Here is a 72,089-nt window from a genome sequence, read left to right on the forward strand (position 1 = left end):
AAATCTGGCCACCACATCATCGCGTATGGCCCCCCCACATACTGACCTCCGACCAACCTCGGGGGGGCCATCCTCAGGTAAGGCATCCTCTGGCTGCATTGGGACACCACTCCTTATGGCGATGTTGTGAAATATCCCACACAGGACCACAATTTTCGACACCATATCCGGCAAATACATGAGCTCACCACCAGAGCGGTGGAGGCATCTGAATCTGCCTTTTAAAAGGCCGATACAGCGCTCCACCACTTGCCTGGTGGCTGTAAGTGCAGAATTATACGCACTTTGCGGGCCTGGTGTGGGAGCCAAATAAGGAGTGAGCAGCCAGGATATGCAAGGATATCCACTGTCTCCTGTGAAAAAGAATAGACAACATCAGGAACACTGTGTATCAAGCTTAACATTGTTATGTACTAAAGGTCTCCACTTACCCAGAAGCCACGCATCACCAGCTTGTAGGTTGTTTAATTTGTGCCATATCCCTGATTGCCGGATGACGAAGGAGTCATGTGCACTTCCGGGTAATTTAGCATTCAGGGACAGGATCTGGAAGGAGGCATCACATACCACCATTACATTCAGGGAGTGATAGTGTTTCCTGTTTCGAAATATGGCCTCCAGCCGTGCTGGAGGCTGAAGTGGTATGTGAGTACCATCCACAACCCCTATGATGTGTGGGAAGCCAGCTATTTGGTAAAAATTGGCCTTGGCCACACTAAGGGCACCCATATCCAAAGGCATTTGAATAAAATGATGGAGGTGCTTGAAAAGTGCCTCCATCACTGCCCTCAGGATCCGGGAAAAGGAGGATTGGGAGATGCCCGCCACTATTCCCACCGTTGTTTGAAATGATCCTGAGGCACAGAAATGTAACACCGCCATAAATTGCGTAAGTGGTGGTATTGCTGTTGGACTGTCAATTTGCCGCTCAAGATCACTTTCTATTAATGAGAGAGTGTCTATGATGATTTTGGGAGGTAGACGGTAGCGTCTTAAAACCTCATCATCGGGCATTCCAAAAAGGGTGACACATGTTCGAAATATCTGGGGCCTTGCATGCCTACGATGCCTATGCCTGGGACGAGATTGAGGTTGGTCGGCTTCCGGGAGCATGGCCAGAACAATCCGCCCCAGATCTACCTGAAATTCAAAGATTTCAATGTAAGGCTTTTGACCCACCCCAAAAGTAAATTAAAACAACTTAGCTTGATAATACCATCCATTGCTGCTTACATGCCGGGGTATTGTCATGATACGTCCAAACTGAAATTAAACACAAAAATTATTTGACACATTTCACTCTGTGCATTTTTGTTTCTAAATTTTGTGCTACACAAAACTTAAAATATGCGAAACACACATTTTGCAAAACAGCAAAACTACATTTCACACAGTACATCAAAATGGGTTGAAATGTTTGCACAAAAAGCGAAAGGGAAACCTCAAAAAAGATAAAATGATTATTAAGCATTTAAAAATGCGCTAATTAGTTCGCAAATACAAGTCACAAGAGTAAGTAGTAAAAATGCGCTAATTAGTTCGCAAATACAAGTCACAAGAGTAAGTAGTAAAAATGCACTAATTAGTTCGCCAATACAAGTCACAAGAGTAAGTAGTAAAAATGCGCTAATTAGTTCGCAAATACAAGTCACAAGAGTAAGTAGTAAAAATGCGCTAATTAGTTCGCAAACACAAGTCACAAGAGTAAGTAGTAAAAATGCACTAATTAGTTCGCAAATACAAGATAAAAAATGGACTTACCAAGAGCAAATATATAAGAGTCCAAATCAAAAGGTCTTTTGGTTCGAAAATAATCAAAAACTAAAATAGAAGAAATTATGGATCCAAAATTTAAAAAAAAGAAGAAACACAATGAAACAACAATTGATCAAAAGATAGACTTCACAAAACTTACCAAATCAAGAAACGAGGTCCCAAAAATCTAAACCAATAAAGAGAACGGAAAATAAAATCGCAAATCTAACCAACAAAAGAATCTCCAACCGCCAACTCCTTTATACGCAATCAATAAACTCCAGCCAAGGTAACCTCCAACAATCCAAAAACGCCACCTCGACTAGAGACACACCAAGCCATAAATAGTGTTTCGTTTCCCGCACAAATTAAGGAGGGATCATAGGGACGCACAATCAATGATGCGGCCGCAAAATAAGGACGCATGTATAAATACGTCACGAAAACACATTAAAATTCTGGTGTATTTCTTGTTTGGACCTCAGACATGGCGACAGACCAGGGAAACAATGCCCAAGAGTCAGGCGGTAAGTCTTTCATGCATTTTGTATCAATGATTAATTTGAAACATAAGATTGGGCAAGTTGTGATTTTGTGAATTCTGAAAATTTACACAAATAGGTGAGGAGGATGACATGGAAGAGGCTGCTGGGCCCAGTATTCCGGCCAAAGCGGGCAAAAAAAAAGGCAGCCACATTTCACAAGAAAGGAGATGGAGGTTTTGATCCAGAAGTGTGTGGACATCCTGCCACAGGCAGATAGGAATATGAGTCTAAGCCAGAAGTGGAGAATGTGGGAAGAGGTAGCCGTTGCTGTCAATAGGGTGGGTGATTATGTCCGTCTAGCCCGGGATGTCAAACGGCGGTAAGTAAACCCTTGCCCCCCCCTAAAAACAAACACCATTTTAAACCAAAGGACAATGGCTTCCATTTTTTCCCACAGATGGGACGACTTCAAATATCGCCTAAAGCAAAAACTCGCGGACAGGGCTAGGCATGCAAGGGGGACAGGTGGGGGTCCCACCCCTGTGTCATTGGAGTTGACGGATTTAGAAGAGCTGGCACAGGGGTGTGTGCAGCCTGTGGAGGTGTTTGGCGTGTCCAACATGGATACGGACATGCCAGACTTTGCGGCTCCTCATGTTGTCCCAGGTAAATCTTTTGATGTCAGCAACTCAGAAATGTTATTGGGCCAATATGTAGATTTTAATGTGAGGCATTTCTCTTTTTTCCTAACAGAGACACAGGCGGATGAGTCTGCTCCAGAGGGGAGCCTTGGCCGCATAATTTCTGCTGGCTCTGCATGGGAGGAACCAGTACATCCGGCTGAGGACCCTGCAGAAGCCAGTCCAGGGCAATCCCCCTCGCAGGCAGTGGCCCTCCTCACAGAACTCAATTTCAAATCGGATTTCCATACGGAGATTCTGCAGAGGATGGACGCCAGTCTGGTACGGGTGGCTGAGGCTCTGGAGCAAAATGCTGTGGCCAACGTGACCATTGGTCAGGCCCTGGCGGAAAATACCAGGGCCAACATCCGCATCGCCATTGCCCTGGAGCAGCTCGTTCGCCAGCACATGGTGGAGCCGACCTCCCTTCCTGCCGGAACATCAGGATCCTCCACCTCTGGCACAACATCAGCCAATCCTCCAAATGTGCCTAGCCCTGTGCCTAGTCCAGAGGCCACAACATCTGCCTCTGGACAGGCCAGCCCAATGACATCCCGGACCAGGTCTGGCGCCCTCCCTCCCCCATCCAAACGGGTGAAAAAACGGTGACAGCAATGGTGACTTTTCCCACAATCCTTCTGTGCTTGGCTCATATTCCTTTCTGGTCAAAACTTCCCTCTCCTTTCTTGTGAAATGTTATTATTTTTTTGTTGTATGTTTATGGCAACAGTTATGTTGGGCCAATTTGTTTGATTTTGGAACATATCTTTGGCCAAAAAAGATGTCCCCAAAATTTAATTTATTATTTTTTTGTTTGAGCAATAAATTGAAACAAAAAATCTGACATTGGATTGTGAAATTATTGTACAAATGGGTTACATTTAATCCTGGACCAAAAGGCAAAAACTGGGCCAAAACAAACAAAAAAAAAAATGTGCTCTTTAAGGAACGTTTAAAAATTCATATAACGAGGCAAAATCAAGAGGCACAAATAAAATGGTGCGAAAATTAAAACATGATGACATTATTGTTACAATAGGCCCTAAACCACCAAATTGAGGGCAAAATAAACCTCCACAAATGTACGCAAATTGATTGTGTCATCCTGACATTAGCAGCTCTGAGTTCCACCTGCGTACGGTTTTGTGCTATCCCAAAAAAATGAATTCAAAACACATACCAAGCCGGTTCTCAATCCAACACTAATTGTTTTTCTGCCCGCCCGCGATTAATCGCAACAACATCGTGGAGTCCCAGGACGGAGGAGAAGGCCATCGCCAATGTGGTCGAGTAATCCAGACCCTAAGCTGTGCGAGCATTTTGAAGTGAAAGAGGATCATCCAGTGACGTATGAGTCGGTCCGAACACATTTTACGCTCGCATCTGCTAATGTATGTACGCCCCAAAAACGCCTCGCCACGCCTGCGTTTTTCCATCTCCACCCCCGTCAACACCCTAAAACGCCCTGTTCTGTCAATCACATTTGACATGTCACTTCCTGTACGCTATTTTAGGAACGAGACAAAAAAAGCTCGCAATCTGCCGTACGCACATGCGCAGTGTTACACCGACGCATGCGCGGTTAGTCAACATCGGAACGCAACGAGCGTACTGCTGTTAACGAGCGGCTCTGAATGAGGGCCTTAGTCAGCACACATACAATCACACTTAGTCAGCACACACACAGTCACACTTAGCACACACACACACATACAATCACACTTAGTCAGCACACACACACAGTCACACTTAGTCAGCACACACACACATACAATCACACTTAGTCAGCACACACACACAGTCACACTTAGTCAGCACACACACAGTCACACTTAGCACACACACATACAATCACACTTAGTCAGCACACACATACAGTCACACTTAGGCCCTCATTCAGAGCCGGACGCTCTGAGCAGAGCGCACGCTCTGAATGAGGACCGTCCTCCATAATTATGGAGCGTCCTCCTGGACGCTCGTATAGCTGTGGGTCACCACCCACAGCCTATGTGAGCGTGCAGGTTGATGGCCGCGATGGTCTTGACCATCGCGACCATCGCCACTGCGAGCCGGAGCCTGCGGTTGAGTTTTTCAACCGCAAGGCCCGGAGTGATTTTGGCTCTATCAGAGCCAAAATCACTCCCACTGACATCACTAGTGATGTCAGTGGGCCGGCTTCTGACGGTAGGCGTTCCCTTGGGAATGCCCCCGTCTGGGAGGCACGCCCCCGGCACGCCCACCAAAGGGGGCATGCTGTCAATCAACATCGACAGCACGCCTCCTTTGATCAGACACAATGAGCAAAGGAAAGTCCTTCGCTCGTCGCGTCTCGCGCATGCGCACGACGGAGCTCCCTCCGTCGTGCGCATGCTCAGTGCACACCATCAACCCACTTGCGAGCGGACAGCCGCTCACGAGTGGGTCTGAATCAGGCCCTTAGTCAGCACACACACATACAATCACACTTAGCACACACACATACAATCACACTTAGTCAGCACACACACATACAATCACACTTAGTCAGCACACACACATACAATCACACTTAGTCAGCACACACAGTCACACTTAGTCAGCACACACACATACAATCACACTTAGTCAGCACACACACACAGTCACACTTAGTCAGCACACACAGTCACACTTAGCACACACATATTTTAAATAACAAAACAACACAAAGTTTATGCCACTGTGACACCCTTCACTTACCTGGTATGGGTGTAGAAGACAGGAAGCAGGCACTCCTCATCTCTGCCCTCTCTCCTCCATGGGTGTGATAATAAACAGGTCCTCTGTAGGCTCTTCCCACTCCCCCGATAGGCCACGACCCCTTTATCATTCTCCAGCCTATTGGAATTGTGGGTAGGGAATCCTGGCTCCCCATTGGTCGACAGCGGCCATCTTTTTGTAGCCTGATATGGGGGCAGCCATTTTGTGTTAGCCCGTTACTTGAATCGTCTCTCTCTCTCTGGGCAGCAGCACGGGAGCCGTAGCATCGCATCGTCTGCCTGCCGGCCCTGACACACTAGAATTGTACCGGCCTGGGGGGCAGATGGCACCCTGCCCCCCAGCCCAGCCCGCCACTGATGTCCTGTGCCACCCCCCACCATGTCTAGTCATCCCTGTACCCCCAATATGTCCAGCCCTCCCTGTCCCTCACCGCCGAAGTTGCTCCACCCACCTCTGCCCCTTACCCTGGGGGGAGGGGGCCCTGCCTATTTTGTCAGTACTGGGCCCTACGATTTCTGATGGCAGCCCTGCACTTACCTGCACTAGTGCTAAACTAACTTTTGTTCAGTAAGTTGCAGGGGCAAAATGTCTCTGATGTGACAAAATAGTTCTACATGGAGAATGATGAAACTGGATAACAGTGGAAGTGAATAAAACGGTATGCAGTCGGGAAGATGGTGGAGCTAATCCCAACAGCCTGCTTCCCAACTGCTAAATCCCGGCTACTGTTAAATGACAGGCGTCTTAATCTAGACCCCTGTCATTTTACCAACGCCGGGAGACCGGCGCCCGGCATCCCGATTGAAGGGATGCCGGGAAGGATAGCGTGGATAGCCGTGGGGGGGGGAGGGTTAGGTTTAGGGTTCCCCAGGGGGGACTTAGGGTTAGGCACCCCCCTCCTGGGAGGTTAGGTTTAGGCTAGGGGAATGGGGGGTTAGCGTTAGGCACCCCTCCGGGAGACTTAGGTTTAGGCGGCGGGGAAGGGGGGGTTAGGTTTAGGCACTTAGAGGGGGGATTAGGGTTAGGCACTGGGGGGGAGGTTAGGGTTAGGCACCCCTAAGGGAGGGTTAGGGGGTAGAATTAGGTTAGAGAATACTTACCTTGGACGATCGTGATTTCCTCCTCTGCCGGGATGCTGCTGTCGGGATTCCAACTGCCTGGCATGGGTCCGGTGGTAAATCATACCGATTCCGAATAAAACAGTTGAGCATTCAGAATAGATTGTTTAAACAGTTGAACATTAATAACTACTGTTACTTTAAGAGTGGTTCATTTTGGAAATAAAACGTTTTGAACAGTGAACTTTACTGGCAGGAGGTGCTTAATGCTTCTTCAGGGTCAGGGCTGGCATGTCTGTTCACTGTTTGCTGTGCTGGATTCTGAAGTGGCTGCTCAGCTAAATCCTGTTCAAGTACCAGTCAACCTTTGGTGAGCACTGTAGTAATTTTGACATTTCTTGAAAGTTTTTTTGTCAAAAATGTGTATTTCAGTGAGGCAGTGATGTGCTGCTTTTCTGTGAGCAGTCTCTCTGTGAGAGATGTTATAGTTTACACTTGTGGAGTAATACAGCTGTGGCATTGTGATGAGGTTCAGATTACAGTAGGAAGTAGACCAGTCCTGAGGTGTGCGGTCGTTTGTAATATAATGTAAATAATACAATGTCATGTGATCTAGTGTGTCCAATCATGTTGGTGGGAACTGTCTCAATATACCACACCATTATATGTATGTGTGTGTGTATATATATATATATATATATATATATATAAAATGTCATAGAAAAAAACTTGCACACACTCAATCGATAAGGTGCAAGTGCAAGGTTTTTGAAAAAATAAATAAAATTCATGCCATAAACTGTGGAAGGGAAAACAAGCACTCCATTTTACATACAAAAATGTCAATTGAATCTATCATCCACAATATTAAAAATATGCAAGCTGTCTAGGAGCATATGGAAGTCAAATACAGTGATACTTAGCAGCATGAAACATGTTAATATCCATCAGAGACAATCTCCATTTAGCAGCCCATGGTGCAACATGCACCTTTGGTAATTAAAGTTTGAAGAAACCCATTTGATTCTACAATTTTATGTAGAATCAGTGGGTTACTGCGTGGGGACAAGGTTAAATAATTGAATAGCTCCGGACGTTAAAACTGGAGCTTTCCCAGCATGGTAAAACTCGCGCTTAATTGGGATATGCACCTTTGTAGACTAAGTAAAAGGCACCTAGAAAAATGCTATTGTGTAATATACAGGATCATTGTCCTATATAGTAATGGTCAACACAATTACAATACAAACTACAGTACATCAAATGGTTAACTGTTCAAACCATTTTGATGACACATGATAAGAATAATTATACAATATTTTTATATGACAGTTACAGTACATAGTGTATTAACACCAGATTACTTATTAACAAGTGACATTTCTTGCAATTGAAGCACTGAGTGTACTGTAGCTGAGTTCAAGGTATTGTATCTGAAAACAAAAATATATAGTGTGTGTATGTATGTATATATATATATATATATATATATATATATATGTGAGTTAGAATATGCTTTACCATTGTGCTTACATACATACATAAACCTTTTTCTTTGTCACCTTGCACTATATACAATGCCTAAATGTTGAAATTTATATGATGAAAATTACTTTTCTCTCTAGTGAAATACTCAGAAGAAGATTCTAAGGTCAAAGCTGTTTTTAAACAATAGTTTTTAGCATTAACTAAAGGCTTAATAACTAAATAATTTAAATATTTAAAATAATATATATTTACATATAATTAGATATTTTTGTGTCTTCTCTCCTTGCTATGTTGCATTAAATATCAATAATATTATATACTAACTGAATAACCTGGCATTTTTTTTATTCCTATTTTCTTATTTACCTCTTTCAAGCTGGCTGCTTTATGCATTCTTGTCTGGCAGGGGGTGGGGTGGGTGTTGGGGGGAGATGTGATCAGTGTGTGCACTATGATGGGTTGGGGGTCGGGGGAGATGTGTTCAACGTGTGTGTTCACTATGATGGGATAAGGTTGGGTTGTGGGGAGATGTGTTCAGTGTGTGCTCTATGAAGGGGTGGGGGGAGGGTCAGAGGAGATGTGTTCAATGGTGCGTGTGTGCTAACTATGATGGGGCAGGGGGGTCGGGGGAGATGCATTCAGTGTGTGTGCACTATGATGAGGTTGGGGGAGATGCATTCAGTGTGTTTGCACTATGATGAGGTTGGGGGAGATGCATTCAGTGTGTGTGCACTATGATGAGGTTGGGGGAGATGCATTCAGTGTGTGCACTATGATGAGGTTGGGGGAGATGCATTCAGTGTGTTTGCACTATGATGAGGTTGGGGGAGATGCATTCAGTGTGTGTGCACTATGTTGAGATTAGGGGAGATGCATTCAGTGTGTGTGCACTATGATGAGGTTGGGGGGAGATGCATTCAGTGTGTGTGCACTATGTTGAGATTAGGGGAGATGCATTCAGTGTGTGTGCACTATGATGAGGTTGGGGGGAGATGCATTCAGTGTGTGTGCACTATGATGAGGTTGGGGGGAGATGCGTTCAGTGTGTGTGCACTATGATGTGACAAAGGTGGTTGTGGAGAGATGTGTTCAGTGTGTGCTCTATGATGGGGTGGGGGAGGATTTCAGGGGGAGATGTATTCAGTGTCTGAGTGTGTGCGACTATGATGGGGCAGGGGGCACAGTGGAGATGTGTTCATTGTGTGCATGTGTGCACTTTGATGGGGCAGGGGGGGCATGTATTTAGTGTGTGTGTGCACTATGCTGGGGCAGGGAGGTCGGGTGGAGATGTGTACAGTGTGTGTGTGCACTATGATGGGGTGGAGGGGAGTTCGGGTGGAGATGTGCACAGTGTGTGTGTGCACTATGATGGGGCAGGGGGGAAAGGTTGGGGGAAGATGTATTCATTGTGTTTGTGCACTATTATGGGGCTGGGGGATCATGGGTTCAGTGTGAGTGTGCACTATGATGGGGCAGGGGGGTCGGGTGAGATGTGTAAAGTGTGTGTGTGCAATATGATGGGGTGGAGTTAAGTTCGGGTGGAGATGTGTACTATAATGAGGCACGGGGAAAGGTTGGTGGAAGATGCGTTCAGTGTGTTTGTGCACTATGATGGGGTAGGGGGGAAAGGTTGGTGGGAGATGCGTTCAGTGTGTTTGTGCACTATAATGAGGCAGGGGGAAAGGTTGGTGGAAGATGCGTTCAGTGTGTTTGTGCACTATGATGGGGTAGGGGGGAAAGGTTGGTGGGAGATGTGTTCAGTGTGTGTGTGCACTATAATGAGGCAGGGGGAAAGGTTGGTGGGAGATGTGTTCAGTGTGTGTGTGCACTATGAAGGGGTGGTGAGGTGGTGGTTAGAGTGTATTTACAGAAAACTTTATTACTACATTTGTATACATTATGAAATCGTGTCTACATGCTCAATCGCTGTGTGCATTAGGTCTGGAGTGCTCTCTGCCCCTCCCCCACTCCAGTCATCTAGTTATCTCCTTCACATAAACCCCATGCTCTGCCCCCTGTCACTGGTGCGCCACCCACCTCCTGTTGCTCTCTGGCAGGGCAGTAGCTAGGGTAGTGCGGCCGGTGCCATCGCACAGGGCACCACAGGTCAGGGGGCGCTGTTTTTGCCTGTAAAATGTCTGTTTATTATCATTCTCACTTGTAGCTTCCTCTTATTTCATCCCCAGCATCTCCTGGCCTCCCCTATCTCTTCCCTGGACCTTCCCCATGAGGCCATTCCCCTTTTTTGGGTGCATTATGTCCCTTTGAGAAATGAGGGGGGCGCCGATGCTCTTTCTGGCACAGGACACCAAAAAGTCTAGTTTGGCCCTGCTCTCTGGTGATTGGCTGACATGCCTGCCTGTCACAGTAGATCACCGCTTCGTCCCTCTGCTCAGTTGCTAGCTGTCCTGTTAAATCACGACTACATATGTTTGCGCGCCATGCATGTTAGTTCTGGGGTGTGCGTGCACATAAATGTGATGACATAATAAAAATCAGGGTCCAATTTTCTAATAATCGATTATAGAGTTACATAGGTAAACTGTTACTAAGGTTCAAAAAGTTAAATATAAACCTTTTACAAATTCAAATTGTGCAGATTGTGAGAAAGGCAAAATCAAATAATTGTACTAATGTACAATCTCTTGCCAGAAAAGCATACAGTCTAATTTATAAAGTCTGGCCACAATTTGCGGCTGTGCACATACCCTAAACTTGCTGGAGGCCAACATCACACATTTTCTTACACACCTCTATGTGTGCACAAAAAATGTGTAATGTTAGTGTTCTAGCCATTACTCTGGCACCTGAGGCCATTACCTCTAATTGAATTGTCCCCTTGTAATGAATTTAACATCGCCACCTCATGCTGGACATGGTTTTATATAGCCAATAAAATTTTGAAAAACTTATGTTAGCCACACACACACTGAGAAAAAACTTACCACCAGACAGACAGACCAATCATCTGGTGTTGCCATACACTGTCAGATAATTGGTCTTTCTGTCTGAGTACATCCACTGAACACAGAAAAAAAGAGAGATTTGCCCTCCAGCACACTGCAGCAAAAACAATACTTAAATCCTACATTATAATAGAGATTTAGAGGTATTGGTTACACATATTTGCAAATATATGAATAAGCGCCAGGCCAATCGTCAAGGCTCCTCTATACTGGCGTCCCTAATATTAAGGGGCTCACGTCCGAGAAGCAAGGCACCCCAAAAAAATTCCAAACAAGGGCCATCCCCAGGGCATCACACGAAAAAGGGAAAAAGGTGATAGTGAAGTATGTAGAAAAGATGTGTAAAGATAAATCAATAAGTGTTAATGAAATGATAAATAATTAAAATGACATATATAATGTACAAACAAATAGAGAAGTGATAAAAGTATTCTATGTGAATTAAGTGGTGATGCCATGAGAAAGGCCCAGTCAGAACCCCCCCGGGGGCCCCACTCCCAAACGCTCACCCCAAAATAATTATTGCTACATAATGGTAGCACCCACTCTGGGTCATATAATTACAATTGATGTACTGCATGATAACAGTACATATGTAAGCTGAGAGCTAACTTACCTTGGAGGTACCCCAAAAAACCTCCACATGGCACTATAAGCATCAGCACCTCCTCCTAATGCTGACTGCCTTCATGCCTCTCCAAATTTACAAAGAAAAATGGTAGTTGCTCAGATCAGCTTAATTGCATAACACAGGTGCTTGTAAAGGGCGGGGTTTACTCTGAACACAGAAAAAAAGAGAGATTTGCCCTCCAGCACACTGCAGTGTACATCCACTATCAGATCTAAGCACCAATTATTGCATCTGTCAGGCATATTGAAAGATTTCTCATGCCCAACAAAGTTATTTTGGTGCTCTGTCACAACCATTCACTGTGCAATTATGGCAATCAGCTGATAATTGGCTGATCGAGGAGATAATTGCACAGTGTATAGGGTGCCTTTATGCAAAAAAGCATTCTACTGACCTCTAGCAACTACAAAGAGCATTCCAGTGACCTCAAGCAACTGCAAAGAGCATTCCAGTGACATCTAGCAACTGCAAAGAGCATTCTAGTGACCTCTAGCAACTGCAAAGAGCATTCTAGTGACCTCTAGACACTGTTGCATAAAAGGAAGAAAACAGCTGGTACCCCAAATTTGGTACACTAGGTTCAGGAAGTTAGATGTTAAAATGTAACATTGATTTAAATTAAAATATATTTAGCAAAACATTAAAATACATACTGTATATAATATAAATAAAGTGAGATATAACTTGAAAGATTAAATAAATGTATATCCTGTATTGCATATCCTCCATATTGTAATCAATAATGCTTGATTATATATTATTTAGTAAATTATAAGTAGAGAAAAAACGAAGTCTCTAATTAGTGCACTAATATACAGTACTGGAATAACTGATAGGTGTGAATGAAGGATAATAAAATGCATTATTATATCTGTTAAACACTGCACTGTCTGGAACCCTGAGTGACTATGAGTAACTAGGAGCCTATACTTCAATCTCCTGTTACATATATAGCAGTTATGACCGCTAAGCTATATAATATAAACGAAGATACTATATATTTATACTAGGAAACATCCTAATATAAAGAGACACATGATAGTGGGAAACATCTCCAGTGTCCCTGGAAAGGAGAAGTAAAAGGAAATCAGCAACATAATATCATAGATAGTAATTATTATACAACTATTTGATCCTCAGAGAAATACGATAGTGAGATATCTCCAATGTCTCTGAAGGAGGAGATAACACAGTAATTGAGAATAACGTACAGTATAATACTGTTGAGTGATAGATTTTGTTATTCCTAACAAGTGGAATTAAATTGCTTGTGGACACATGAATAGAGGAACTTTTTAGAAGACTAGGGGGTATATTTACTAAAGGTCGATTTTAATCGATTAAAATCGACCTTTAGTAATTATACCCCTAAATATACTGTGTGGAGAGGCAGGTATATGTGCGGAATACTCCCAGCTCAAGTCCTCTTAATACCACAGTAGAAGAAATATCCCCAGTGTCCTGCAATTATATATCCCTACAGTGTGTAGCCAAAAGTAATAGGATTTCCCTGTCAATACGCAATTTGTTGAATACAATAATTTCCTAAGTGTAACAGAGAATCCTAAGAAATCTATTGGCTGAATAACGCAATATTCCACTCCTATTCCTGTTGCAACAATCCTGATCAATTTAACTACTGGAAAATATATGTTAGGGCCTGATTCATCATGGATCACAATTTTAACCGCATACACAGATCAGTCAATATTATGATTATTCATCGCAGTGTGTGTGCGTGAGTTAGCATTGTGATCACCCTGCGATTGCCTATGCAAATACAAAGCCATCGAGAGTGAGTGACAACAGGTCAGCATTTGGGGTGGTGACAGGGGAGTGGTCGGAGAAACACAGGAGTGCCTGTAGGTTTGAACGCCGTTACTTGGGCGTGCATAAATTAGCCACTGCCACGGCATACACAGCTTGAGTACTCACTGCGTGTGACAAGGTAGCAATTTCTGAGTAAGGTCAGACCTGTTGTAATTGTGCTTGAAGGGTCGATGTTACTCGATGTTTCTGATGTATACGCAGGACTGCGAGGTATTACAGATGTGCAAAAGCGGTAGTGGGTGTCTCCAAGCTGGCTTTGGGCGTCTCTATACTAGCTTTACGATTGCAGACATTAGCATATTTTCACAGCAGACCTGCTATCACAATAGCGATCCATAGTGAATCAGTCCTATAGTGTGACAAAGTCGGTATTCATTTTATCCACCACTTTTTCTTTTTCTGCACATACTACTCTACTTTTAACCTATATTTTGCTCTTTGTTCTTAAATTAAAAAGATTTAATTACTTCAATATTTGAAGGAATTCAATAAAAATACATTTTAATTGAATATTAGTGCACCAATTACAGACTTCTTTTTCTCTACTGGAATTGTTCCCTTATCAGTCTGACCCAACACTATAAAACATATAGGGCTGAAATCAGGTTTCACAAATAACCTGAAATAACTTCTGGTGCAATAGATCCTTCTTTCTTATACCACGTTTTTAGTATATTAGTATGTTGTATTATTTTTATTTTTGGCACATACAGCTACAGTATGTGTCTTTCTTAGTGCTTTTGATTGTTTATGTTGATTAAAACATAGCATGTTGTATATATATATCTATCTTTATAGTGGCTTTGAGTTTCAAAGGATACAATTTGAGCTTTAATATTAAGCTTATTTTCTCCTGGTTGAAAATGAATATAAAAATGTGCAGACTGGTTCTTACTCTTCATTGGTGTCCTTCCATTGACCATTTTCTTCCTGTAAATCAGTTATATGAACAAAGCCTACTGATCACACATAACTAAAGTTTATGGCTTAGCGACCCAACATATCTATCAAGTTCAATGAACAGCTCCAAAAAAAAATTGGTCAAAGGTAAATTTCATTCATTTTGTAAAAAAACACTAGCTTTTTAAAAGTCTCTTAGGATTATTCATTGTACATCTTGCCATATTTCAGAGAGAGTGACCAGTCCTGAGTTTTCTATTACGATGAAGTCAGCAGTTGCAATAAACATCAAAGCTGTTTGTTTTACTGATATTCAGATCTTAGATATAGAACTGCTTTTAATTATTACATTGTTTATATATGTAAACAATATACTGGTATATGTATATGATGTTATATTTCTTATTTTTGGTTGTGTCTAGTACTAATTGGTGAAATTAATTTAAATATATTTATTATATAGTTACATCTGGTGATAGAATGCTGCAGTATGTTCTGTTTCTTATTGGCGGTAGAGCAGCTTGCCATCTAATTTGTTCATTTCCTTCTTTTTCATTTTTTCACTGAAACACCAAGAAGAAAACATTCACCAGATAAAATGGAAGAACATAAGTAACAAATGTCCAGTTCCATTTTTACAAAGAAAATAAAGGGAAAATTGTTATTTCGGTCTGTATTTAATAACCAGAGGTCTGTCAAAGCCACTGATCATCAGCTGATGTGACTGGTACAGTAGATTTACAATGGCAATCAAAATAAATGCTAAATCAGACATGATTAACAAATATTAAAATCTGTCGGTAAAAGCCTCTGATGATTGGCGGCTTTTACAGCTGGTTGGTTAGTAAATATACCTTGAATTTAGTGTTTTCAAATTTTATACAGACTCTATATTGTTGCTCTTGATTTGTGCACTCATGAATGTGTCTGAATTTACTCAGTTCACTCCCAAGTACAATGGACCTCATTCAAAGTCGGTCGTAGCGGAAAGGGGCCGTATATGCAAATTAAGCGATCACAAGTTGCGGTCCTAAGATGAGATCATTAGCTGAACGACCGAGGGTAAGAAGCAGCCGTAAGACTAAATAACGCCCCCTTCTCGTTCACCACACACGTCATCTCCTGGGATATAAGGATTAATCGTGAGCATCGGGAACCATCGGAACTGGTTGTAGTGCTTAAGGTTGACCATACCCTCTCTTAAGCACTACGATCAAGTCAGTGTACAAACCACCCATGTCACGTGTGCCATGACACTACTTTGTTAATTATGCACTCCCATTAAACGCTGTTCGCATAATTAGGCACGCCTGCGTTCGGATCTCCACTCCCCCGTTTTCAAGCACCTTCCCCTGTTACCACCCACAAACGCCTCATTCTGTCACTCAAACTACCGACCTGGCTGTGTTCAAGGAGAGAGAAATTTCTGATCATAGCAGCTAGTCTGCACACGCGCATTGCGAACTTTACGCATGCGCAGTTTAGCGAACATCGGTGGCGTACGACCGTGCGGCCGCAACGACCGACTCTGAATGAGGTCCAATGTCTCTATATAAATAAAATGCAATTAAAAGTGCTAAGGTTACTTTATAATTAAATATGTACTTTAGGTTAACTGTCCCTTTTAATGTTTCAGGGACTATGTCTAAGAGAGTGGCTATAATTGGTGCAGGATGCAGTGGACTTACAGCCATCAAATGTTGCCTGGAAGAGGGTCTTGAGCCCACATGTTTTGAAATAAGTAAAGGCATTGGAGGACTCTGGAAATTCTCAGTAAGAATACGTTATATTGAATTTTACATTGAACTGTTTTTATTTATCAGTTGTAAATAGAGGTAATGCAGGACTGGAACTAGAGGTATGTGATCAGTGCTGCCGCAAAAGCGCAGATACCTGTGAGTGGCACCGCCGCTGCTGCACGGTCCCTGCATCTGGCTAATAGGGTGCCTGGAACAGCACCCTGCAATCTCTGCAGCAGTGCTGCCCAGAGCGTCTTTAGGACACAAGATGTGCGCACTGCTACCCTTAAAGCCCCCCTCTGGGCATTGCTGTCATTCCCGGCGATGGTAGCCCCGCCCTCTCTGCCTGATGTCATGCACTCAGGGGGCGTGGCCAGTGCAGGACTCCGGGACTCACAGTTACGGCACTGGTGCCTTATGTTATATATTCTTGCAATCTTCAGTAATAGATTAGGGGCCTCATTTACTAACGAGTTTTATCACCAAAACGAGTGATAAATGTCACTATGTATGATAAATGGTGCTCCAGCCAATCAACTCCCAACTGTCAACTGTTAGAAAAATGACAGTTGGGAGCTGATTGGCTGGAGCACCATTTATCATACACAGTGACATTTATCACTTGTTTTGGTGATAAAACTAGTTAGTAAATGGGAGCCTAGATTTTTTTTCTGGATGTTGCTTACCAGTACGCAGTACAGCACCTTCTTTTTTTGTATCATTCATTCTTATAACTAGTTCCAGAAATAAGGTGAAATCAGTGACAGTATTTCAGAAGTGAATAGCATAAATATCTTAAGACTTGTCCAGATTACAACTATAAAAATCTTGTAACAACTTGTACCTTTAAGTGAGTAGCAACACCATTTTGCTGAGTACCAGGACCCTTTCATAGAAACTGAGCACCAATATGATTACCATAACTAATCAAAATGTAGTCATATATGGCTTGGTTCAGAGGTGCACACAGTCACTGTCACGACTGCATTTTATTACGTAATCACAGCAGCGATAATATGCAAATGAGATTTCCATTATCAGTGCCTGTGAGCACTGCAACTCCACAGGTAGTTCTGAACACTCCACCATTTCTGCAGGTGCAGTATCTCCTTCTGAGCTCCCCCTCCCCAGCGCGCAGCAAATCTTCTTTTTTTTCTGGGAAGGGGGCGTGGCCACACCTCCCTCGATTAGGCCACGCCCCCTATTATCCGGGCCCGCCGCGGCTCTCAGCGGGCCTGACTAGGACCAATGCTACTGCTAAGAAAACTAGGCAGCTGTCTAGCGCACTAACATATTGGAGGTACCTAAAGTGAGTGACATCATGTATCTCACTTATATCCCTTTCAGACATACAGCCTGGGAAATTTCCTGCTCAGACCCGGGAAATTCTCCTGTGCAAATTCCCAGGAATTTGGTCAAGACCCCCCTTTCACACTACAGCATCTACCCGGGAAATTCCCAGGTAGACCCCTTTCAGACATAAGCCGGGTTTTTTACTTTTTAATATTACCTGCCTCTCCTCTGCCCTTCCTAGCCTATCCCCTCTCCGGCTGCCGCTGATAATGTCAGGTAGCCGACCAGGTAGCCGACCAATTCCCGGGTAACACCATTCAGACATAAGCAGGGTAATTTCCCAGGACTTAAGTCCCGGGAAATGCCCCAGTTGGTTGAAGGGTCGGCAACCCGGGAACGTGTTCCCGGGAAGGTACCTTTCAGACATACAGGCCAAATTCCTGGGATTCTCGGTATGTCTGAAAGGGGTATTAGAGTTTATATCTTACCTCCATTCCTCCTGTACTGACCATCATCCAGGAATCTAAATTAAACTACACCATTTAAATTGATTTGCTGTGCACTGTTAGGCATTTCCCTTTCACCTACTGCATTGCCCTGCCACTTCTTACCTAGTGTAAAGGAAGGGGATGTCAATCTTAGTGCTGTTGTCACCAGATGAGGCTGAGGCACCCTAGATGAAGTTTTAGCCCTCCACCCCGTTACACATATCATAACCTAGCGTACATTATATTTTATTTAGGATTAACATGTCTATGGAATGGAATTTAGGCTCTGATTCAGAGCCGCTCGAAAGCGGCCGCTCATTCGCTCCGAGTGATGTTTGCCCAACTGCGCATGCGTACGGATCGTTATACGCATGCGCAAACCAGTCAGTGCGGTCGCAATTCATGTGCTCGCAAAATAGCAAATGCCTGATAATTTGAGTGACAGAAAGAGGCGCATGTGGGTGGTAACAGGGGAAGGTGCTTGAAAACGGGGAGTGGAAATCCGATCGCAGGCGTGCTTAAAGGTCAAAACGCGCGTTTTATGGGTGTGCATAATTAAAACAGCAGCGTCATTGACCACGTCACTGGGTTATTTTATAGCCAGAACTGCTCACAAAATTGTGGTAGCAAAAACCAACCACAAGAATAGCGAGCAGCTCATACCCTGGTCGATGTACTCGATTAATCTAATAAATAGCGGACATGACGTAGGATGCGAGTGGCCAGGGGGCGTAGTTTCCCAAAAAACGACCGCAAGTTTTGTTCGCTCGTTCAGACCTAGAGGCGTGAACAGACCGCAAAGAGCGAATTTTTCATTTGAATAGCCACCCCTATTTTCTGGACGAGCGAGCGCTAATTGCATCCGGCTCTGAATCAGGCCCTTAGTCAGCATGCCAGCGGTCAGAATACAGGTGCAGGAATCCCGACAGCAGTCGGAATCCCAGCTCCAGAATCCTGACCGCTAACATTCCGGTGGTAAGTATTAGGGTAACGGGGAGGGTTAGCTTAGGGGTTAGGGTTAGGCACTAGGAGGAGGATTAGGGTTAGGCACTAGGATAAGGGTTAGGGTTAGGCTGCGGGGGGGGGGTTATTGTTAGGCTTTGGGGGGGATGGTAAGGGTTAGGCTGTAGGAAAGGTGGGTTAGGGGGAAGGTACTTACCTAATCCTGTCAGGATGCTGCTGTCAGTATTCTGACTGCTGGCATTCCGACCACTGAGATCCCGTACCCAACTCCTGTGAAATAATATTGATCTATATATACTGCAGGGGCGGGCTGGCCGGTCGGGCGGCAGAGTAACAGATTCCCTCCGGGCTAGTCCCATTTTTAACACCTTGGGCCGGCTGCTGGTCCCTGCAGTTACAGTGTGGGATGCACTGCACTGTCTATTGCCAGAAGCAGTGCCCGCCCATGAAGTACAGTGCAGAGTGCAGACATGTGGCGCCGCTCCCTCTCTGTCTACTCCCCGGACTGCCTGCTTTCTGAGGCCAATGATAACTCAGCCTTAGTTACCAAATAGCCAAGCACCTGCAGCGATTGAGGATATACCAGCACCGCGGCGCAGCAGGTCCCAGGTCTCTGCTTCTAATCCCTGGATCCCCGCCACCTATTGTCATCGGCTCCCCTCCATCTCTAATACCCAGCACCCTATGTTCTGCTCCTTTTCCTGGCTCCCCTCAACCACTAATCCCCCAACTCCCTATATCTTCCTGTCCCTGGCACCCCACATCCTCCTGCTGTCCTGCTGTCACCAACCCGGCTCCGCCTTCCACACATCAAGGAAGACTTTGAGGAGCCATAATGAACTGCAGCCTGAACACAGCCATTGCCAGCCAGCTCACACAGAGTAAAGTTCAAGCTTCTCAGAAATGCTGGCTGTGCCTCCATGATCAATATTCAACCCTGCTTATAACAGTATACACCCTGTAGCCCCGGTTCATCTGGACAACATGTTGAGAGGTACTGTATGGTGCCATATTAAACATATGCTTTATTCCAAGAATTAAGCATTTTTTTTCCGTTTCTGGTAACATATCTGGAGATGGTGTTATCAGAACTGGGAGTACCACCATGATGGTTGAAAATCAGCTACTCCTAATAGGGTTACTTTAAGGATGAGCTGTCACTCATAGGCCAGTGCTTTGTATATGCCTCCCAGGCTAAAATTTGCCAGCCAGCAACTGATATACTGAGACACTTATTAGGGAGCTATCAGATCATGTCTTTACTCCTGGACCCATTCAGTGCAAGGCACATGAGATAGCTGTTGGTTGGAGTCAGAGGGGATTCTTGAAGAGTTAGTCCCTGAGGTAATAGTAATAACTTGATCTCATAGGGTCCCCTATTAATCATTCGCATGTTACATGCGATTGTAATGAGATGTATTTGGCGGAAATATTGATATTGCATGCATTTATCAAAATGCAGGTATCAGGACAGAGCTGGTGAGAAAGATCTGTTCCAGTGAATGCCTCGAAGCAACTACTTGTAACTGTCACTTTGCTTCTGAATTCAGACCTGATGTTCTTACTGCACATGTACTGCTGTCGGCTAGCGCATGCATCAATGGGGGCCAGTGCATAGGGATCTAGAGGATCCCTCCCCAAAAAGATTTGTGTTACAGTAGCCCATAGAGAACTAGAGCAAATGCCATATGAATATGGTGCTAGCTGCCGGGGCCAGAGCTTGGTAAATCTAACCATTTAGCAGCCCTGTAGACACCTATGGGGCTGCTTTTGTGATTGGAAATAGAGGGACCACAGCAGATATCGGACATAGCTTCCTTTTGTGAATTTTTTTTTTTACTGAAAAGTATGTTTAGTTGCTGTGCTCCTAAGTTGTGAGTAGAAGAAGAGAATAAACTAATTCAAACATCTAAGAAAGATAAATTTTAGTAAGGACGACATTGTAGGAGATTCCATAGAATGGGCCACAATAAAGGAATGTGCTAAGTAGAGCCATCACTATCAAATAAAATGAGAAAAAAAGAACTACCAAAGCTAAATATTTCATGACTAAGAGCTGCAGAGTATTGCTACCACAATCCCATTTCTTACAGAATGTCTCCTCTACCAGAGAAAAGGAATAGAACTACAGTACCTGATCCCAGATATTCATAAAAATGTGAACCAGCAAAACTAAAACACAAAGGAATATGCATCCAGTATAAACTCTAAAGTACGATTCTATTAACAAATGTAAAACATTTTTGTTTTGCAGATAAAGATCAAAAACTTATATTAATATATTTTTTTTAGTGTACAACTTTTTTAATTCTTACATTACACTAGAGGACTAGAAAGTAAGCTAGGAGGGCAATTTCCCTGCTCAATTATTTTTACAGATTAAGATTAGCATTGAGAAAATGATTGCACATATTTAACTCATCAGTGAATGGTCATAGACCACCTTAGCTAAGACAACAAATATTAGAAAATACTTAAGTTATGTTAAACTTTGTATATGTAATTGTGAATTAACAGCAACATTCTCATGCACAACAAATGCTCAAACTGACAGCAGTAAATCTATGACTGTTCTATAGGAATCTGTGGAAGAAGGGAGAGCCAGTATTTACAAATCCGTGTTTACGAATACTTCCAAAGAGATGATGGGCTACAGTGATTTCCCAATGCCCCAGGACTTCCCTGTTTATCTGCATCATTCCAAGATCTTAGAATACCTCCATCTATATGCAGAGCATTTCGATCTCCTGAAATACATTCAGCTTGAGGTAACTAATTGGGCAGTGTTGAAAGCTATTTGAGCAATTCTTAACAGTATTTTTTAAACATTTGTATACGAGGTATGTCTATAAAATAACGAGACTGTGATTCCACCTAGTAAACAAAGCAGTCAGAACCGGTTCTAACTGCATACGTAGTAACCTTGAACTTGTCTGAACCTGCATGACAAGCCGCAACACTCTATGTCGTTCAGTTGATTGTGAGTCGCCATTTAATTTGGTAGTGTTTTCTGTAGAGTGGCGAAAAAATTTTAAGTTTAAAAGTTGAACAACGTGTCAATTTGACATTTTTAGTAAAAAAATTTTTATATCAAGGGTGTAATTTGCAAGAATGGGTTCCAGAAGGCACAATAGTTACCCAGCATTATTATAAGGAAGTTTTGAAAACGCTGAGAGAAAGAGTCAGAAAGAAACGGCCGCAACTGTGGAAAAATGGTTTCATTCTTCACCAGGACAATGCGCCTGCTCACCAGGACAATGCGCCTGCTCACCAGGACAATGCGCCTGCTCACCAGGACAATGCGCCTGCTCACCAGGACAATACGCCTGCTCACCAGGACAATGCGCCTGCTCACCAGGACAATGCGCCTGCTCACCAGGACAATACGCCTGCTCACCAGGACAATGCACCTGCTCACCAGGACAATGCTAGTTACCCAGCATTATTATAAGGAAGTTTTGAAAACGCTGAGAGAAAGAGTCAGAAAGAAACGTCCGAAACTGTGGAAAAATGGTTTCATTCTTCACCAGGCCAATGCACCTGCTCACCAGGACAATGCGCCTGCTCACCAGGACAATGCGCCTGCTCACCAGGACAAATGCACCTGTTCACCAGGACAATGCGCCTGCTCACAAAGCACTTTCTGTGAAGCAGTTTGTGACTGACAATCACATTACTACACTTCAACATCCTCCATATTCGCCCGATTTAGCACCTTGCGACTTTTATCTTTTCCCAAAAGTTAAATCAGTGCTTAAAGGGACACATTTTGAATCAGTTGATGCTGTAAAGAAGAAAACGGCAGATATGTTGAAACAACTAACAGAAATTGAGTTGCTCCATGTCTTCCACCAGTGGAAAACAAGACTACAGCGATGTATTAGTGCAAATGGGGAGTATATTGAAGGGGACAAACATTACATTTGTAATACCAATAAATAAAGATGAGTTATTTAATCAGTCTCGTTATTTAATAGACATACCTCGTATATCTAATACATGTAAATCTTACAAATTCTGAATAGAAATTAGAAACAATTTCATTTTATGAGATGTAGGTTGGAGCCAATGGTATGTGTTTCAGCTAATTGATTTATTTATAATATATCAATATTTAAAAAGTCAACTAATGGAACATTTCTAAGGTATAAAGAAAGTGTTTAAAACAACATCATAAAACACAGTTGTGTTCAGAATCTTTTGTAAATATATTTAATGGCCACAAAACCACTGATATTTTTAGTCATAAAACTTGACATCACACAATCTATATTTACACTCAGTATATCTAAAATTACTAAAAGGATGTGACTAAGAGTTCACTTGTCCCTGAATAGTTTATTTTACTTAAGACAACATGCTAATACTGCAATACAGTATTGCATTCTTTCTTTATTTATATATCCACCCACCAACAGTCTCGGTGACCAATTACAGTGTGTGGATTATATTGATTAGAGTTCAGTCTAAAATATCTCAATTGGGATTGATGATGGTGATAATAATATTACTTAACTAAATTCAATTAAATATTATTTTGTAATATAAACTAACTTGAACTAATATTTTATATTTTTTATCATTTAAACTGAACTCTACTAATATGCATTATTAGCTAATAAACTTGTTGTTAATATTGTTATTAACGAAACTCCATTAACTATTAATATACATTAACTAAACTGTATTGACCATGATTATTATATACATTATGAACAGCTAAACCCCATTAACGAAAGCGTGTATTGTATTTCTTATAAGCTGTGCAGGATATTTTGGCATTATATTTTGCAGCATTTTAAAATGAATGAATTGTTCAGTTATTTGGTCAAACATAAAATATGGAAATAGACATTCTCAGCTATTTTGTCATAACACCTACAGTATTTATTTTTATAGGACAATGTACTTGCTTTTATAGGCTGTACTATCAAGGAAATAAACTTTTTTGCTGGTCTATTAATGAAGCGGTGATGAGACTAATATCCAGTGAAAATGCTGGAGAGAGGCTCTTTCCCTGCTTTACCCAAGTGACTAGCCCCAGAGAAATCAGAGAGTTCTCTGGTGGTAACCTATTTTGCCCACTTACCATGGTCCTCTAAATTTTCACTTTTAAATTGGGCAAATCTTTTTTTTGCATACAGATATAATATACATCAATAAAATAATAAATTTTGGGCCAAATATAATAGGAAGTCTTCACACGCCTTTTAAAAACGGCCAATGTAATAGAATCCTAGAACAAAGCAACAGAGCAACCTTGCATTATTTTCAGACTCAACAAACCCTCGCGATTTAAACTCTCATCCAGGTGGTTTCCCGTTTTGAAGAAAAAACTCGACCAATATGAGAGTTTACTGCTAAACTCTCACATTTTCTAATCTCTCACTCTATTACATTTGGCCCTTTATGCTCTTTGTTATTAGATGAGGCTTCTCCTGGAAATAATTACATGTATTATTACTCTTACAGTTTTTGTTTGAATGACTGTCCAAAATGTATACTTATTCAGCAGATTTTTTCCAAAAATCCTGCTGTGTGTCACTTATACGGTATGTATATTCTTACTCTTATTCCTATGCAGACAAAAGTTTGCAGTGTAAAGCAACGCCAAGATTTTGTCACTACAGGACAATGGGATATTCTCGTAGAACATCATGGGAAGAGGAATTTAACCATTTTTGATGCTGTGATAGTTTGCAATGGCCATTATAATGATCCTTATTTGCCACTAGACTGTTTTCCAGGCGAGTACTGTAATTAATTATATAACAGTGAATGCTGTGTACAAATATTGTTTTTTTTTAGATAAATGACCACTGGAAGCCGCTCCCTGCAAATCATAGCCCAGACCTCCCCCTGGGGCTGCCTGTCCTGTTGCTGACCGGCAGGTGGCGCTTCCAATGGGAAGCCATCTCCAGTCACAGTGTAGCCAGTGCAGTCAGGGACTGCACTGGCTCACTGAAGTGGCAGCTTTACTGGGGGTAAAATCCGCTACTTATTTATAAGGAGTTCGGAAAGTCCCTTTGCAGTGACTCTGTTTTAAGTGTGTGACAGTACAAGGGCCGTATTCAATTAGCGGCGAAAACTGACTTTTTTTGGCCATTGGCGAAAATGGGTGTTTTTCGCCAAAAAACTGGAGATAAGTTTTCTTCATCCCAGACCAGGCGAAAAAAAATGCAAAATCCCTACTTTTAGCTAAAAATGTGGGGATTTCTTTCAGAACCCTTTGGACACCCCCCTTAATAATAAATTATCCCCCCCAAAAATTGTAAGTTGCACACTTTGGTGAAAAACGACTGCGCAATTTTGGGGACAAAAAATAAAAAATCGTTGAAAATGATACAAAGCAATTACTTTTTTTCAGGAAATTACTGTTCCACGTAAATTGAGGGTACATTATAAATAGGTGCAAGTATATTTTCGTGTCTTAAAAATGCATTTTTAAAAACCGTAAAAAAACGCCTGCTGCGACCGCGAACGATGTTTAAAACACTTCATGAATCCATTCTGCCCCTCGAAAAATCAGACCCAATACATTACCATTTGGTCTGGAATGGAGAAAACTTATCTACAGTTTTCGGCGAAAATATCAACGTTTTTTGGCAAAAAAACCCGGCATATTTGCCTCTAATTGAATACGGCCCCAAGATTCAAAAAGGGTAGCCACACCAACTGCCAGTGAGTCCTGGCTGGTGATGTTTAACAGCATTTGGGATGGCAGTTGGTGTGGCTCGTCTATTTGAATTTTGGACTGCACTGCTGCCCCACCACTGAAGCCACCACTGTCTGTCACACACTTAGCACACAGTCACTGAGGAGGAACTTTACAAACTCACTGTAGTATTTGAAATATTTAAATTGTATATTTTGGATTGCAATTACAATATCAGAGAAGAGGGAAAGATCTTGCATAAAATGGGTCTCTAATAATACTTCAAAATTTCATATTGGAAAAATTAAATATATTATTGCAATGAGACCCGCGGGGCAGTGGCCACAGGAACTGGCAGGGGATGCCGGCCAAACCACTAAGACCACAATAGAGGAAATTTTTGATATAAGCTTTTAAAAAGTTAAGTTGTACTGAAATTGGATGCATTAACTCCAAAGTGTTGTTCTGGCAAATAGCAATTCCAAAATTGAAGGTTGCCATGATAAATCCTGGAGTCTAGAATTTGTTGTACTTCAAGTTCTTCGGCATACACTTCAGGAATAACTTTATTTTTCACATGAGGAGACGAATATTGATAGATGATGAGAGGTTTCAATAGGGTAACATGAAATGTATTGGGAACATGAAGAGAAGGATGTAGTTTGTAGAAGCACATCGTCACTTGTTGGCAAAGAATCTCTAATGTGAAGAGATCTTTTGGAGGTTCTTTTTAACTTTTAGCCATAGGTGAGAGATTTTTGTGAGTTCAGTATTTCTTGCTGGGACTTCAGCTGGAGTGAGAGAAGGAAGATAGGGCAAATTAGGATGTTTTTCATACACTGTGAAAAAATTTGATACAGAAGAGCAATGAAAATGGTTAGTATGGGCAAATTCAGCCCACAGCAGTAAGTCCACCCAGTCATGTTAAGATGTAGAAATGAGCTCTGAAGAATAGATTCTAGGGGGTAAATTTACTAAGATGGGAGTTCTATTTAAGAAGTGATGTTGCCCATAGCAACCAATCAGATTCTACTTCTCATTTATCTAGCACCTTCTAGAAAATAATACCTGGAATCTGAATGGTTGCTATGGGCAACATCACTTCTTAATGGAACTCCCATCTTAGTAAATTTACCCCTAGATCTTGTTTGAATATTTATGTAGCCCAGTTGTTTTGGGGTTGTAACACAGAGGAAAAATTAAAGACTTTACATTGAGCTCTCCAAAATCTGGCTATGAATTTAAACCCGCAGTCTTAGATTATTTCCTTGGGTAATAGTAGTTATCCTGCACAAGAAACTAGTAAACGTGAATTAAAGAATCAACTGTCTTAATAAATATAGAGACATAGGTCTCAAATATACGGTAGGTATTGTTGGTGGTGCTCACCTAGGTTAACAGCAATATAACTGAATATTCTTAACAGAACAGAACTTGCAAGAATACCAAAAAAAGGAAGAACCCTTTGCAGGGGCACAACTTAAAAAAATGTACAGAAAATAATAATTAATAAAACATAACTTTTAATATACTTTAGTAAAACTCACAAGGCACATATTCCACAAAAAACTCACAGCCTTAAATCCAGCCATTTATAGGCGATAAAAATATGTTAACAAAATATAATAAAACATCAACATACTGTAGTTTATAAATATCAGCCTGATATCTGGTGAACATGCCCGCAGTCACAGGGTGAAACACGTGTCCAGCAACAACTCCCGTCATCGCTGATGGGAACTCACATTTGTTGGGTGTGGTATAAGAGATAGACAAAAATTAGTTAGACAATGTCTAGATCTACCAGTTGTTAGACAGTCAATAGATCGACAGGTACACAAGGTTGACAGGCACAAAAGGTCGACACACTAAAGGTCGACATGTAAGAAGGTCGACAGGTACAAATGGTTGACAGGGTCAAAAGGTCGACATGGAAAAGGTCGACACAAAAATGACCGACACTTTTTTTTAAATGTTTTTTTGCGTAAATACCATTCGGCCCCTTGCGGGCTCACTTCACTCGCCACGCTGCGGGCACGGTGGCTCGCTTCGCTCGCCACATGGATTTATTCCCCCTCCATGCCCACTTGGATGGTAGGGAATGGCGTTGGATGGTAGGGAATGACGTTGGACACTGCCTCATCTTAAGTGCCTAACCGCTCCCCCCCAAAAAAGTGTTGATCATTTTTGTGTCGACCATTTTCAAGTCGACCTTTTGACCCTGTCGACCATTTGTACCTGCCTACTATTCTTACATGGCGACCTTTAATGTGTCGACCTTTTGTACCTGTCGACCTTCTGTACCTGTCGATCTATTGACTGTCTAACAACTGGGGTTGATCTAGACATTGTCTAACTAATTACTGTCTATCTACAGTCCGGCACCCCATTTGTTGGTATTTGGAGAACCCCACTGATACCACAGATTCTTCAACACATAAGTTCTCTCATGCTCCTCGCTAGTCATCTTGTTGTCCGGTCTGGTGGCGGTAGCCTGCAATACACAGTATCAGGGACCACACTTGTTAACATCTATATGGACAGCAGAGGTGACCTATCTTACTTCAATTTGTAACTGCCGTTTGTTTGACCCCCTCAAACTGCCTGTTCACTGCCTTTGGGCACACAGCCAATTCTGGGGTTTTGGCTATGACCGTACAACTTTTCTATCTTTAATATCAAGACACATTATATTAATATGTGATACAGAGACGTCTGTACTTCATGTAATAACGATGCTAATACATCTGTTCATAAATTATAATATGTGTTTTGTGTTATTGCAATGTAGTTTGCTGGTTTAGCCAAATGTAGAAGCAGAGGGTAGGCTGACCAGGAGAACAAATTTGACGATTTTGGAAAACTGGTCTATTATAACCCAAATTGTATCAAATTTACCATACTTTCGAAGGTCTGTAATAAAATCCATAGCGAGATAGGTCCAGGATTTGGTAGGAATTAGTATAGGGTTTTGTTTTGAGCATTTTGTACAGGCTGCAACATATTGTGAAACATCCTTAGGTAAAGATGGCCGCCAATAATCTTGCTGTATTAACTTCAGAATTTCCCTTTCAACTGCATATCTAGAAAATTTGGAAGAGTGTGACTAAGAAACTAATTTGTCATGAAGTTTAGGGGCAACAAAAGGTTTCACTGGAGGAATTTTAGAAACAGAGGTAGAGGATACAGGGCAGATGCTAGCAGGATCTACGATAAGTTGAGTCGTAGGAGATTTTGGACCCACAGGGAGGAAAACCCTAGATAGGGCATTGGTTTTATGGTTCATAGGGCCTGATTTAGACCCTCTTACTAGGAAGCGTTCACACATGGCCAGCTGATTTTTTCAATCTGTGCATGCATATGCATAAAAGTTTGCTTTCCATGCATAGACAGCCCGGCTGAATCAGTGACAGGAGAAGCCATTTGTGGGTGGTGACAGGGGCTGGCCATTAAAAATGGGGGAGTAGAGGTGCAAACGCAGGCATGCCTGAGCTTCTCAACGGCGTTTGAGAGGCATGCATAATTAAGAGGCAGCATCATAGTACACGTCACTTGGTTGAATATTACACTGAGGTGCTCGCAGTGCTTGCAATAGGGTATGGTCAGCCACAAGTGCTGCATATGGGTCCAATGGTACCCGATGGTACCGATGATTGCATACACTTCCTGGAGATGATGTGCGCAAGTGGACAATCTCTCGCCAAAACATAGTGGGCATGCTAATGCCTTGCCGTGCGATGGCTTGCCTTGCCGAATTTGTATACTCATCGAGCGAGCGAACACATCTAGGGAGCGGGTCTGAATCAAGCCCTTAGTTCCTGAATGTTCCAATCAGATTAAGATTAGAGAAAAAGAGGACCACCATGCTTGGTGCAGGTTTAAACACTGAGCAGACAGGAGGTTTCTGTGATCTGTGAAGATGGGTACCAGAAATTGTCCCCTTCAAGAAGGTACCTACATTCTTCAAAGGCCAGTAATTATTTATCACCTATAGTGTAGTTTCATTCTGCCAGTCAAAATCTTTTTGAAAAGAATCCACAGGGATGCAGTTTGCAATCAGTGGATCGCTGAGATAGTATGGCTCCTACACCCTCAGAAGAGTCTTCTACCTCTATAAAAAAGGAAGGGAGATGTTTGATTGAAGACCTGGAGCTGTAGGAAAGGTGCTTGTAAAGCTGCCACTGCCTTTGGAATCCACTCCTTTGGATTGGATTGTTTGTTAGTCAAAGCGGTGGTTGGTCCTACTATGGTGGAAAATCGTTGAATGTACTCTAGTAATTGGCAAATCCTAAGAAGCATTGAACTGCTTTCAGATATTGGGGTTGTGGCCAATCCAAAGTAGATTGAATCTTTTCAGGGACCATCTACATGCCAGTACCAGACACAATACACTCTAGGAATTGATTTGGGATTTCTTGAAAATATTTTTCCAGTTTACAATACAAATTATGTTTTTTCATAGAAATTCTGAAACTTGAGCACATTGGGCCTTGAAATCTAAAGAGAAAATTAAAATGTCATCCAAGTAGACTACCACAGTCTTGTAGAGTACAATAGATTACAAACACCTCTTTAATGAAATCATGAAAAAACAGTGAGTGTGTTGCATAATCCGAAAGGCATCACCAAATATTTGTAGTGAATATCTCTGGTACTGAATGCCAAGATCCAAGGTTTCCCAGCAGAAAATTTCCCAAATAATTACACTGCTTTCGCCAGTTTGCCTTCTTCCCATAGTGCATCTTGGAGCCATCTCTTCCCCAGGTAAATGATGCACACACACATGGCCATCAAAATGATGTAAAAGAAAGTGATTCATCAGACCAGGTTACCTTCACCCATTGCTTTTGGTAGTAGGAAGGGGTCAGTATAGGCGATCTGACCGATATGTGGCTATACAGCCCAATACGCACAAGCTGCAATTAGGGATATGCAGGCTCGGATAGGTTCGAGTTTGCACGCCAAGTTCGGATTTTTCCCTCCAAAAAACGGGACTCAGAAAGTGGCAAAATGTCATCTTGCATGGACAAACATCATCATTCCTGAACTTTTGTCCAGGAATGATGTTTGTCCATGCAAGATGACGTTTTGCCTCTTTCTGAGTCCCGTTTTTTGGAGGGAAAAATCCGAACTCGGCGTGCAAACTCGAACCTATCCGAGCCTGCACATCCCTAGCTGCAATACACTGTGTGTTCTGACAACTTTCTATCATAGCCAGCATTAACTTTTTTCAGCAGTTTGTACTATAGTAGCTCTTCTGTGGTATCGAATCAGACGGGTTAGTCTTTGCTCCCATTGAGCTCTCATGACTCTCTGGCCTGTTCACTGGTTGTACTTCCTTGGACCACTTTTGGTAGGTACCTACCACTGTTTATTGGGAATGCCCCACAAGACCTGCTGTATTGGAGATGCTCTGACCCAGTCGTCTAGCCATAACAATTTGGCCCTTGTTAAAGTTGCTCAGATCCTTACGCTTGCACATTTTTCTTGCTTCCATTGCAACAACTTCAAGAACTGACTGTTCACTTGCTGCTTAATATATCACATCTGTTGACAGGTGCCACTGTAAGAATCAGGGGTAAATTTATGAAGATTCCAGTTTGGTCGAGATTGCAATCTCGGGTTGAGTTTATGCATTTTTGTAAACTCGCAAATTTACAGCAAACTTTTCTCTCTTTTCACTGAAAAATTCGGGTGAGATTGCAAACTCGAATAAACTCACCATTGGCCAAACTCGGAATTACAGTACTTTTCATGAAAAAGATACTCGGGAATTTACTAACATTAAAGATTACAATCTCGGGTGTAATTGTAGCAAACTTGCAGCTTAACTGAAGTTTCAAATAGACCACCTTCTGAGCTGCGAGTTTGGCAGAAACGTACACAGATAAGTGTGATTTGTGTATATTCTTGCATGTAAACTTTATCTAAAGGGTTAAGATAAAAAAAATGATGTAGGGTCCCCCACAAAAAGCATAACCAGCCCGGAACTGCTCAGCCAGTCCTGGTTCCTAAAATGAAGAGGAAAAAAACGAGTATGGTTCCCCCCTATTTTTAAAACCAGCATCGGACTCAAATCCGGCCAGGGTTTAATGCTGCAGCAGGGGAACCATTTCACCAGGTCTACACGGCCAAAGCATTATCACCCCAAGCCAGTCAGCCCAAGCTGGGGATCTCAGGGGAGGTGTGAACCCCCCAATAAAGGAGTCCCTCTTTTCCTGAGCACCCCAGGCTTAGGCTGAAGCCCGGGGCTGTTCCCTGCACCCCTGGGCTGTGGGTATGGGGATAATAGTAGTGAAAATAGATATAAACTATTGTTTTTTATCGTGGAACTACAGGTTCCAGCGTGCCTGCCATTTGGCACTTGTACATCCGCTGTAAAAAACACAAAACACACAGTAGTAAGTACAATTTTATTACATACACCTACATAACAAACTCACACATACTCACCTGCTGCTAGATGTTCTGTCCACTTCTCCAAGTAGTAATCCAATGGGTGTACCTGTAAAAAAATACTTTACACACGTAAATCCTTACTCTGGTCTCCGTAGCATCCCCAGGTCTTGGGAAAACAAAAAAACTAGTGTACCGTGCCATGTCCGACAAGTATAGGTATATGCGTTGCAGCTTGTGTGACATGGGTGTGATAAATTATTAATCATAGCACGCCTACCTAATCTGTCTAGAAATTATTAAAATCCCCTTTCTAGATCACATGTTCAGTTTTAATTCCCAAATTCTGCCACCACCAGGTTTGATTCAATAGCTAAACTCTTAAGGGAAACTTTGGACACTCTTGGCCTTATAGCCCTACAATAAAATTTTAAGTCAATCTGAGTTATCATTATTTAAATGATCTGTATTACAGCCAGTGGTGGCGTCAGTTGTGGGGCTGCAGGGCAGTCTAAAATTCACATAGGGGAGCCATACCAACTGCCAGTGAGTCCTGGCAAGTGATGTTTGGCAGCATTTGAAAGGGCAGTTGTTGTGGCTCCCCTATTTGAATTTTGGACTGTTCTACAGCCCCACCTATGTAGCATTCATACTATCTGAACTATCTAACACATGAATTTGTTAACAAAACCATTGTTAACTAGAGATGTACAGGCTCGAATCGGTTCAGATATTTCCCGCCAAATTTCAGGTATCAGAAAGAGGCAAAACATCATCTTTTATGGACAAACATCATCTTTCATGGACTTTTGTCTGTGAAAGATGTTGTTTGTCCATAAAAGATAATGTTTTGCCTCTTTCTGAGACCCGAAATGTAAAAAAAATCCGAACTTTGTGGGAAAATCCGAACCGATCCGAGCCTGCACATCTCTAGTTAACAATAGTTTTGTTAACAAATTCATGTGCTAGATAGGTGTTCATGAAAGATAACGTTTTGCCTCTTTCTAAGACCCAAAATTTGGCAGGAAAAATATGAACTTGCCGGGAAAATCCAAACCAATCTGAGCTTGCACATCTCTATTGTTAACAAGAACCGAAAACATGATGTTCTAAAAACAAATAATGTCATGTCTAAAACAAAACAACATTACTCTGACATGTATTAAACAACAGCAATGCATCAGTACTATATGTGAATGTCCAAAATATAATCCATATTTGTACATTTAAATATTGATAAAATCTATTCAGTTCAATAACTCATTCATTCCCTTTCTGTATCTCAGTCTGTGTGTCTATCAGGAAGTGGGTGTATTGTAAAAAAACATTGTAAATTAAATCTATACATTATTTTTCTTCATAGGCATAGAGCATTTCAAAGGCCGCTACATTCACAGTCGTTTCTACAAAACATGTGAGGAGTACCGGGGGAAGACCGTGGTGGTTGTGGGGTCTGGAAATTCAGCTGGAGATATTGCAGTGGAACTCAGTTATATTGCAAAACAGGTTGCTAGTCTTATTTAAATGGTCATTATTGTGTTCCTTATTATGGGACCTAGTTTACTTATTTTTTTCTAAGTTGTGGGAGAATGTTTTCCAATCTATGAGTCTCCAGCATATGCACTACATTCTCTGTCGGAATGCTGGCTTATGTGTCACAGTTGGGAACTCTATAATATTGACCACATATTCTGACACCATTGCCAACTCTAGTTGATCTGCAGGCACAGTAACAATTTTTAAAAGTTTGTCAATTATATCTCTAGGAATGTCCTGCTTTTAACTAACAAATGCTCAGCCACACATACTTAATGTTTCTGAGGAAAATATCATACCTTGCACTTATCTTGTGTGGTATTTATAGACAATGCATTATTTCTGATTGTACTCAAATGTATCGAGTACCGGCGAGTTCGGTATATATGTCCAACATTCACAATGCATATATTCATTATGATGACATGAGAATATTGCCATTCTCATCAGTCATTGCCATAGACTTCATGAAATAGTAGCAATCTCCCTGACTCCCAGAAAAGTCTAACAATCTCCTTTATTGCATCTCACCCCCATTATGAAGCTGCTTTATAAAAGATAAAACAGAAATATGTAGATTCGGAATCGGTATGAGATGCTGGCAGTCGGGACCCCGGCTGTCAGAATCCTGACACCGGCATCCCAACAGGGCTAGCACACCGACACTTGTTGTTTTGTATGCTAACCCTCCCCCTCTCCCTACCCTAACCCTTCCTCTTTGGTGCCTAACCCTAACCTCCCCACCCTAGTGCCTGAACCTAACCTCCCCCTCCCCCTCCCCGCACCCTAAACCTAACCCTCCCGCTTAGTGCCTAACCCTAACCATCCCCCTAGTGCCTAACACTAACCCCGCACATTACTCCCCCTTCCCCCACCCTGCTACTTACCTTCGGTATCCCGGCGGTTGGCATCGGGATTGTGATAGGCGTCTGGATTCCAGCGTCGGTAATATCAGTGACGGCATCATAGCCGCCGGGATATTGGCTGTATCCCATACATTCAAATGGGATCATTAGTATAATTTCCCTGCATCAGTTATAAGGACAATAATCCCTATGGCTACATGCATTCTCTGAGAACTATCAGTATGTTTTCATAAACAAGTAGATTTTACTAACTGTTTTGGGGCTCATTTACAATTGGATGAAAGTCAATTTTTATGACACACCTCCCAGATGTAGCAGTATAGTCCACTTTACCGCCACGCTCATAGTTGGTTTCACAATCTCCCATAACCTACGGAAGCATGGGGAGAATATACAAACTCCACACAGTTAACACCTCAGCAGGGCTGCATAGATGGTGGGGTACTAATTATCTGGGCTTGTTGGAGGAGCCTGGGTCCACCCACCTGTAACACTTCTTTCTTATTGTAATACAACAATTAATGTAGAAAATCTATTATATAATATTAAACAGTGAAATAAGTAGCCAATAATAAAGTTTAATTATAAAACAACAATGTAAGCTAAAAACACAACCAGTAATTAGCAATGGAAACTATTTAAATGCAATGTACTTGTGTGCAACACTTACCAAAAATAAAAAAAATCCCAGTTAGAGAAGCATATTTTCATAAAATAGAGTTTCCTGTGATATAAAATCTGTAGTCAGTGAAAGTGCATATACAGAAAACAGTATAGTTGCAACTCATCAGACTCAATATTCTGAAGATCTATCTATCTATCTATCTATCTATCTATCTATCTATCTATCTATCTATCTATCTATCTATCTATCTATCTATCTATCTATCTATCACCTAGAATGGCAATGTAAAAACAGAAGCTAAATTATATAGTAATTAATGGACTTCAGAACCTGTTGTGAGTTATTTTTCCCATCTATAACTATGAGTATTATTGGCTAATATGTATCCTCTTAATATTATGTTCCCTAGGTTTATCTTAGCACTAGACATGGATCATGGGTGGTCAGTCGAATCGCCAGTGGTGGCTTCCCTATTGACATGACAATGTCTAGACGCCATACCATGTGGATAAGGAACATGTTGCCAAGAATTTTTGCTGCCAAGATAAGTGAGAGGGTTATGCAAAATTGGTTTGACCATGCAAACCTTGGCTTGGAACCCAAATTCAGGTACAAGAATGTAAACTTTATTTTATTATATACATGCTCTAACTGAGATTGTAAAAGGAAAGTGGTTGTTATATAATATTTTATATAATATTGCTAAAAATAGGTTCTCTATGTTAACATGTAGTTAGTTATATGTTAAAACATTGTCCCAGCTGTGTACAGTATGACTCATCTGACTCAATAACATAACATGGATGTGTTATTGACTGATCAGCCACATTAACATCACATGTCTATTGTGCATGACGTGTTACATGTCTGAGTCACCAGCCTTTGGTCAACCCAATTAGGCTGCAGGTGCAAGAGATGTTTACTTGTCTCTATAAAAGGGTCTGCATGTGCCCAAGCCTGTCACAGTGTTTGTTGGAGCCTCACAGTGCTGTACAGTCCAAGAGAGATTACAACCTTATCATATTGACTGCTGTTTATCTTCTATCACCTGTGTCATGTTATCCTCAATAAAACTTACTCTGGTTTGGAATCAACATGTGGACTAACCTCCTTGTTCACATCCGCTATGCACCTACCAACTTGTAGGCACATGCCAATACTCTATACAGTATATTAGATAATTAGATGTTTTTTTTCATAATATAAATGTAGCAGAAAACATCTTTTTTTTTTTTTTTAAATGATTAGGGTAGCCACCTCATATGACTAATAAATGGCATACATAGACAGTACAAATATTGGGGTTGCTCAAACACCCACAGAGCTGGCTCCAATGGTAGAAATCACATAGGAGTTCTAAGTCTATGGAAAGCAAAGGGCCACAGTCTGATTGTTTTAATATATGTCGAATTCTCATTGTGTTCTTGGCATATCACTGCACTGTGCTGCTCTTATGTAAACAGTGTCACCATCTCACTGTGCTTTCTGCAAATAAGAGTGGGGTGCTAATCTATGGGTTCATGTAGAATAAATCCTGGGTTTGGTATAGTGCATTAAGCAAGTATAGTTGTAATGTTGGTGAAATGTCCCTGGTGGTCCGTCAAAGTAAAATTCCTCATGCAACAAAGGCTTTTCCCCATATTTGCGATACAACTGCGTTAGAAGTACCAAAGCACTTTATCTATTTTTCAGTGGGATTTTCCAAGGTCTAAGTCAGACCATGAGCTTTTCCCTCTGTAATATAATGAAGAGATACACTCTAGTGTATCTTATGCTATTAACGTATCTCATAGTCTAAGCATAGTGTACCAATTGTCCAAGTTATGTAATTTGCGTAATTTAGCAAAAAGGTGTATTATAAGTAATATGCTGCATTGTATACAGTATGATGTAAATTATGTATTTTGTATGAATGCAATTTACACCTACAATTTTGGTGTTGTATTCACTGTACATGAAATTTGTAATGCTCGTGACAGTAGATGATAGTAGAGAACAGTATTTGGAATATGCAGTAAGGCCTTCCTGGGTCAACAGGATTATTAAAAATAAATATTAATTTATGAACCAATATGCCATCAACTAGTTTGCCCAGTATATGTAATCCAGCATAATGCCCACAATATGCACCATGTTGACCAAAATATGCAACTTTGCCTCTAAGTGTCCCATCAATATGTTCACTGGGTTCATCGCAGGACCGGTTGATTAATGCCTCTCTTATTCCTCTACTCTAGAGAGACACCTTCTCTCTAAAATGCACAGTTTCTAAAAGAATGTTTTAGAGAAGCTTACCTTCGTTCAGCTTGCTGCTCTCTCTGTCGCCACTTCTTTCTTCCACTAAGACACTCTCACAATCCACATCTTCTTTCTTAAATAATTCCTAATATTTTATCATGGCTAGTATTAAATTTAATTATTGACTATATTTTTTTGTATCTTCTCAAAAGGCTAAAACATCCTATTGTAAATGATTACCTCCCGAGTCAAATATTACAGGGGTCAATCAAGGTGAAGCCGACCATTAAGTCATGCTCTGGAACATCTGTCATCTTTGAAGATGGAACTAAGGATGAAGTGGATGAAATCATTTTTGCTACTGGATACAGCTCAACATATCCCTTTCTTGATAGCAATATAATCAAACTTAAAGACAATGATGTATGTTTGTATAAATATGTCTTTCCAGTTTATTTAGATAAGCAAACACTTGCTTTTCTAGGACTAGTCCAACCCCTAGGGCCTATTATGCCAACAGTTGAACTCCAAGCTCGTTGGGTCACAAGAGTTTTTAAGGGTAAGTGCGCATCATAGATTTTGGAATTATGTAGTTTAAGAGGCATACTATAGTTCATGCTATCTGAGTTTTATATGATTAGTACTGTATGTCTGATAGTGCCAGTATTACTGTATGGGGTAAATTTACTAAGAATCATGTCTGGTCGAGATGTCAATCACGGGTGTGTTTGGCCATTTTTTAACACTCGCAAATTTACTAAAGGCAAACTTGGGTGAGAAATCATTAAACTTTCTGTAAAACACAGGTGAAAACACAAATAGCAATAAATTCACCATCGGCCAAACTAGCAGGTACTTTCCATAGACCGGAATACAATACAGGAATTTACCAAGAATAGTGATTATAATCACGGGTGTAATTTTAGAAAATTTGCTCCCAAATAGAAGTTGTAAATAGACTACCACTGAGCTGCATTTTTAGCAGAAACATACACAGGTCAGTGTGATCCATGTATGTTTCTGCCTCTAATGAATAACATAAAGAGTTAATTAACAAAAAAATTACTTGGGGTTCCCCCAAATATCATATCCAGCCCCTGGCTCCTGAGCCAGTCCTTGTTCTAAAAATAAGGGGGACAAAATGTGTAGGGGTCCTCTGTATTTTATGAAATAGCACTGGGCTCTGTGAGATAGTCCTGGTTTTAAAAATATGGGGAAAAAATATGGCATGAGGTTCCCATATTCTTAAAACCAACATTGGGCTCAAACTAGCTGGAGTATAATGCCACAGCCTGTTGACCCTTTCATGGGTCACCCCAGCCAAAGCATAAACACTCCAAACTAGTTAACTGAGACTAGGGATCCCAGGGGAGGTGGGGACCCCCCAGTAAAGGGGTCCCCCTTCTCCTCAGCACATCAGGCCTGGGCAGAAGTTCTGGGCTCTTTGCTGCTCCCCAGGCTGGTGGGTGCTGGGGTAATAGTGATATTATTTAATGTGTGTTATTGTTTTTTTACAGTGGGACTACAGATGCCAGCATGCCTGCACTTTGGCACTTGTGGAACTACTGTTAGGAATTGGAGGTTAGTCAAGAAGGTGTTTGGACCTTATGGAATAATATAGTCCCGTTACAGCCTTGTGGGCTGGAATACTTGGCTAGTTGTGGCCGTGAAGCTGCCTTGAGGGCTGATGGTGGCCTGGGAGCCATGGAGCAGCATGGGCAGGCTCTGGCCTGAGAGCCGAAGAATGTGATGCTGCCTTTGGGCCATGTAGTAGCCTTGATGGGCTGAGGGCTGTAGAATGAGATGCGGCCTTTTGGCCGTGTAGCAGCCTAGGCGGGCTGAGGCCTGTGGGCCATAGAATGAGATGTGGCCTGTGGCCGTGTTTCAGCCTAGGTGTGTTGAGGGCCATAAAATGAGATGTGGCCTGTGGCTGTGTAGCAGCCTAGGTGGGCTGAGGCCTGAGGGCCATAGAATGAGATGTGGTCTGTGTCACCTGGATGACATGAGCAGCTGATGCTGGAGTGCAGACTGTGCTGCTGGGTTGACACTGGCGTGAGTATGCTGGCTTGAGTATGAAGGACGCTGGAGTGCGACTTGTGCCACCGGGTTGACACAAGCGCGAGTACACTGGCTTGTGAACTGAGGGCCTGATTCAGACCCAGTTGCAAGCGCTGAGTGCTCGCAACCGGGTCGATGGTGGCCCAGAACGCATGCGCACGACGGAGCCGGCTCCGTCGTGCGCATGCGCGAGACCTGGTTAGCGATGGGCAATCCGTCACTCCGGGTCTCGCACCAAAGGGGGCGTGCTGTCGAAGTTGAGTGACAGCACGCCCTCTTTGGTGGGCGGGCCGGCAGGTGTGGCTGCCCACTTAATGGCCAGAAGCTCTCGGTTGCCCACATCATAATTTCTCTCTGCTGACTGAAACGTCAAGAGAAAAAGGCACTTGGGTGCAATTTATCATCTTCCAAATCCCTCTGAGGAAGAATGGCCCCTAGTCCAATCTCAGAGGTGTCTACTTCAACCATGAAAGAAAGGTCAGGATTGGGATATCGGAGGACAGGAGCAGACCCAAATGCTGTTTTGAAAGAGATGAATGCATGGATGGCTCTGGAAGATCAATTACCAACATCCGCCCCTTTCTTGGTCAAGTCCACGATGGGGGAGATGATTGAGAAGGATTTGATAAATCGGCAGTAATAATTTGCAAATCCTAGGATCCGCTGAATGGTCTTTAGAGATGTGGGTTGTTCCCAATCCAGGACAGCCTTCACCTTGCTCAGATCCATGGAGAACCCACGAGAGGAGATTATGTAACCCAAAAGGGAGATCTCTTCCACCTTGAATTCACACTTCTCCAACTTGGCATACAGGCTATTATCCAGGAGTCTTTGTAGTATTAGTTTCACATGTTGTTGATGTTGCTCCATGGACTTGGAATAGGTAAGGATGTCATTCAAATAAACAACAGCAAAGACCCCCAGAATATCCCTCAAGATCTCATTTATAAAGTCCTGGAAGACGGCTGGGGCATTGGAGAGACTGAAAGGCATAACCAGATACTCAAAATGCCCCGAGTGGGTGTTGAAAGCCATCTTCCACTCCTCTCCTTTCCAGATGCTGATAAGGTTGCATGCACCTCCTCAATCAATCTTTGAAAAGAGAGAGGCCTCCTGTAATTGGTCAAACAAAACTGAGATGAGAGGCAAAGGATAGCCATTTTTTATGGTCATTTTGGACAGTCCTCTAAAATCGATGCAAGGTCGGAGTGATCCATCTTTTTTCTGGACAAAAAAGAAACCGGCACCAACTGGGGACCTGGTTGGCCGAATAAATCCTTTTTTCCAGATCGTCCTGGATGTACTTCTGCATCGCCTTGCTTTCGGGGACTGACAAGGTATATTGCCTACCTTTGGGAAGTCTGGCATCATGGTATCAGATCGATGGCACAATCAAAGGACCGCTGTGGTGGTAGAACATCAGCCTTCTTTTTAGAGAATACCTCTTCCAGATCACGATATGGAGCGGGGATCAGTGGAAATTCTGATGGAATCACTGCTGCTAGACAAACAGGATGAGACAAACAATGAATGAGACAGGAGGATCCCCATTGCAAGTCAACTGAATCAGTGGTGTCCAAAAGGAAATGGGAACTGTAGAAAGATTCTTTCCATCTGGACAGTGACTGGACTACTCAAAGGTTCAGGAGCAAGTCCCAACATCTCAAAAAATGCCAGATACATGACATTTTTCACTGCTCCATTATCAATGAAGGCAGAAACAGATACCGGGCCATGAGGTGACTTGAGTATGGTGGGGAAAAGGACTGAATTTTTACGAAAGATAAATGCAAGGCCTAGATGCAACTCTCCACTACCATCTAGACCTTGCCTTTTCCCGACTTGACGGGGCAAAGTTGGGCCATATGTCCTTTCTATCCACAATGCATGCATAGTCCCAGATTGCATCTCCTCCGTTTCTCTTCAGCTCAGAGACGGAAAGCCCCCAGTTGCATAGGTTCCTCCTGTTATGCCAAAGGCATCCAAATAGTTGATCGAGGAATCTGTGATGGCAGATTTTTCTTCAATCTGCGCTCCCGGAGATGACAGAAGACGCAGATGGTCAAACTTATAAGGTCATCCATTGTGCCTGCAGAGGGATGTTGGACTAGGATGTCCTTAATCTGATCCAGTAGACCCCATCAGAACTGGCTCCGGAGAGCAAGATCGTTCCAACCAGAGTCTACGGTCCACTTCCGGAACTCCAGACAATAATCCTCCGCTGCCCTGTTCTCCTGTTTAAGAGACCGAAGGCTAGCCTCCACCATAGCTGCCTTGTCTGGGTCATCATATAGTAACCCCAGGGCAGAGAAAAAGGAATCCACAGTTTGAAGAGCAGTAGAAGTGGAGGGAAGACCGAAAGCCCAAATTTGAAGGTCTCCCTGTAGAAGAGAAATTACGATCCCGACTCGCTGGACTTCAGAACCTGAGGACAGCGGCCTGAGCCTAAAGTACAGTTTATAACTCTCCCTAAAGTTCACAAAGTCCTTGCGGTTCCCCGTAAAGCCGGTCAGGAATATTTGAAAGGGCAGGTGCAGCCCGAGTCTCCTCAACTTTGAAGAGAAAATTCCTGCACTTTCTGAGTGAGCACCTAAATCTGGCCTGCCAAAATTTGCGCAGGATTTTGCCCAGGATCCATGACTAAAACCTCAGTATACTGTAGTGCTGCCAGGTTGACACAAGCAGCTGATGCTGGAGTGCGGACCATGTCGCCTGGATGACACAAACAACAGGTAGATGGTATGTGAACCATGCCACCCAGATGACACAAACGGCAGGTATAACGAACAGACAGGAGGACTGGATACTGAACTGGAATACAGGAGACAGTGCCAGAACCAGAAACACGTGAATGCTATCACTGGCACCGGAGCAGCGCCCGCACCAGAAAGACATAGAAGCAAGAGCCAACCCAGATCGATCCCGCAATGATAGACAGGAGCTAGGTGGAGTTTCAGTGAAAGCTCGTCTGGCTTTCACCTCGCCCTGCATTCGCAACTACAAGTGCCAGCAGGTGGCCAGCATCGGTACCCCCACTGTAAAAAAAAATAGTAAATAAATGACAGTATACACACACCGTGTAAAGTTTGTTACATACAAAACACACACATACAAACACACCTTGTCCCCGGTAATCAGTCCCCTTCTCCGATAGTAATCCACAGTTATCCCTAAAAAAAGTAATGAAATAATCACCCAGCCATACAAAATAACAAACCGAGTAATGAGGACCAGTGCAGACAGTGAAGAGATGTATGTGCTTCAGCCCAGGCCTGGGGCAATCAGGAGAGAGGGGAGCCCTTTATTGGGGTCCCCACCTCCTCTGGGATCCTTGGCCTATGCTGACTAGTTTGGGGTGTTAATGCTTTGGCCAGGGTGACCCGGTGAAAGGGTCCCCTGGCAGCGGAATTGCACTCTGGCTAGTTCGAGCCCGCAGCTGGTTTAAAAAATACAGGGAACCCCACGCCATTTTTTCCACATATTTTTAAAACCATGACCAGCTCATAGAGCCAAGTGCTGGTTCATAAAATATAGGGGACTCCTACATATTTTGTCGTCCTTATTTTTAGAACCAGGACTGGCTTAGGAGCCCGGGCATGGATATGCTTTAGGGGTGGAGTCCCATGCCTTTTTTTTATTTCTATTTTTTTTTAACAGAATACACACATGCAGCCTGCACGTATCTCACTGATATGTGCAGGCTACATGTTTGGGAGTATTTGGCTGAAGTCATACACAAGGAACTCGGGGAGTAACATGATATGATCACATACACCATCGAAAAACACAATTCAGCAAAACATGATTCTTGGTAAATTTGAGTATTTCAGCTGTCAAAAGTCTCCCGTGTTTCAGCGATGCTGTGAATATTTCATCTTGGACCAGACATGATTCTTAGTAAATTTACCCCTATGCCTAGACATTTTGCTGCATTAGAAAGTAAATAAAAACAACTGTAAACTAGAATCTTATGTAGATGAACAAGAAAGAGAACAAAGAGCGCATAGGGTGGGCATCCAGGGCACTTCCAGGTCCTGGTACCCAAATAGACTCAGATAAAACGCACATATAAAATAATTTTTTATCTTTTATCAATGTGGAGGGACAGTGGAATACTATGAGGACATCACAAAGTTACCCTTAGGCTAAGGTACGCTCAAAAATTGAGTTGTTCATGAATGAAGACCAGTTGCAAACCCACTGGTAACATCAAGTACAATCGCAGCCTCACGCACACTTGCACAAGATCTGACCTTACTCAGGAATTGGTAAGCTCAAAGCACGCACTGAAAGCCCAAGCAGCGTATGGCATCACAGTGGATAATTCATGCACGTCCCTGTAAAAAGTGTTCAAACGCACAGGCACACCTGCATTTCACCGTTCACCCCTCCCCGTCACCACTCCAAAACGGTACTTCCTGTCAATCACTGCGATGGGTCTGCGTAGTCACTGTGATTGTAGTCCCGATAACAGTGCAGTCTTCACGCACGCACACTGCGATGCATACGCATGCACAGAATGCAAAAAATCGCTTGCAGTCGCTGCTGAATCAGGCCCACTGTTCATTCTCTAGATGCTGTCAGGCCTTTGATGACCAAAGTCCTCTCTTCCCTGAAACTACAATGGTGTGTCCTGATTAAGTTTGAACTTGAAGACCAGTTTTGGATGACAGGATTTTGCCTGAAATAACTGGTTTGTTTAAACTTGAAATAACAATGTTCCGATAGCTCTCCAAGTTTTTCTTCATCCAGATATAAGCTGCAAAAAGACAAAAGAAAAAATGGAGAGAAAACATAATATTATATCACTTTATTATATAGATAATAAATAGTATCTCAATGTTATGTTGCTCAGGATAGGCAGCTTCTTACATCGACTAAGTTCTTCTGATGGGGATCCTGTATCACCAGTACCACGCCGATGTGTTTAGTCTACAGTATTTATACAGACTTGATCAGTAAAAATATAAAATGTATTCTCATACACAACTGCTTCACTTTCCAAAATACATGGAGACATCTATGTGAACCAAATTATGCCACTCTTTGCATGAACCAATGGGAAGAAACAGGATACCATCCTTAGTATCCTATTCACACCACAGCTGCATACCAATAGGCTTGCAGTGTACAGTGCACTTTTTACTCAATATTTACATTGCAGATTTGCACAAAGCTGCATGGTGGGATGCGTGAAACGGCTTAGTCATATTGGTCCCCGGTCTATTGTCTTTTCTCAGATTAGCTTCTTTTTCACACTGCTATAGCAGATAGCAAATCCACTAGTGGTGTACAGGGTATACATACTGTACACCACTATCCAAACAAATACCATATGTATACCTCCCAACTGTCCAGATTAAACTAAAAACACTAACTCCAAACAGTCTAAACACCTTTGGAGCTTCTACTAACACCATTTGATCTGCCAGTACCCAATTTCAATGTATTTTCTTTGAAAGCTTAATTTTTACATCTGTAAATATATGAAGAGCTGATGTGACTTGCAATAAAGCTCCAGTTTTTTTTACTCCTCTGTCCTTTGCATTGTGGCTTCTCAATATACATTTTAGCAAATTCCATTTGACATCTTTTATGTTGTTTTTTTCAAAAGTGGAGTCCTCCTAGGTCTTCATCTATGGAGCCCACTATTTCTCAAAAATTGTCAATGGTGCGATCAGACATGGAAGTATCTTGACCTTGGAATTCAGCTTGTATCTCTTTTTTTCTTTGGCTCTTGTTCTACCTCACTATCCTTCTGTTTAATCTGGGGTCAATTTTCCTGTTGCGGCAGCATCCAGTGAGGTTCACTACAATCCCATGGTCTTTAAACTTCTTAATATTGCCCCCTAAACCCTGTGCCCTGGATGGTTGCACCGCTCACCCATCCCTAGTTACATCCCTAGATACAGTTATCATCTGTTGCTATTATTAACACATTATAAGTAATACTTTTCCAATGATTTATATCAGTATTACTATTACTCCTATTATTTTTATTGTCATTCATATTGCAATCCACAATTCTTTTAGTACAGTCACTTCTGCTGTTTTGGATTGTTACTGACCATGATTGCATTTCCTTATCTACTAGCTATGGACAAAAGTTCCTGCACACCAGTACACCAACCACCCACTAGTAGTGATTCACGGCTATCGACAGATAAATAAGAGTAATTTTTTTATATAATACCATACAATGTATTTTTTTATTATATTGTTTTATATCTCTACTATAAGTGTTTAACAAATATAACTACAATAAGTGTTTAACAAATACAGTCATAAATGTGAGTAATGCGAGTGAACATGTAATTGTACAGATTTCTCTAATGTTATTGTTCTTTACTGCTAACCATTCTGATAAAAAAAAACTATTATTTCCAGGTGCTGCTTATCTACCATCGGTGAGAAAGATGGAAAACTATGTTGTAAAGAGCAAAGACAGAAAAAACAAATGGTATGAAACATGTTTTCAACTACACTGGACTAGAAAACATTCACTATGCATTCAATTTATGGCATGTTATCAGGACTGTCCCTGACCAATTTGTTGCCCTAAGCAAGATTTGCCCCATCCCCTGGAAATAGATGGCACCTCAAAGCAGCATTTTACTCTGGTTGAGAGGGATGCTGGATCCCCTTAAATTGCAGCCAATCCCACATATCTATATAATATACTAGCTGGGATACCCAGCATTGCCCAGGTTGAAGCCTGAACCCTGATGTACACCTGCAGCCTTTATTTGTTTACATTGTCCTCACCTATAACCCCATTCCATTGATCATGAAAAGGACCCCACTGTTTGCTAACATGCATGCAAACCGTGGCATGTTCCTTGCACTATCCTTGCTTCCAGTGCTCCTTGTTTCTTGTCATCTAGCCCCTTTCAGCAAACCTGACTCAGTGTTCTTGCTCTTCACTGGGTACAGTCTCATTGAGTGGTGATCTCTCCTCCACTCCCAGTGACAGGCTCTACTTGCCAGTTGAGATGCAGTGAGTTAGTCATCCTCACCCCTTGTCTGCATGCTAACTAGATTATCAGTTTATTACTATGTGTTGTTCCAAAGACATGTCAATTAATATTTACTGTAACTATATGTCAAGTTTCATCATTAAAGTGTATATTCCCTGGGCAGCGCTGTAAAAACTATGTAGCAATTGAAACAAAGGAAGGATAATAATAATATAATAAAGAAGTTGAGATAGATATATAGTTCTACTTCTATGTTATTTGCTATGGAGATTACAGAATATTGGCCATTTATGAGACATATTGTACATTGCATATAAAAAGTCTACACACTCATTGATATTGTAGATGTTTACAATGTAAATAATGAAATCAAGATAAATCTTGTCAGACCTTTTGTGACCAACAAAATGCAAGTGAAAAACATATAGACATTTTTTGGGGAAAAATAAACTGCAATACCCTTGTGTTGTAAGTATGTATACCCCTATACTAATACTTTGTGGAAGTACATTTTACTGGTATTGCAGCAGTGTTTTTAGTCTCTAAACTTTATAATTCTTTCCCACACTTCCCTGAAAGAAAGTACAAGGTCTCCCAAATTTTGAGAGGCTCTCCAGTGGTCATTCCACAGGGATAGAGTTCTGGGGTGAGGTTACATTTCTATTCATCCTGAGATTTCTGATCAAGGCCATTGGGTTTTGTGCCAATATATATTGATGTATCACCTGCTCACCTGTATTTATTTTCCTGAATGGGTGATAGGGTCACATGACCTAATTAGGAAAATTTCTGTGTCTTGCTGGTGGCTCTACCCAAGCCTTTTGTCTTCTTTCAGGAAAGCAGGTTCACCAGTGTTGGTGTAGTGATTTTTTCCCCCTCTATCACCCAAATACAATTGCACACGAAGTAAAAAGGATTGACACCATAGATTGTTTTGTAATTTTATTAAAAGAGAAGTATAAAAAGGAAAGCGGTGGGGTGAGCTACACAAATGTATTATTCAGGTGACAATCCCTACAACACATATCATCTTTTATGAGGACATATAATGGATAATTTACATTGAATTACATTTATAATAAACTGTTATGTTAACGGCACCCAGGCCCGGTGACAGGGGGGACTACGGGTACACCCGTACCGGGCCCCGAGGTCCAGAGAGGCCCCGAGGACCGGACGGGCACAACACAAGGCCACCTTGTTCTTGCTGGGCCATGGCTTCCGGGACCCATAGTCACCGGCCGCCCAGCCTCAGCCCCGTTTCTCTAGTAGTCTGGCCCGGGCAGCGCTGGGCTCTGCCAGGTGGCTCAGCTGTGGCCCGGGCCTGACCTTAAAGTGCACAGCGTGGCAGCATGACGTCATAGGTCATGTCGCCACACATCTTCCATGCTGGGCCATCAGGGGTTAGGTAAGGTAGCTGCGTGGTGCACGTTTTATACTTTTCCTAAGCTGTGCTGTAGAGGGGATGGTTGCTAGTACTACTGGGGATAGGTGATTATAGAGGAATAGGGGCTGCATGCTGAGAACAGAAGAAGCTGATAGGGGCTGGGGCAGAGGAAGCTGATGGGGGCTGGGGCAGAGGAAGCTGATGGGGGCTGAGGCAGAGGAAGCTGATGGGGGCTAAGGCAGAGGAAGCTGATGGGGGCTGGGGCAGAGGAAGCTGATGGGGGCTGAGGCAGAGGAAGCTGATGGGGGCTGGGGTAGAGGAAGCTGATGGGGGCTGGGGACAGAAGAAGGTGATGGGGCTGGGTACAGAAGAAGGTGATAAGGGTGACGGGGGCTGGGGCAGAAGGTGACACTGGCTGGGGGCAGAGGAAGGTGATGTGAAGAGGGTATGGAGGAAGATGAAGTAGCAGAGGAAGGGAATGGGGCTTGGGGAGTTAACAATATCATGCTTCACATATCACATATGCAGGGGTGGAATGTGAGGGATCAGGGGTGGTGGTGAGGTAGTGGGGCCCCCAGAGACATCAGTGCACCGGGCCCCAAGATTTCTGTTGCCGGCCCTTATGGCCCCTTACTAATATACTCCTTCTGTGAATAGTTTATAGGAAATACAGATAACTGGATACCTTTACCTTTCACTTTAAATAATGGATACCAGATATATTGCCCTTAAATTAATTCCTAAACTGAAGTATCTTCACCAAGTAGAAACTAACAATCAATTGCACTAAACACTCACTTTACCCAACCCCTGAACAGCTATAACACCCTAGTCCCAGTCACTCCCACACCTGTCACATTCGGCCCACTTACACGGCACTCATTAATAATACAGGTTGAGTCTCCAAATTCCAAATATTCCGAAATACGGCATATTCCGAAATACGGAATATTTCTAGCATGACTGAGAAAGGTATATCTTTGCTTTCTGATAGTTCAATGTACACAAACTTTGTTTAAAGCACAAAATTATTAAAATACAGTATAAAATTACCTTCAGGCAGTGTGTACAAGGTGTAAATGAAACATAAATGAATTTCATGTATGTACACAAACTCTTTTTGATGCACAAAATTATTAAAAATATTGTATAAAATTACATGCAGGCTGTCTGTATAAGGTGTATATAAAACATAAATGCATTCTGTGTTTAGATTTGGGTCCCCATTCCCAAGATATCTCATTATGGTATGCAAGTATTCCAAAATACGGAATATTCCGATATCCAAAATACCCCTGGTCCCCAGCACTTTGGATATGGGAGACTCAACCTGTACTGAACTTGTACTTTAAATTGCATCAAGTTTACAATAGTCTTAACAATTTATGGCCACTCTTTCATTGGTGCACTTATTGGAATTGTTGTAACCGGGTCTTATTAAACAAGCTGTATTTCCTAGAAATTATTCTGTGTTTGAAGAAGTGTAATAATCCTTTGTTATTGTCCTCAGATAGGTTTGTAGTATAGATTTTTTTTTTATTGCTCAGTTTCCGGTCTATCCACAACCCTATAGCAATTTCTCAATAGCCAGTTTGTGCATCTCTAATTGTCTTGCGTAGCCTTTAGGTGTGACATGTTTTATGAACAAGGGGTTTGTACATGTGACTGCACATCAGATAAATATGTCTCAATTAAAGTCAGAACTATAGTAGTTTGTATTGTATTTGTGACTGCACAGTTGGGTAGTATGCTTCAATCAATGTCTCTGTGTAACTCAGGAGCGGCATATACTATGAGCCTTTTACACTGGGTTTGCACTTGAATTGCACAGTGGATTAATTTGCTGCAAGTAAAGCCTTTATGTGACACAGGTGCGGAATATGTGTCTTTTACATTGCATTGTACCTGCAACTGAATAGCTGGGTAATATGCTCCAATGAATTTCTCTATGTGTGGCATACACCATGAACCTTTTACATTAGGTTTGCATTTGTGACATATTTCAAACATATTTCAAACATGAGGTAGAAATACCCTATTCATTTTGTTTCCCATAATTTTAGGTACCAGGACAGGCTGCCAAGTCCGGGGCTGGTTAGTGTTTTTTGGGGGGAAGCTCACGTTATTTAAAAAAAAAAAAAAAGTTTTTTTTACAGGTACAACACAAGCAGCCATCACATATCTAACTGATATGTGCAGGCTGCTAGCTCGGGTGAGATTTGCGGTGAGAAAACACTGCAATCTCGGGTCAGTAATTACATCTTCACTTGTAACTCTGGAGAGAACTCTCGATTTGCTTCACCATCAGAAAACTCACTTTCAGCTAAACTCGCTTCTTCGTAAATTTCCAAAACCTCCAAAAAAACCAAGCCCGAGTTTAGGCGATGCAAATCGAGATTAAAATAAAAAAAATTCGACCTATCTCGATTCTTAGTAAATTTACCCCCTAGAATCAACTTGTGCAAACTAACATAAGTGTCTAAGTGGGAGGTGTATGAAGCAGTGTAAAAAGTAGAGATGTGCGCCGACCCCGTGTTTTGGTTTTGGATCTGGATCTCCCCTGGTTTTGGATCTGGATCTGGTTTTGGATCTTTTTTCTTGATGTTTTTTTTCGGTTCTGGATCTGGATTTTTCCTTAAAATATCATAAAAACAGCTAAAATCACATAAAATGGGCCTGTTCGTTTTCCTACAGTATTATTTACCCCAATAACATTAATTTCCAGTCATTTCCAATCAATTTTGACCACCTCACAATATTATTTTTTTCATCTAGTTAAGGCCAAAAGGTTGCATCCAGTTAGCTGTCTAAGCTAAGCGACACAGTGGGCGGCACTAACATGTGGCAGTTCAGCTTCCAAGTTCCAACACGGATACAGTGTGTTATACAGTGTGGGTTGGATACACCAATAGTGCACTTACTGTGACAGCAGTGTCTGCAGTGCGGGGTGCTGGCGGTGTCCTCAATGTGAGAGTGCCAGTGGTGTCCTCAATGCGGAACTGCCGTCAGTGTTGACAGTGTGGCGGTGTTTGCAGAGTGGAGGCCCTGGCAGTGTCCTGAGTGCAGGAGTGCTGACAGTGTCGGCTGTGCAGGGATGCCCTCGGTGTGGGAGTAGCGGCAGAGCGGGGTCGCTGACGGAGTCCTCAATACGTGGGGCAGTTAGTGTGGGGGTGCTGGCAGTGTCTTCAGAGCAGGGTGTCGGCAAAGCAGGGTTACCAGCGGTGTCCTCAGTGCATGTGTGCTGACAGTGTCGGCAGTCCAGGGGTGCCAGTGGTGTCCTCAGTGTGGGAGTGCTGGCAGTGTCGTCAGTGTGGGGTCGCTGACGGTATCCGCAGTCCATGAAATGGCAGTGCTGTGGTGCTGGCAGTGTCCTCAGTTAAGGGTACCAGCGGTGTCAGCAGAGTGGGGGTGCCAGCGGTGTCCTCAGTGCAAGTTTGCTGGCTGTGTCGGCAGTGTGGGGGTTGCTGATGATGTCCTCAGTACATGGAGGAGAGATCCGAGGGGTGCCTCAGATCGCCCCGGATCCCCGAAGTTCGGATGGGTCCGGTTTTCAGGGAACCGGACCCGCTCATCTCTAGTAAAAAGTAGAGAGGTGGCCAATCCTCTTTTCTCTAGCATTTATCAAATGCATTATATAAAATGGAAAAAACAAGATAACTGTACAATTTTTGTCTAAAAATAGCATATTGTATTACCCATTATACAGTACATTATTTTATTAATGTTGATTTTTTTTTTTATTGTTTTATTAAGGTTCGGTGTGGGAAGGACTCAAGTTCTGCAGACCCATTACATTGATTACGTTAATGATATTTCTAAAGAGATTGGAATCCACCCCAACATGATCTATCTCTTCTTCACAGACCCAAAACTGGCATGGCAGGTATTCTTCGGACCATGCACACCTTACCAGTTGCGGCTTACAGGGCCAGGGAAATGGTCTGGAGCCAGAAATGCCATCCTAACCCAGTGGGACAGGACAATAAAACCAACCAAGACCCGCATTGTACATGAACATCCCCTACCTTGGTTAACCTGTAATAAGATGCTGGTTATGTGTGCCTTCTTGACAGCATTGTGGTTTGGGTCAAGGGTCTGTTTAAGAGCAGAACAGAGTGAATATCTGTCATGGTTCCTAAGCTTCAGAGGGACCTCTTGGACCAGGATTTTTCCACTGATCGGCAGACATTCCATGTAAATGTATCATCCATTAGTTAAACAAATTATAGTCCAGGTTAAGAAATCACACGCGATCTGATCATGCTACTAAATTAGCATCATTTTAAATTAATTAACAGAACAGTGTTTCAACTGACGCTAGTCTTTTTTTGGGGGAGCAGGTCAAGAGAGAGGGAATTTTGGAACCCTACTTAAACACAAGCTTCATACAAAACATGCTCTACAAATATGTTTCTTTTGCCCATTTATTTACATAATGAGAGCTTGTATAAAAGAAGTTAGCTGAATTTTATATTTTGTTGCAGAATTAATGAATCTGCTCAATTACATTGGGGTTTCTTAAAATGCATTCCCCAGTTACTGTGAACTTTTAATAAAATGATTCATGTATGATTTTAAAAGTTAAAAAACAAGCTGCTATTTATTAATGCCTGGAAATCTTATAAATCATATTTTGAAGATGATTATTACTAAATATTGTATTTTAAAGATATAGAAGAATAAAAAAAGTGATATAAATCTAACATTATTGTCTATCAGATGCATACAGAACCTGTTCTATGTAGATAAACTGACTGGAGCTACATTGAAACATTAGTGGGACCCCCTCCATCTTCAATGCACAGAGTAACTTGCAACTCTGCCAACTAAAATCTACTACTATGGGGCCTATTCATCACTTAATTTTCACAAAAGCAGGTAAAAAAATACACATTTTCACCTGCAATTGTAAAAATTAAGTTATCGAGCTATTCATCATGAAGGAAAAGTAGGATATATCACAGATATCACAGATATCTCCTACTTACCTTCCTCTTTCGGAATAGCGCGCTGTCCCCATATACTAGTATGGGGACTGCATTCATCAAGCTCCGAAAATATTATATTTACGGAGCTTAACTGAGGGAGCATTTGCCATCTTCACATGTCGAATGCTCCTGCTCCGCGATCGCAACCCGCTTCTTCCCTATATCGCATCAGCTGTCACAGTGCTCCTTCCTGCTCCTTCCCTATATCACATCAGCTGTCACCGCGCCGGAGCACTGATGAATTTCTCTGGTAGCTGCGGTGAGATAGAATGTTAATTATCAGCAGTGGTGGCTCCAGAGGTGGGGCTGCAGCACAGTCCAGAATTCAAAAGAGGGGAAGCACACCAACTGCCTTTCCAAACACTGCCAAACATCTCTGGCCAGGACTCAGTGGCAGTTGGTGTGGCTCCCCTATTTGAATTTTGGACTGTGCTGCAGCCCCACCTCTGGAGCCCCAACTGATTATCAGAGTCCATTCGGACCCCGATTATTAACATCATGAATAGGCCCCTATGGGCCATGTTTTTTTGCAATATACAGCTTGATACAGTGGTAAGGTTTTTTGATCTAGGAGATAAATGGATGGATCCGAAACCTTGGGCTTATTTGGTAGAGTTTTCCTTCAACTTTTAAGTAACAAGTCCCAGGAGTTGTTAGAAACACAAAAAAGGGCCCTAGACTGCACACCCTGAATATATATAATGGGAGGTGCTACCTGTTTAGACTATTGTTGCAGATGCAAAAAGAAAAATTACAAGTGCACAACACCAGCATTACTAATTTTATATATATATATATATATATATATATATACAGTCAGGTGCATGAATACTGGGACATTGACACCACAATGGCTTTGAAATGAAACAAACAAGATGTGCTTTAACTGCAGACTTTCAGATTTAATTTGAGGGTAATTACATCCAAATCAGGTGAACGGTGTAGGAATTACAACGGTTTCTATATGTGCCTACCACTTTTTAAGGGGCCAAAAGTAATGGGACTATCAACTCAAAAGCTATTTCATGGGCAGGTGTGGGCCATTCCCTCATTATTTCAATATCAATTAAGCAGGTAAAAGGTCTGGAGTTGATTCTAGGTGTGACATTTGCATTTGGGATCAGTTGAGATGCAAAGAGCTGTCACTATCAGTGAAGCAAGCCATCATTAGGCTGAAAAATCAAAGCAAACCCATCAGAGAGATAGCAAAAACATTAGGTGTGGCCAAATCAACTGTTTGGAACATTCTTGAAAAGAAAGAACGCACCGGAGAGCTCAGCAACACCAAAAGACCCGGAAGACCACGGAAAACAACTGTGGTGGATGACAGAAGAATTATTTCCCTGGTGAAGAAAAACCCCTTCACAACAGTTGGACAAATCAAGAACACTCTCCAGGAGGTAGGTGTATATGTGTCAAAGTCAACAATCAAGAGAAGACTTCACAAGAGTGAATATAGAGGGTTCACCACAAGATGTAAACCATTGGTGAGCCACAAAAAAAGGAAGACCAGATTAGAGTTTGCCAAACAACATCTAAAAAGCCATTACAGTTCTGGAACAACATCTTATGGACAGATGAGACAAAGATCAACTTGTACCAGAGTGATGGGAGGAGAAGAGTATGGAGAAGGAAAGGAACTGCTCATTATCCAAAATATACCACCTCATCAGTGAAGCATGGTGGTGGTAGTGTCATGGTGTGGGCATGTATGGCTGCCAATGGAACTGGTTCCCTTGCATTTATTGATGATGTGAATTCTGAAGTGTTTCGGGCAATATTATATGCTCATATTCAGTCAAATGCTTCAGAACTCATTGGATGGTGCTTCACAGTGCAGATGGACAATGACCCAAAGCATACTGCAAAAGCAACCAAAAAGTTTTTTAAGGCTAAAAAGAGGAATGTTATGCAATGGCCACGTCAATCCCCTGACCTGAATCCGATTGAGCATGCATTTCACTTGATGAAGACAAAACTGAAGGGAAAATGCCCCAAGAACAAGCAGGAACTGAAGACATGTGCAGTAGAGGCCTGGCAGAGCATCACCAGGGATGAAACTCAGCGTCTGGTGATGTCTATGCGTTCCAGACTTCAGGCTGTAATTGCCTGCAAAGGATTTGCAACACAGTATTAAAAAGTGAAAGTTAGATGTAGGATTGTTTAGTTTGTCTCATTACTTTTGGCCCCTTAAAAAGTGGGAGGCACATATAGAAACCGTTGTAATTCCTACACCGTTCACCTGATTTGGATGTAATTACCCTCAAATTAAATCTGAAAGTCTGCAGTTAAAGCACATCTTGTTTGTTTCATTTCAAAGCCATTGTGGTGGTGAATAGAGGCCAAAATATGAAAATTCTGTCAATGTCCCAATATTTATGCACCTGACTGTAAAAATATAATATATATATATATATATATTACATATATATATATATATATATATATTTAAATAATTTTATATATATATATATATATATATATACAAAATAAAGGGGGGGCACAGAGAGACACAGAATGAAGGGGGGAGGCTGTTTGACACAGAATGAAGGGAGGGAGAGACAGAGTGAAGTGGGATGGTGAGATTGTAGGTGGAGCGTGATGGTGGAAGGTTAGGTTTAGGGTTAGGCAGTAGGGGGAGGGGTAGGGTTAGGCTGTGGGGGGAGGGTTAGGATTAGCTGCAGAAAGGTGGGTTAGAGGTAGGGGGATGGTTATGGTGTAGGAGACTTACCTGCAGGTGTCGAGATTCTGACTGTTGGGATGCCACTGATGATATTCTGACCATCGGCATCCCAACCGCCAGGATCCCAACCCTTAAAGACATAATGGTATGGTTAGAGGTGACACAGCAGAGGAGATTTGGGGGTGACATAGCTGTTGGTAGGAAGCAAACAGGGGCAGCTAGATCAAAACAAAGCACATTTCAAAAAGCGATGCGCTTTGCATTTCATAGATCACACTGTGACAGTGGGGCGTACTGTCACTTTTGTCACCTTTGTGCCATTTGCTGTGGAGGGCATTCCACTAAGGATTGCAATAGTGGAGCAGTGGCTACAGCTTCCCCAATTGCTAAGCCCTGCAAATAAATTGGGAAAGGCTCCATCCCCTGTATTTTTTCTGCAGTTAACCAAGTAGCCGGAGTGGTACTTTAATAGGCCTGATGTGGAAATCCTCAGGGAAGGTTTTGCAGTTAGTTTTAAGGTCCCTGTTTTTGGTCCGGTGTTTGCTGTATTTTTGTGCAATTTTAATTTAGTTAAGGACTTTCCCGATGTGATGCAGGCTAAGTTAGATATTGAGCTTAATTTGGGTAGGATGGTTGGCCGTTTAGCAATCCCCCTATATAAAATACATGCATCTCTCCTTTAGGATTTGTACCGAAGAAGTTGCTGGGCAAGATTCGATTAATCCAGCATCTATCTTACCCAGCAGGGGCTTCAGTTAATGATGCCTTTGACCCTTAGATTTGCAGTATTGCTTATCAGTCTTTTGATGATGCACTGTCTTTAATATTTAATAAGCGTTTCGTCTGTTACCTTTACATTTGGAATCCTTTAGGTTGATGCATTTCCAATTTAAAGGACAATGGCCCTCATTCAGAGGCGCTCGCAAGAAGCGAGCGCTCGTTCTGAATGAGGGCGGCCGCTTGTATTAGCGATCCTTAATGAATCAGGCTCTCAGTCCATTATATCCAGTTCCTATATCTGATAAACAATACTATACCATCTTGCACTAGTCTGGTTTTTACCACTGAGACTTGGGGGTAAATTTACTAAGATTCGTGTTGGTCCAAGATTGCAATCTCGGGTGAAAATATAACTTTTTCTTATCGGGAATTTACTATTATTAAAATCGGGTGTTTTTTAAATTTTTTGGGGGTGAAATCAGGGGGTGTCAATGCTGGAAATACGGCTGTTGTTTTAACTGGATATAAATACACCATCAACTCAATTCGGAAGTACTTTTGATTCACTTCAGCGTAATTTGGGAATTTACCATTAATAAGTTTGCTATATTGGGCTATTTTTGCAGCCAAATCGGGGACTAAATAGTAGTTGCAAATGCACCACCTCCTGAACTGCGAGTTTCCATCAAACCTACACAGAGTAGTGTGATTTGTGTATGTTTAATATTTGAAACAGTGTTGTGAGGGTTATTTTAAAACCAAAATGACTTAGGGTCCCCCCAAAAAGCCAAACAAGCCCCGGCCTGGTCAGCCAATCCTGGTTCCTAAAATTACGGGGAAAAAAACATGTAGGGTTCCACCATAAATTAGGAACCAGCAACTGGCTGCAGGGCCAGTCCTTGTTTTGTTATTTTGCCAAGTCCGGGGATGTTATGGAGACCGGCATGAGGATGGAGGGGAGTATGAGATCTTTATTTCAGGTACTCCCATTGGATTCTATATGGACAAGGGGACGTGAACATCTTGCAGCAGGTAAGTATGTGTGAGTGAGGTAGGAAAGAGATCCGCTCCTCCCTTTTGAAGGCTTCTGAGAGAAGAAGTTTGCTGACAGGAAGAGGAGAGCAATTCCCAGTCTCAAGGAAGGTGATTGAGTTTGGCTCTCTACACAAAATCTGCAGTTAAGAGGGCCATCCACAAAATTTGTGCTCGCTACATTGGGCCATTCGCCATTGAGTGTGTAATCAACCCAGTTTCATTTAATCTCAAGCTACCTCCCTTTCTGAGGATACCAAATTCCTTCCATATTTCTTTATTGAAACAACTCACACTCAACCGGTTTCATTCTGTAGCGTCTGATCCGAGCGTCAATGCCAAGTTTCCACAAAAGCCTAAGAGGTGTCCTGGTGCCACCCATCAAGCTGTTGTCATGCTCCGGACTATTAAAATCACTTTTTTACCTCTCCGGTGCCTGTCTAGGATAGCACAGAGGTCCACTCATTCTGCACATCGCTCCTGGCTGGTGCTGAGGTCTGGCTGTGCTGCTCCTGCCCCGTCTACTCAGTGTCCTGTTACTGAGCATGGAGATGGCATTCCACAGCCCCTTGCTCAGAGCGTATCTTCCCAGCATGATGGCACACAGGTTGTATGCCAGAGTTCCCTCCTAAACAACAGTATGTGCGCAGTCATGTTGGACTCTGTCACCTGACGCTCTTCCTCCACTCAGAGTACTGCTCCCAGACCAGCTGATCACAGCATCCAATCCCTGGAGATCCTCCCCAATAAATTCCATTTCCAGACAGGCCTCTATTGCTGGTACAATGTTGCTTTTTGCTGAATTTACAGCTTCGTGTTGAGTTCCCAGGTGCTCTGTATCTGAATAATCCCAGTCCATTATATCCAGTACCTATTTCTGGTAAACAAGTCTCCTATACCATCTTGTTCACAAGTCTGGTTTTTACCACTGAGACTTGTTCTTACAGCCACCATCGGTTTCTGTGGCCACTGCAATGGAAACTGGCCACTGACTGGGTGAGAATGGCTGCAGGGCTGGTTAATGCTCAGGAGGGGAGACCTCAATTTTCTTGAGGGGTCCCCACTGTCCAGAGATTGCCAGCCCTGGGCTGACCAGTTTGTGTCTACTTATGCTTTGGCAGGAAGACCCCATGCTGGTTCAGCCTGGCACTGGTTAATGGGATTTTTCCAAGCCAGAACAGGCTAAAAGGTCCAGGGCTGGTTATGAATTTAGAAAGGGACCCACACCATTTTTTTTGTACTTTTCATTTGTTTTCCTATTTTAACCTTTAGAAGCATGCACGGATCATAGTTTGCACTGATCTCGCTTGCCAACACTGCTGAAAGCATTTTTCTGTAATGAATCACCCCTGAATTTGTATGAGTTCACTCTAGGGAGGAATTATACTTATAACAACTGCCCGTTGTTCCCATAGAGTTTGAGGCACTCAACGGTACTTAGGATGCAGTAGGGCCTTATACAAACAGCGGGAGTTCATAAGGTAACATTGGAGTAGTAATGCAAAGGTAATATTAAAAATGGAGCTGCCTGCAGCTGTAGACACCAGCAAGACAGAATGCACACAAAACAAACATGCATGTTCTTGTCTAGATTAATCCTTCCCTTACACCTATCTGTGATGGGCAAATAAATTGATTAATGGAAGCTTCCATTCTTTGTATCTGGTTAATATGGGTTTCAGGTGAGCTGTTTAGCTTAATTCATGACGGGTTCATGTCCTGATTGGATAAGCCACCATCTGTCAGTCCTATACCTACTTCACTGTATCACCTGCTGGTTGCCAGAGAATCAGGTCTCAAACCTTGGGTTTAGCTTTCCTTGTGTGCACTGACACTGTCAGTTTTCACCTCTGGTATTCCCTGATTTATTTCCATGTATAACTCTTGTTGCCTTCTAACTTTGCCACTGCATTACTACTGTGCAGTTGATTCTGAGGTTCTCTGATTCTGAGGACGACATTCTCCTTGTACCTGTGAGCAGTAGAGTAAGCTGAGGCAGCGACTGATGAAGAGGGAATAAGATGACTGGAGTGGTCTTGGAAAAGATGGGGAGAGAGGATTGACTTACAAAAGAAGTTTGAAAAGGTCTGAGCAGGCATGATTAGCTAGATACCTTGATAACGACTGTACTGAAGTAGTCATGGAGAAAACCAATCTACAGAGAACATACAGGTGTGTCATAGTGTTTGAAAGTGAATAGTTTAATAATTCTGTAAAATCATGGGTGTAGCTAGAACTTTGTGGACACCATAGCAAAGTTTAAAAGGGCCCCCTCCAACTCAGGTTTCAACTAGAGTGTATACATATATATAAATGTATATACATGTGTGATATACATGTGTGTATATATATATATATATATATATATTATATATATATATATATATATATATATTGTGATGAGAGGGGCTGTCTCTCACCTGAATTGCCCACATTCCTGTGGGATCAGCTCCCTCCAAGGGAGCCTAGAGTGAACCCTGCCCAGCTCACAGCAAGGGTGGTGTGGAACTCCATGTTTTCACAGGTGCACAGGCCCAGCTGCAACTCATCACTGAGCAGCAGAGGAAAGGTTTAAAACTCTCACGCACCTAATGCACTTTGACCTGATGCTGTCTAGCAGCCAGGTAGTAGGACTAAGGCCCGTATTCAATTAGCGGCGAAAAGATGTTTTCGCCTGTTTTTAGCAAAAACTTTTATGTGTTTTTGATTTTTACATGAAATGTGGAGACACAAGTTCATATTATTCTGTCTTGAAATTGTATTTTTATGTGTGTCTATTTGAATGTGAGTATGTGTCAATGTATATGTATAGCATTGACCTGTTATAAGTAAATATATACCCTTCAGAAACAATAATCTATTTAGCTATTTATGTATTTTTTTAAATAAAATGTGTATATGTTTGCAGGTATTTTCTTTGTACAAAATAAAATGTTTGATTGAAAAGATGGTGTTATTCATATTTATTTAAATATTTTTTTTTTCCCCTCCAAAATTTGGGGGAATACATATCTATTTTAAAAAAAATATATTTTTTGGAATAGAATCTGGGAGCAGTTATAAATGTTATTAGAACAACCGTATGTGTGCTAGCTGAAAAGTGTGGTGGATGATAAGTGGGGGACACTCATGTGCGCATGGGTTTCTTTGGGTAAAAGGTTTGTGATGGGGAACACTAATGAATGATGGGCAGAGTTACAGCTAAATTGTTGCTGCAGGGGGGTGAGATACTATTGACCAGTGGAATGCAGGACATCTATGTGGGCATTGGGTCTAAATATATATACACACACAATGCCCACATAGATACCCTGCATTCCACTGGTCTATAGTACAACATGCCCAGGTGTATGTGTGTGTATATATATATATATATATATATATATATATAAACACACACACACACACACACACACACACACACACACACACACACACATACACACAATATTACACACACACATTCTCACACACACACACACTGTACATACCTGGGCATGATGTACTATTGTCCAGTGGAATGCAGGGTACATATGTGGGCATTGTGTGTGTATATATGTGTATATATATATAAATATATATCAAACAATATAGTTTTCCATAAGTGCCTAATAGTGCATTAATAAAGTGGACCAATGCAACCTGTGCAAAATTGTGCAACCTGCACACATACTGTATACACTAGGGGTGAGCGGGTTCGGATTTCTGAAATCCGAACCCCCCCGAGCCCTCCCGATCCGAGTCCGATCCGAGTCAGGCTCGACTTTTCCCGCCTGACTCGGATCTGAAATCGAGGCAAAACGTCATCATCCCGCCTTCCGAGTCTCGCGGGTTTTGGATCCTATATAAGTTACCCGCGTCGGTGCCATTTTCTCACTCGGCTGTGGACAGTGAAGAGGGAGGGTGGGAGTTAGGGCTGGCTGGGCTGTGTAGTGTAGTGCTGCTGTTGTCCACTACTTCAAAGTCCATAGGGGCTGGCTGTGTTGTGCTGTGCTGCTGTTGTTAATAGGGGCTGTGTCCACTACTTCAAAGTCCATAGGGGCTGGCTGGACTGTGTTGTGCAGTCAGTTCTCCATAGGGGCTGTGTCCACTCCAAAGTCCTGTGCAGTGTCCCAATCCTAAAGGGGTGCTGTACTGTTGTCCTGGGGGTGCTCTGTCCATCAGGGGTGCTCCCCCCAAGTGCTAAAAAAATAATATATTTTCTGTGTTTGTGAATTGTGTGCGCAGTAGCCGCACGTGCATCAACAAAGTAGTGCCAAGCGTGCGCCTGTGTCATAAGTAAAGGGCCGGCTGGCTTGACCATTAAAGGGTGCTGTAACCCCCAAAGTACACTCCAGTCCAAACCAAAAAAAAAATTATTTTCTGTGTTTGTGAATTGTGTGCGCAGTAGCCACACGTGCATCAACAAAGTAGTGCCAAGCGTGCACCTGTGTCATAAGTAAAGGGCCGGCTGGCTTGACCGTTAAAGGGTGCTGTAACCTCCGAAAGTACACTCCAGTCCAAACCCCCCAAAAAATATTTTCTGTGTTTGTGAATTGTGTGCGCAGTAGCCGCACGTGCATCAACAAAGTAGTGCCAAGCGTGCGCCTGTGTCATAAGTAAAGGGCCGGCTGGCTTGACCATTAAAGGGTGCTGTAACCCCCAAAGTACACTCCAGTCCAAACCAAAAAAAAAATTATTTTCTGTGTTTGTGAATTGTGTGTGCAGTAGCCGCACGTGCATCAACAAAGTAGTGCCAAGCGTGCGCCTGTGTCATCATAAGTAAAGGGCCGGCTGGCTTGACCGTTAAAGGGTGCTGTAACTCCCAAAGTACACTCCAGTCCAAACCAAAAAAAAAAATATTTTCTGTGTTTGTGAATTGTGTGCGCAGTAGCCTCACGTGCATCAACAAAGTAGTGCCAAGCGTGCGCCTGTGTCATCATAAGTAAAGGGCGGGCTGGCTTGACCGTTAAAGGGTGCTGTAACCCCCAAAGTACACTCCAGTCCAAACCAAAAAAAAAATATTTTCTGTGTTTGTGAATTGTGTGCGCAGTTGCCGCACGTGCATCAACAAAGGAGCAGCGCCAAGCGTGCGCCTGTGTCCCATAAGTAAAGAGCCGGCTGGCTCATTTCTTAAAGGCTGGTGTAACCCACAAAGTGCACTACTCTCCAGCAAAAATAAAGAAAATATTTTCTGTGTTTAGCCGCACGTATATATCAAATCGATATAACATAAATGGAGGACCAAACTTTCTCCGATAAAAATAAAATAGAGAAAGATCAAGAACCACTTCCTCCTAGTGCTGAAGCTGCTGCCACTAGTCATGACATAGACAATAACATGCCATCAACGTCGTCTGCCAAGGCCGATGCCCAATGTCATAATAGAGGGCACATACAATCCCAAATGACAAAGTTCAGGAAAATGACCTTGAAAAAAACATTTAAATCAGCTGAAGAGAAACGTAAACTTGCCAATATGCCATTTTACGACACGGAGTGGCAAGGAACGGCTAAGGTCGATCCCTAGTATGTTCATGACTAGTGGTTCTGCTTCACATGACGATGGAAGCCCTCCTCCCACTAAAAAAATCAAAAGAGTTAAGCTGGCAAAAGCACAGCGAAGAACTGTGCTTTCTAAGAAGATATCACAATTCCCCAAGGAGAGTCCAAGTGTGGTGGTGGTTGCGATGCCTGACCTTCCCAGCACTGGACGAGAAGAGGTGGCTCTTTCCACCATTTGCACGCCCCCTGCAAGTGCTGAAAGGAGCACCCACAGTCCACTTGCTGATATGCAAATTGAAGATGTCACTGTTGAAGTACAACAGGATGAGGATACTGGTGTAGCTGGCGCTGAGGAGGAAGTTGGCGAGGAGGATTCTGATGGTGATGTGGTTTGTTTAAATCAGGCTCCGGGGGAGACAGTTGTTGTCTGTGGGATGAAAAAGCCCATCACGGTCATGCCTGGGCAGAAGACCAAACATTCCACCTCTTTGGTCTGGCAATATTTCTATCCAAATCCTGACAACTGTCTTGCCATATGTACCTTATGTAAAGGTGGAATAAGTAGGGGTAGGGACGTTAACCACCTAGGAACATCCTCCCTTATACGGCACCTGCAGCGCGTTCATAATAAGTTACTGTCAAGTTCAGAAACTTTGGCTAAGACCGTAAGCAGTCCAGGGACACCTAAATCCCGTTGTCCTGTTGTATCCAAGCGCCTGAAAACCACACCGTCAACTCCCTCCTCGTCAATTTCCTCCTTAGTCAGGATCGGAAGTAGTCCTGCAGGCCATGTCACTGGCATGACTGACTCTCCTATCCCGGATTCCTCCGGAGGATCCTGCATTGCTACGCCTCTTGCTGCCACTGCTGCTGTTGCTGCTGCTGGGAGTCGTTCATCATCCCAGAGAGGAAGTAGGAACACCACTACTTTTACTAAACAATTGACCCTCCAACAGTCCTTAGCGAGGAGGATGAAGTACGACAGCAGTCATCCTGAAGCAAAACGAATAACTGAGGCCTTGACTGCTATGTTGGTGTTAGACGTGCATCCGGTATCCGTCCTTAGTGCAGTGGGATTTAGACAATTGATGGAGGTAGTGTGTCCCCGGTTCCAAATCCCGTCTAGATTCCACTTCACTAGGCAGGCGATACCGAGACTGTACAGAAACGTCAGAAAAAGTGTCCTCTGTGTCCTGAAAAATGCCGTTGTACCCAATGTCCACTTAACCACGGACATGTGGACAAGTGGAACAGGGCAGACTAAGGACTATATGACTGTGACAGCCCACTGGGTAGATGTATCACCTTACGCAGCAACAGCAGCAGGGTCACCAGTCGCAGCATCTCAGAAACGCCAGCTCGTTCCAAGGCAGGCTACGCTGTGTATCACTGGTTTCAGTAAGAGGCACACCGCCGACAACCTCTTAGAGAAACTGAGGGAAATCATCGCCCAGTGGCTTACCCCACTTAGACTCTCCTGGGGATTTGTGATATCTGACAATGCCACCAATATTGTGCGGGCATTACATCTGGGCAAATTCCAGCACGTCCCATGTTTTGCTCACACAATAAACTTGGTGGTGCAGAATTTTCTGAACAGCGACAGGGGCGTGCAGGAGACGCTTTGGGTGGCCCGAAAAATTTCAGGCCACTTTCGCCATTCAGCGACTGTGTGCCGAAGACTGGAGTGCCAGCAAACACTCTTGAACCTGCCCCACCATCACCTGAAGCAAGAGGTTGTGACACGGTGGAACTCAACCCTCTATATGCTTCAGAGGATGGAGGAGCAGCAAAAGGCCATTCAAGCCTATACATCCACCTATGACATAGGCAAAGGAGGGGGTATGCACCTGACTGAAGCGCAGTGGAGAATGATTTCCGTGTTGTGCAAGGTTCTCCAGCCCTTCGAACTTGCCACACGTGAAGTCAGTTCAGACACTGCCAGCTTGAGTCAGGTCATTCCCCTCATCAGGCTTTTGCAGAAGCAGCTGGAGAAAGACAAGGAGGAGCTAAGACGGAGCGATTCCGCTCGGCATGTGGGACTTGTGGATGAAGCCCTTCATTCACTTTGCCAGGATTCCAGGGTGGTCAATCTGTTGAAATCAGACCACTACATTTTGGCCACCGTGCTCGATCCTAGGTTCAAAGCCTATGTGGTGTCTCTCTTTCTGGCCGACACAAGCCTGCAGAGGTGCAAAGACCTGCTGGTGAACACACTGTCAGCTGAAGCGGAACGTGACACGTCAACAGCTCCTTCTTCATTTTCTCCCGCAACTGGGGCTGCCAGGAAAAAACTTAGGTATCCTAAGCAACCCGCTGGCGGTGATGCAGGGCAGGCAGGACCAAGTTTGGACATCTGGTCCGGACTGAAGGACCTGGCAACAATTTCTGACATGTCTACTGTCATTGCATATGATACTGTCACCATTGACAGAATGGTGGAGGATTACATCGGTGACAGCATCCAAGTAGGCATGTCAGACAGTCCATACCTGTACTGGCAGGAATAAGAGGCAATTTGGAGGCCCCTGTACAAACTGGCTCTATTTTACCTGAGTTGCCCCCCCTCCAGTGTGTACTCCGAAAGAGTGTTTAGTGCAGCCGGGAACCTTGTCAGCGAAAGGCGTAGGAGGTTGCTTCCACAGAATGTGGAGAAGATGATGTTCATCAAAATGAATTATCAGCTCTTCCAGGGAGACCAGCCTCCAGAACGTACAGAGGGACCTGTGGTGGTGGATTCAAGTGGGGACGAGTTAATACTTTGTGAGGATGAGGATGTACACACTGAAGAGGGTGAGGAATCGGTGGATGAGGAGGATGAGGATGACATCTTGCCTCCGTAGAGCCAGTTTGTGCAGGGAGAGATTAATTGCCAGCTTGTTTTGTGGGTGCCCAAACGAACCAATCATTTCAGCCACAGTTGTGTGGCAGACCCTGGCGCTGAAATGATTGGTTTGTTAAAGTGTGCATGTCCTGTTTATACAACATAAGGGTGGGTGGGAGGGCCCAAGGACTATTCCATCTTGCACCTCTTTTATTTCTTTGCATTATGTACAGTTTGGGGCCTAGTTTTTCAAACTGCCATCCTGTCTGCCACTGCAGTATCACGCCTAGATGGGTCACGTGTTTGTGCCGCCCACTCGTGTCGCTTAGTATAGTCATCCAGCTACCTCGGTGCAACCTTTTGGACATAAAAACACTATTGTGAGGTGTGCGGTGTTCAGAATAGACTGGAAATGAGTGGAAATTAAGATTATTGAGGTTAATAATAGCATAGGAGCAGAAAAACCTACAAATTCTGTGATTTCAGCTGTTTTTATGCTTTTTTTCAAAAAAATACAGATCCAAAACACAAAACCCAGAACCCAAAACACGGAAGGGTGGTTTTGGCAAAACCAATCCAGATCCAAAACACGAAGAAAGATCCAGATCCAAAACCAAAACACAAAACACGAAAAGTGGCCGGTGCACATCCCTAGTATACACACACACTTACAAACACACACAATGCCGACATAGGTACCCTGCATTCCACTGGTCAATAGTACAACATACCCATATATATATATATATATATATTTATTTATATATTTATTACACACGCACAATGTATATACCTGGGCATGTTGTACTATTGACCAGTGGAATGAAAGGTACCTATGTGGGCATTGTGTGCATATGTATGAATTAGTATATGAGTATATATCTAAATATATATATATATATATATATATATATATATTAACACAGACAGTCCCTGCTCTCCCTTCCTCCATATATAGAATAATAGGCCGGGTGCCCACACAAATGCATCAAAGATGCTATATACTTCCCATCGGTGTGGCACTCCTGGACGACATCACTCACTCAGACAGCGGCATAATACGGCAACTTATCAGTGCCTATTTATTAGTGTGGCACTTTCATCAGGATGAAAGTGCCACACTAATAAATAGGCACTGAAACGTTGCCGTATTATGCCGCTGTCTGAGTGAGTGATGTCGTCCAGGAGTGCCACACCGATGGGAAGTATATATATATATATATATATATATATATATATACAGTCAGGTGCATAAATATTGGGACATTGACAGAATTTTCATATTTTGGCCTCTATTCACCACCACAATGGCTTTGAAATGAATCAAACAAGATGTGCTTTACCTGCAGACTTTCAGATTTTATTTGAGGGTAATTACATTTTGTGTGTTTGTAAGTGTGTGTGTGTGTGTATATATATATATATATTAGGGATGAGCGGGTTCGGATTTCTGAAATCTGAACCCCCCCGATCCGGGCCGGGAACCGAGACCGGCTCGGGTTTTCCCGCCTGACTTGGATTTGAAATCAAGGCAAAACGTCACCATCCCGCTGTTGGATCTCAGGGGTTTTGGATTCTATAAAAGGTGGACACTGAAGAGGGGGGGTGGGAGTTAGGGCTGGCTGGGCTGTGTTGTGCTGCTATTGTCCATAGGGGCTGGCTGGGCTGTGTTGTGTTGCTGTCATAGGGGCTGGCTGGGCTGTGTTGTGCAGTCAGTTGTCCACAGGGGCTGTGTCCACTCCAAAGTCTGTGTTGTGCAGTGTCCCATAAAGGCTGTAGTCATAAAGGGGTGCTGTAGTGTTGTCCAGGGGGTGATCTGTCCATCAGGGGTGCTCCCCCAAGTGCAAAAAAAACAAAATTTTTTTTCTGTTTGTGAATGGTGTGCGCAGTAGCCGCCAAGCGTGCGCCTGTGTCATAAATCAATGGCCGGCTGGCTCGTCTTTTAAAGGGTGGTGTAACCACCAAAGTGCAATCCAAAAAAATTAAAAAATATTTTTTTCTGTGTTTGTGAATTGTGTGCGCTGTAGCCACATGTGCATCAACAAAGTAGCGCCAAGCGTACGCCTGTGTCATAAATCAAGGGCCGGCTGGCTCGTCTTTTAAAGGGTGGTGTAACCACTAAAGTTTACTCCAAAAGAAATAAAAAAATATTTTCTGTGTTGTGAATTGTGTGCACTGTAGCTGCACGTGCATCAACAAAGGAGCAGCACCAAGCATGCGTCTGTGTCATAAGTCTGTTAAAGGGTGGTGTAATCCCCAAAGTGCACACCAAAAAAATAAAAAATTCTTCTTTTCTGTGTTTGTGAATTGTGTCGGCTGTAGCCGCATGTGCATCAACAAAGTAGCAGCACCAATCGTGTGCCTGTGTCATAAGTAAAGAGCCGGCTGGCTCATCTGTTAAAGGGTGGTGTAATCCCCAAAGTGCACTCAAAAAAAAAATAAAAAATTCTTCTTTTCTGTGTTGTGAATTGTGTGCGCTGTAGCCGCACATGCATCAACAAAGGAGCAGCGCCAAGCGTGCAGCTGTGTCATAAGTCTGTTAAAGGGTGGTGTAACCCCCAAAGTGCACTCCGAAAAAAAAAAATTCTTCTTTTCTGTGTTGTGAATTGTGTGTGCTGTAGCCGCATGTGCATCAACAAAGGAACAGCGCCAAACGTGTGCCTGTGTCATAAGTTTGTTATAGGGTGATGTAACCCACAAACGGCCTGATTCAGAGCCGAACACTCTGACCAGAGCGCTCGATCTGAATCAGGGCCCTCCTAGCTGTTCTTGGAGCGGCCTCTTGGACGCTCGCATAGCTGTGGGTTACCACCCACAGCTATAGCGAGCGTCCATTATGATGGTCGCGATGGTCAAGACCATCGCGACCATCAGGCTTGCGACGAAACCCTGCGGTAGGGTCTCGCTGCCGCAAGCCCTGGAGTGATTTTGGCTCTATCAGAGCCAAAATCACTCCCACTGACATCACTACTGATGTCAGTGGGGCTGGACCCAGACGGTAGGCATTCCCATGGGAATGCCTCTGTCTGGCAGCCATGCCCCTGGCACGCCCACCGAAGGGGGCGTGCTGTCAGTCACCATTGACAGCATGCCCCCTTTGGTGTGAGACCTGGAGCAACAGCTTGGCTGTCACTCGCCGGGTCTCGCACATGCGCACGACAGAGCTCCCTCCAACGTGCGCATGCGCATTAGGGCACCATCAACCCGCTTGCGAGCGTCCTACGCTCACGAGCGGGTCTGAATTAGGCCCAAAGTGCGCACCACAAAAAATAAATAAATCTTTTTTTTTCTTCTTTTTTTCTGTTTGTGTGTGAAATGTATGCGCAGTAGCCGCACGTGCATCAACAAACGAGCAGCACCAAGCATGCGCCTGTGTCATAAGTAAAGGGCTGGCTGGCTCATCTGTTAAAGGGTGGTGTAACCCCCAAAGTGCACTCCATAAAAAAAAAAAAATTCTTCTTTTCTGTGTTGTGAATTGTGTGCGCTGTAGCCGCACGTGCATCAACAAAGGAGCAGCGCCAAGCATGCGTCTGTGTCATAAGTCTGTTAAAGAGTGGTGTAACCCCCAAAGTGCACTCCAAAAAAAAAATTTCTTCTTTTCTGTGTTGTGAATTGTGTGGGCTGTAGCCGCACGTGTATCAACAAAGTAGCAGCGCCAAGCATGCACCAGTGTCATAAGTAAAGGGCCGGCTGGCTCATCTGTTAAAGGGTGGTGTAATCCCCAAAGTAAACTCCAAAAAAAATTAAAAATTCTTCTTTTCTGTGTTCTGAATTGTGTGCGCTGTAGTTGCATGTGCATCAACAAAGGAGCAGCAACAAGCGTGCGCCTGTGTCATAAGTCTGTTAAAGGGTGGTGTAACCCCCAAAGTGCACTCCAAAAAAAATAAAAAATTCTTCTTTTCTGTGTTGTGAATTGTGGCCCTGATTCAGAGATGGATGCTCTGACAGAGCGCTCGCTCTGCATCTGGGCCATCCTTCTTAATTTTTAGAGCGGACTCCTGGCCGCTTGTATAGCTGTGGGTGACCACCCACAGCTATAGGGATCGGCCAGGAAGATGATCAAGACCATTGCGACCATCAGCTTGCGACGAGACCCTTGTGGTAAGGTCTCGTTGCCGCAAGCCCTGGAGTGCTTTCGGCTCTATCAGAGCCGAAGGCACTCCCACTGACATCACTTGCGATGTCAGTGGGGCCGGCCCCAGACGGTAGGCGTTCCCATGGGAATGCCGCCATCTGGGCATCCATGTCCCCGGCACGCCCACCAAAGGGGGCATGCTGTCACTCACCATCAACAGCACGCCCCCTTTGGTATGAGACCCGGAGCGACAGCTTGCCCATCGCTATCTGGGTCTTGCGCATGCGCAAGACGGAGCCCGCTCCATCGTGCGCATGCGCACTGGGCCAACATTGACCCGCTTGCGAGCACTCAGCGGGTCTGAATCAGGCCCAGTGTGCGCTGTAGTCGCACGTGCATCAACAAAGGAGCAGCGCCAAGCATATGCCTGTGTCATAAGTAAAAGGCTGGCTGGCTCATCTGTTAAAGGGTGGTGCAACCCCCAAAGTGCACTCCAAAAAAAAAAATATATATTTTCTGTGTTTGTGTGCGCCTTAGCTGCACGTATATATCAATATAACATAAATGGAGGACAAAACTTTGTCCGATAAAAATAAAATAGGGAAAGATCAAGAACCACTTCCTCCTAGTGCTGAAGCTGCTGCCACTAGTCATGACATAGACGATAAAATGCAATCAATGTCGTCTGCCAAGTCCGATGCCCAATGTCATAGTAGAGGGCACATACAATCCCAAATGACAAAGTTCAGGAAAATGACCTTGAAAAAAACATTTAAATCATCTGAAGATAAATGTAAACTTGCCAATATGCCATTTACGACACGGAGTGGCAAGGAACGGCTAAGGTCTTTCCCTATGTTCATGACTAGTGGTTCAGCTTCACATGACAATGGAAGCCCTCTCCCACTACAAAAATCAAATGAAATAAGCTGGCAAAAGCACAGCAAAGAACTGTGTGTTCTAAGAGGATATCACAAATCCCAAGGAGAGTCCAAGTGTGGCGGCGGTTGCAATGCCTGACCTTTCCAACACTGAACGAGAAGAGGTGGCTCTTTCCACCATTTGCAGGCTCCCTGAAGGACCACCCACAGTCCACTTGCTGATATGCAAATTGAAGATGTCACTGTTGAAGTACAACAGGATGAGGATACTGGTGTAGCTGGCGCTGAGAAGGAAGTTGACGAGGAGGATTCTGATGGTGATGTAGTTTATTTAAATCAGGCTCCGGGGGAGACAGTTGTTGTCCGTGGGATGAAAAAGACCATCTCGCTCATGCCTGGGCAGAAGACCAAACATTCCACCTCTTTGGTCTGGCAATATTTCTATCCAAATTTGGACAACAACTGTCTTGCCATATGTACCATATGTAAAGGTGAAATAAGTAGGGGTAGGGACATTAACCACCTAGGAACATCCTCCCTTATACGTCACCTGCAGCGCGTTCATAAAAAGTTACTGTCAAGTTCAGAAACTTTGGCTAAGACCGTAAGCAGTCCAGGGACACCTAAATCCCTTTGTCCTGTTGTATAGAAGCGCCTGCAAGCACACCGTCAACTCCCTCCACGTCAATTTCCTCCTTAGTCAGGATCGGAAGTAGTCCTGCAGGCCATGTCACTGGCATGACTGACTATCCTATGCGGGATTCCTCTGGAGGATCCTGCATTGCTACGCCTACTGCTGCCGCTGCTGCTGGGAGTCGTTTATCATCCCTGAGAGGAAGTTTGGAACACCACTACTTTTACTAAACAGTTGACCCTCCAACAGACCTTAGTGAGTAGGATGAAGTACGACAGCAGTCATCCTGAAGCAAAACGGATAACTGAGGCCTTGATTGCTATGTTGGTGTTAGATGTGTGTCTGGTATCCGCCATTAGTGCAGTGGGATTTAGACAATTGATGGAGGTAATGTGTCCCCGGTACCAAATCCCATCTAGATTCCACTTCACTAGGCAGGCAATACCGAGAATGTACAGAGACATCAGAAAAAGCGTCCTCAGTGTCCTAAAAAATGCGGTTGTACCCAATGTCCACTTAACCATGGACATGTGGACAAGTTGAACAGGGCAGACTAAGGACTATATGACTGTGACAGCCCACTGGGTAGATGTATCACCTTATGCAGCAACAACAGTAGTGTCACCAGTAGCAGCAGCTCAGAAACGCCAGCTCGTTCCAAGGCAGGCTACACTGTGTATCACCGGTTTTAGTAAGAGGCACAACGCCGACAACCTCTTAGAGAAACTGAGGGAAATCATCGCCCAGTGGCTTACCCCACTTAGACTCTCCTGGGGATTTGTGATATCTGACAATGCCACCAATATTATGCGGGCATTACATCTGGGCAAATTCCAGCACGTCCCATGTTTTGCTCACACAATAAATTTGGTGGTGCAGAATTTTTGGAATAACGACAGGGACGTGCAGGAGACGCTTTGGGTGGCCCGAAAAATTTCTGGCCACTTTCGCCATACAGTGACTGCGTGCCGAAGACTGGAGCACCAGCAAACACTCTTGAACCTGCCCCGCCATC

At 43.0% G+C, this 72,089-nt stretch overlaps 1 protein-coding gene across 1 annotated transcript; it reads left to right on the plus strand.

The window, feature by feature from the left end:
* The first annotated feature begins 16,173 nt into the window (after window positions 1-16,173).
* Window positions 16,174-51,951, plus strand: LOC148540772 (dimethylaniline monooxygenase [N-oxide-forming] 2-like). The gene is made up of 8 exons (XM_088481705.1): window positions 16,174-16,305; window positions 21,595-21,783; window positions 24,600-24,762; window positions 33,430-33,572; window positions 35,503-35,702; window positions 37,544-37,890; window positions 45,777-45,849; window positions 51,507-51,951. Exons 1-8 carry the CDS (start codon window positions 16,174-16,176, stop codon window positions 51,949-51,951), a joined length of 1,692 nt encoding a protein of 563 aa, XP_088337831.1.
* The last annotated feature ends 20,138 nt before the right edge of the window (window positions 51,952-72,089 follow it).

This window comes from Taudactylus pleione, unplaced genomic scaffold (genome assembly GCF_031769625.1).
Source record: "Taudactylus pleione unplaced genomic scaffold, aTauple2 ptg000017l, whole genome shotgun sequence".
In the NCBI taxonomy this organism is placed as follows: Eukaryota; Metazoa; Chordata; class Amphibia; order Anura; family Myobatrachidae; genus Taudactylus; species Taudactylus pleione.

Coding starts and splice junctions, on each gene's coding strand:
- LOC148540772 (XM_088481705.1), top strand. CDS start 16,174: ATGTCTAAGAGAGTGGCTATAATTGGTGCAGGATGCAGTGGACTTACA. Junction 24,763..33,429: donor GCCACTAGACTGTTTTCCAG/GCGAGTACTGTA, acceptor TTTTCTTCATAG/GCATAGAGCATTTCAAAGGC. Junction 33,573..35,502: donor TCAGTTATATTGCAAAACAG/GTTGCTAGTCTT, acceptor TATGTTCCCTAG/GTTTATCTTAGCACTAGACA.